The 67,883-nt window shown below is 45.5% G+C and overlaps 3 protein-coding genes and 3 pseudogenes across 5 annotated transcripts; 4 read left to right on the top strand and 2 right to left on the bottom strand.

Annotated features, from left to right (window-relative positions):
- LOC119284406 overlaps positions 1 to 709 on the top strand; it is a 21,725-nt pseudogene extending 21,016 nt beyond the window's left edge.
- A 537-nt stretch (positions 710 to 1,246) lies between these two features.
- On the bottom strand, positions 1,247 to 5,535 carry LOC119284407 (annotated as a pseudogene).
- Positions 5,536 to 19,752: 14,217 nt separating this feature from the next.
- LOC119288371 (F-box/kelch-repeat protein At1g26930-like) lies at positions 19,753 to 26,057 on the top strand. Its single transcript, XM_037568005.1, has 5 exons — positions 19,753 to 20,276; positions 23,674 to 24,019; positions 24,248 to 24,297; positions 24,379 to 25,492; positions 25,760 to 26,057. Exons 1-4 carry the CDS (start codon positions 19,811 to 19,813, stop codon positions 25,446 to 25,448), a joined length of 1,932 nt encoding a protein of 643 aa, XP_037423902.1. The 5' UTR covers positions 19,753 to 19,810; the 3' UTR covers positions 25,449 to 25,492; positions 25,760 to 26,057.
- A 14,670-nt stretch (positions 26,058 to 40,727) lies between these two features.
- On the top strand, positions 40,728 to 45,721 carry LOC119284408 (disease resistance protein Pik-2-like). Its single transcript, XM_037563540.1, has 4 exons — positions 40,728 to 41,551; positions 41,696 to 41,759; positions 41,823 to 43,613; positions 45,485 to 45,721. The coding sequence occupies exons 1-4, from the start codon at positions 40,728 to 40,730 to the stop codon at positions 45,719 to 45,721; spliced, it is 2,916 nt and encodes a 971-aa protein (XP_037419437.1).
- A 666-nt stretch (positions 45,722 to 46,387) lies between these two features.
- On the top strand, positions 46,388 to 52,152 carry LOC119288372 (disease resistance protein RGA5-like). 3 transcript variants are annotated; one of them, XR_005141162.1, is made up of 4 exons: positions 46,388 to 47,291; positions 47,541 to 49,482; positions 50,482 to 50,546; positions 50,796 to 52,152. XR_005141162.1 is itself a non-coding variant. In XM_037568007.1 (3 exons), exons 1-2 carry the CDS (start codon positions 46,450 to 46,452, stop codon positions 49,465 to 49,467), a joined length of 2,769 nt encoding a protein of 922 aa, XP_037423904.1. In that variant the 5' UTR covers positions 46,388 to 46,449; the 3' UTR covers positions 49,468 to 49,482; positions 50,482 to 52,152. The 3 variants fall into 3 exon arrangements, 2 of the variants coding, with proteins under 2 accessions (XP_037423904.1, XP_037423903.1); XM_037568007.1 differs by having other exon boundaries at positions 50,482 to 52,152; XM_037568006.1 differs by lacking the exons at positions 50,482 to 50,546; positions 50,796 to 52,152 and adding an exon at positions 49,647 to 50,459.
- Positions 52,153 to 64,514: 12,362 nt separating this feature from the next.
- On the bottom strand, positions 64,515 to 67,852 carry LOC119288373 (annotated as a pseudogene).
- Positions 67,853 to 67,883: the final 31 nt, after the last annotated feature.

Genomic DNA, 67,883 nt, shown 5'->3' on the forward strand with positions numbered 1-67,883 from the left:
AATTGTTGGCACAAAGCACATGCACGTTCCCCAGTGGATCAAGGATCACTTCAACGGCCTTGGCTCCTTGGATATCAGGATCGGCAAACTGGAGGAGGAGCAGGATCTCAAGATTCTGCGGGAGATGCCCAACCTGTACATACTCACGCTAAGGCTAGAAGTCGTCCCTAGAGAGCCCATAGCCGTCAGCGGTGAAGGGTTCCCAAGGCTCGGGAAACTGATTGTCAACTGCCGCATACCACGGGTTATCACCTTCCAGGAAGGAGCGATGCCGATGCTGGAAGTTCTCGAATTTGAGTTCCAGTTCTACAGTGGCCCACCTCCACCTGCAAATGAAGACTACCCTCCGGTTCTGGGTATCAAGCACCTCCGGAGCCTCTTCTGTGTCGAGTTTAGATGCAACGAGGAATGGTATGGAGGAGCAGCAGAGAGCAGAAGCCCGTGCATGAGCGCCATGATTGACGTGGTGAGGAATGAAGCCCAGGAGCATCCCAACAAGATCTACTTTCGTGTCTCTGGCCGGCGGGATGAGATTTTCCCAGCAAAGGAGAGCTTGGCACGGGAGGTTTCCAGCAGCAGCAGTCGGACTGGCGCTGAGTCTTTTCCGGAGAAGAATAGTGCACAGGAGGTTTCAAGCAGCAGTGGGACGGGCGAGATCAAGGAGGAGGAGGAGGAGGAGGAGGAGATCCTAGAAGCAGCAGCAGCGTGATTGGGTTTCTTGCTTGACAAGGCAAATGTACACACTACCGAGCGAGGTAAGCCGTCCACTCGTAATCAATCTGTTTCTTTCTTTCTTCTTTTTATTACCACTAACACACTTGCTTGTACCCACCGTCGTCTTTATTTGCAGATTAATTAATTACTGAAGGTTATTTGCTCATCGCAATCATCTTCAACTATATGCATACATATATGGCGGCTATTCTTCTTCAGGCTTGCTTCCTTCCTTCCTTCCTTGAAAATCCTATATCTCGGCAAATGCATGGTTGACACCCTGCTGTAAGGAAAATGCTGTGGCTTTCCTCCCGTTGCTCTACTTCAGATTCAGACTAGCCGCCAAGTCCTAGTTACTAGTATTACTTATGCAAGCTTCCAAGTTGATTTCTCAGCCGTGCACCTGTGTCTATGGCCGGCCGGTGTTACTAGTTCATTTCTCATTTCAGTAAGCACCGTGTTACAAATTGTACTACTTCAGAATAAATTGATCAGAGTTGTCAAAAACCATGTATTCATCAACATGTATACCTCACACTGATGAATCCGAAGCATACACACTGACCTCATTTATAACGTTACTGTCTATAATTACAAGCAGCACGTCTGCCACCAAGCTCAAGGCCTTTCTGAGGTCAAAGTTCTTCTTCTTCTCAACCAATATTTGGTCCTGTGTAAAATATATTATGAGAATGTTTTGTTTTCTAAAAATGTACAGTTTCATCCTCCCTTGCCAGTCCATAAGAGATCCTTCTCAGTCCAAATGGATCATTCGAACAACTTGGCTGACATCCAGCTCCAAACAGACCCACTAGGCTGTCCAATCTGTGAAAATAAAGAGATCATTAGCAGACTCTTAACGGTTCTCTGAATGTACGACACAAAAGGCGCAGAAGGAATATTTTAGCAGAAAATTCAGAGTCCCAGAGGATGCCCAGGCAGAAAGTATGATAAGCGAAACCGAATGTGCTTGTTTCTGAATTTATTTATGAATTCAGAATCGGAAGAATCCTCAACCGGAATGTCGACCATGAACTGTCCTTCTGGAATCCTGGCCTACTTATCTGCAGGCGATCGATCCATTGATGATGATCCTGTTAATTTTGTCTGTGTTTTGAGCCGAGGGCTTGGATTGCAAACTCTACTGAGCTCCAGCGACTTCATCTTGGTCAGGACCTCGACTCAGACTCTAGTTATGAGCGTGCTTTGTGAATTGTGGAAGGCAGTGGACAAAGATGAAGAATCAGAACTGATGCATAAATAGATACAGACTACTCCCTCCGTCCGAAAATACTTGTCATCAAAATGGATAAAAGGTGATGTATCTCGAACTAAAATACGTCTGGAACTCTGGATACATCCTCTTTTATCCATTTTGATGACAAGTATTTCCGGACGGAGGGAGTACAATTTTCCTTCCTCTGCTTTCTGATGTATATATAGATACTTTTGATCTGTTTACTCAGCTTTGAATATTTGCCTGTAGCTTGAGGTTTCAGGCGTCAGGCCTACTCTTGTTGGAGTCGGACAATCTTCCTCCTTCCGACCACAGGACAGACGGAGATGTCGCCTGCCTCCTCACGCTAATGGGGGCTGCTACCTATCCTCTTCTACATGCATACCTTAGCTAGCCACATACCCAACACTTGCAACCTTCAAGTCCAGGGCCTTTACCTGAACTTCCTCTGCTCTGCTCTATTTTCTGAACTCTGCTTTGCCCGCCTCTGCTTTTGCTCTATTTTCTGAACTCTGAATATTTGGTTGTAGCCCTTCTCACGCTAATGGAGGCTGCTATCTATGCTCTCTTTCTTTTTGTTAGCAACGAGAATACACACTAGATGCATATATCGATCGAAATGGCGGCAGCTAGATGTCTCAAACTCTTCGGTGCACTACTTGATGGTGGCAACACCACAAAATTATATTTGTGCACTAAGACAAAATATAGCATTTCTTGTTCAGATCGAGCTCATTTATATATGGTTCATCGATCAAATCACACACATAATATTTTTATTACAAACCAACACGATTAAGACAGACAGCCAGCTTGATCGATCGTGAACACCACGTACACCAAGCTGGAGCTGGACAAACCAACCAAGGAAGCAAACCAACCAAGCTCACACACCAATCCAATCCAATCCAATCCAATCCAATCATCAAGTATATGTAGCTTGGTGAAGAAAGCACACCACTGCTTTATTCCTCCATGCGCAGATGGAGCTTGTAACAGACACACGACAGGCAATGGGAAACACACTTCGGAGATTGAGTTCTCATGGCTTGACTGTAACACTAATAATGGACTAATGCATGGTCCATGTAAGCCGGTCCACCTCCCTTTGCATCATCCAGATTACCTAGGAAATGAAATATGAAATAAAAAAATAGACATTAGTCACGTTGTGCATCAATGACACTTGATCAATGTACCCATGCATAGAACAAACTTATAAAAGAAAAAATTAAAACCATTTTGAACCAATCGTACCTAAAAACGGAGACCCTCGGGAGGATCTTCTTGTAGTGAGCCGAGTGGCGTGTTTCGAAGAGTGACGACTCATGGTTGGCCTTGGAGCCGTCCCACTCGAGCCTATCCCACCGGTCCTTCTCGCAGTCCAGTACCGGCTTGAGACCTTCACGCGACACGGCTGGTAGCCGTCTCAGGCCCCAGCAGCCCCTGAGGCTGACCGTCTCCAACGCTGGCGCATACAGTCTAACCTCGCATATTTACTCTAGCTTGTGGAGATGATATAGCTTGATGTGCCTCAGCTTCTTGAATGTGACACCACATGCTATACGGCGATGGTTTTGATATAGTCGGAAAATATGTTGGATGTTACGACAATATGCAATCTGAATTGTCTCCAAGTTTGGCAAGATGGAGGAAATGGGGAGCACGAACACCAGCCTAGGACAGTTGTGCAAGTATATGTGTTGTAGCCCACAGTGATGTCCAATGTGTCTACTCCAGATGCAATGGGCCATAAGGATATCAGATGCAGAAAATATCCTTATTGAGTTAATGGTATTAAATCCAACCGAACGAGAGAAGACATTGTGCATCTTAGGGCATCTCTCAACATGACACCATTCTAGACTGTTCCAATGTAGTGATAACTCTGGAATGATAGTTGTGACTGAGACATTGTCATGCACATACAACGACTGCACTTTATCCCCTATGGCGGAACCATGCAAGAACATTACAGGGTCATTCATACTCTCTAAATGGTGGCTTCCTTCACCAATCTCAATGTGCACACCCAAAGGATAAAGTTGACAGTGATCCCACACCAAGGTCGAGCACATGCCAATATCTTTGTTAACGACAATATCATTGTAAGGCAAGAAGGGCCATGTTGGAACCGGACCTTCTTGACTACGCCCAACGTGATCAATACTTTTGGTGATGTTGACTTGGTTGTCGATTTTAGAAGCGATATGGAGATGCACCTTGGAGCCATGCATAGCACAAAGACACTTTATTATGGACCAAACAAACCTTCCATCTGTAAAAACCATAATTGCCTGAATGCCAGAGGAATTTTGTTCTCTGCAGTAGGTCGCTGACCCAGTCTTCCCCCGAGTGTCTACATGCAGAACTTCCAATGGAGGGTTTTTTCCGTCCCAGAGTAAGCTACAGAGTTGTTCACAGCCTGGCAGGAATAGCTTCTTGAGTTGCCCAACATCCATTGCATTGAGGTCAACTGTTTTAATAGATGTGCCAGAGAGGTCCAACTCCTCAAGATTGGGCAATGCACACAAGAACATGTGTTGCAATTGAGCAAAACCCTTCAGAGAGATCCTTCTCACCATTGCTTCTTGAACTAAAGCAGTGCGAGACTTGGGACATTGTTCCGCCTTTGGAAGTTGCATGGGATGCGTCCACTTCTTTGCTGGACCATAACCATCGAAGCTAAAACTCTCGAGCAGTGGAGGGGCTCCTTCGAGCTTAACATGCCCCAAGCTGGAACACCCATCAAGAACAAGCATCTTCAAGCACCATGTTGATGACATTGCCGGCATTGATTTCATATGAATGTTACCTGACAAGTCAAGGAGCTCCAGATTAATCATATCAACAGAAAGGCAGGTGTCCACCGTGATCACATCTAAGGATTCAGTTAAGAGAAGCTTCTGAAGGTTCTGTAGACTTCTCCATGCATGACTTACTATCCTCCATGAGACACCCTTGGTATTTACCTCCCTGAGATTGGTCATCAGCTCTATCATCTCTTCCAACAAGAGAAAACAAGTGAAGCGTACATCAAGCACCGATAGATTTGCGAAACATGACCCTCCAGCCTGCTTCCCTCCAGTGTTTGTGCAATGGTCAAGCCAAAGGAATCTCAGGTTGCGACAACATTGAAAAGGAGGGGATGCAAAATTGAAGCTGCACTTGCAAAGTTTTAGCACACAGAGGTTGCTAGAAAGTTGAAATAAATCATTTGGTAGTGTCAGCAGACCATCCCCCCCAAATGTTAGAAAATATGATGATGCATTGACAGGAACAACTAAGATATCGTGCGCTAATTGGTTGCATGAGATTGAAATCCAACCTTCATATCGTTCTCTGTGTCCATCCAGATAGCGTACCAATATTTCTTCTCCATAGGAACTATAGCACATCTGTATCACTCCATACAATGCACTGCCAACATCACAAGCTATGTCCCCTTGAAGGATGTCATCACATATCTAGTAGTTGCAAGCATGAATATCCCAACCATAGTCAACACTGATAGACTTTCCACGTACTTGCTCTGCCAAACAGTGAGTACAAGATGCAATCCAAAACTGTTGCTGGGTTGACATCATACATTGGTTCTTCATACAATGATCGGTGCAGAAGTTGACTCGAAATTTCACTGTACATGTGATACATGGGTTCCAAATAAATAGTTCTAAAGTAAGTAGAGCTGGTTTGTAACTCTCTTTTCCCTTTTTTTCAAAAAGGGGGTTTGCCCCGGCCTCTACATCAGAACGATGCATACGGCCATATTATTGATAATCAAAAGGTCCAACATAAGTCTTCAGGTCTAAAAAAGGAAAAGAAGGCTCACAAAGAGCAAGAATGCAAAAACAGGATAGCCACAACCGGCAGGCAAAACATAAGATAAGAAACTAATACATATCCTATTACATGACCGCCATCCAAGCCGGTTGAAGATAGCCCATGCTACCGTCTCTCATGGGATAGATCCAGGAACCAAATGCTCCCTGGCCTCCGTCGGAGTGAGTAGGACCACATACGGATCAGTGTAGTGGCCCAGAAAATAACCTGCAAGAAATGAATATTTGTTGTTCTGTTAAAAACCAAGTCATTTCTGCAGTTCCAAACTGCCCATAATAAAGCACATACTCCTACACGGATATGTCTCGTTGTTTCTGCATCAATCCCATCTAGCCACGTCCCAAATAACGTGTTGATAGTATTCGGAGGATTAATATTAAAAGCTATGTGGACCGACCTCCACAAATTTTTTGCCAAAGGGAAGTCAAGAAAGAGGTGTTTGATGGATTCATCATTATCACAAAAACTACATCTTTTAGATCCTGTCCAGTTGCGTTTTGCCAAATTGCCCTTAGTTAGAATGACTTGTTTGTGGGCAAACCACATTACACATTGATTTTTAAAGGCACTTTGACTTTCCAAACATGTTTCGAATGAGGAATAGTGCTAGCGTTGATAATATCCAAATACATGGATTTAACCGAAAACTCACCATTCTTAGTTAGTTTCCAGCGCAACTGATCGGGCTGTTGAGAGAGATGGACATCCATCAATCTTCTTACAAGATGGAGCCAAGCTTCCCAATGGTTTCCCGCTAACATCCTCCTGAATTGAATATTAAGAGGATTGGACTGTAATACTGTTGCAACATAAGCGTCTCTTCGCTGAACAATATTATAGAGAGAAGGATATTGGAGTGCAAGGGGCGTCTCCCCTAGCCATGTATCGTTCCAGAATCTTGTGGAAGTACCAGTTCGAACTACAAATTTTGTCCTGTTAAAAAAGACTGATTTCACTCTCATCAGTCCTTTCCAAAAAGGTGAATCAGTCGGTCTTACCATCACCTCGGACAAGGTTTTGAGTTGAAGGTACTTATTACGCACAATCTGGGCCCATGTGGCATCCGTCTCTACAGATAACTTATACAACCACTTGCTGAGAAGACATATGTTCTTCACCTCTAAATTTTCAATGCCGAGACCCCCATGATCTTTCGGCCTACAAATGATATCCCATTTAGCGAGTCTGTATTTTCGTTTTAATTCATCACTCTGTCAGAAGAAGCGCGACCAATAGAAATCTAGCATTTTTCGTACTCCAGCTGGTACTTCAAAAAAGGACAAGAGAAACATAGGCATACTTGTGAGAACCGAATTAATCAGAATTAGTCGGCCTCCGTATGACATAAGCTTACCCTTCCAGCAGCTTAGTTGTTTTTCAAATCGATCTTCAATGCACTTCCACTCTTTGTTGGAAAGCTTGCGATGGTGGATTGGTATACCCAAATACGTGAAGGGTAAAGACCCCAATTCACACCCGAACAATTCCTTGTAAGCTTCTTGTTCTTTTCCAGGTCTTCCAAAGCAGAACAATTCACTTTTATGGAAGTTAATCTTTAACCCCGACAATTGTTCAAACAAGCACATCACAAACTTCATGTTTTTTGCTTTAGCCAAATCATGCTCCATGAAGATGATATATCATCAGGGTACTGTAGGATAGGTACTCCTCCGTCAACTAAATGCGGAACGAGGCCACCTATTAGGAATGTTATTTATAAGGTCAGACAAGTGATGCCCCTAGTCTAAAAGTTAAAATATACTGTTGTACTTCCTCCATTCCTAAATATTTGTCTTTTCTAGAGATTTCAACAAGTGTCTACATACGGTGTAAAATGAGTGAATCTACACTCTCAAACATGTCTATATACATCCGTATGTGGTAGTCCATTTGAAATCTCTAAAAAGACAAATATTTAGGAACAGAGGGAGTAGAATGGAAGTGATCTGAAAGTGCACTAAGTAAACTTTTCTTCTAGAAAATATATGCACTCGCTTGGTATCTTGTGGGTTGCAAAAGAGTGGGTTGTACATGTATGTCTAGCTTAGAAAGAAAGAAAATATTAAGAAATGAACAGAGCAGGTGCACTTAATTTGTAATGCTGGATGTTGCCTTGTGGTTGATTACCACTGTGCTAACAAGATCATGTTTTGAAGAAACAACTATAAAAATAACAGATCCCATGTCACAGATAGGTTAGCAAGGAGAGGAGATCGAGGTGCTAACCAGGTGTTCTATTTCATGAGCCATATTGATTGACCTCCACAAGAAAGTTGTAACTAGCACAACTAGGGCAGAGGCCGAACTGAAAATCTCTCCCATTTTAAGATCCCCTCATGTCGCCCCCGCCCTGGGCGACTCGGGGGCTCTCCAACCCTAGGTGCCGCTGCCGCCCTCTCCTCCTCCCCTCCTCGCGCCGCCGCCGTGTGAAACACGCGTGGCAGCCAACGGCGGCGGGGGACTCCCTCTCCCGGATCCCCTTCCTCTGCAGGCCGCGGATCTAGGCGGCAGGTGGCAGTGTCCTGCGGCGCTCGCGGCCGGGCGCGAGGTGGCAGGCCTCGGCGAACGGTGGCGGGGCACGGGGCGCGCGGCGGCGGGCCTTGGTAGGCGGTGGCGGCTACGCGCGGGGTTGGCTCCGGGGCGGCCGCGTGGGCATAGATCCATCACGGATCTGGTCCTGCGGGCACATTCTTGGCCTCCTCTGCTAGGCCGGCGGGTCTAGGTGGGGGGACTTCTCCTTGCTGAGATCTGGCAGCGGGGTCATCCAGATCCCGGCAAGGATGGCGACAACCCGTGCACGAGAGATGGAGATCTTCGATCAGATCTGGGTGAAAACCTGCTATTGGCTATCCAAGGCCGATGGCGACAATGTCTGCGTCATTACCTTCCTGAAGGCATCGCCGTGGAGAAGTTCAAGGCCACTCTCTGCTACCTTCGGGGGAAACCCTAGATCGGTAGATCGGATGACGACGTCTCTCTGGTGTCGTTTCCCCCTTGGGGGCGTCAGTCTTAGAGGTGCACACGGGCTCAAGGGACCGGAGGACGGTGACTTTGGTGGAGCGGTGCTTCATCTTACACATTGATGGTGGCGGATCTCGGCGGCGTGGCGCTGTGGAGACTCGGCATCTGATGCGCGGAGATGGACTTGCTCAGTAGGAGGAAGCTGTCTGGCGTCATGATGGCGTTGATGGTAGAGAGGCCTGGCAAGGTCGGTGCTTCAGTTCTGCTCTGAGGATGGACCGAGGGATGATGGAGGTGACGGCCCTTGCAGCGTGTGGTGCTCACTGGGAGTGTGCCAGACCGGTGTGGGACCTAATCCAGGTAGTGGCTTGGATGGGATACCGGGCTTTAGATGTTAGACTTTGGTGCCATGTCTGTTTGGATGTTAGATGTTAGCCCATTAGTCCCGGTTCAGTCTAGAACCGGGACTAATGAGGCCATTTGTCCCGATTCGTGCGCCCAGGGGCCATGTGGGCCATTTGTCCCGGTTCGTCTGGACCTTTTAGTCCCGGTTGGTGCCACGGACAGGGACTAAAGGGTGCGATGCCCATTAGTACCGGTTCGTGGCACCAAACGGTACTAAAGGTTAGACCTTTAGTCCCGGTTCGAGCCACCAACCGGTACTAATGGGGTTTGAGGCATTAGTATCGGTTCATGGCACGAACCGATACTAAAGGTCCCATTTTCAAACTCCACCCCCTGATCGCCTTTTCAGTTTTAAAAAAAAAAGAAAATGATGAAAATGTCAAAAAAATAAAAATAATAAGTTTCCCATGTGATATGTGGTCTAGTTGTTGGGAAAATTTGCAAATGTGAATTTCGACTTTATTTGCAAAATCTCTCTAGAATTTAGTAAAATGGGCATAACTTTTGCATACTAACTCGGATGAAAAAGTTTTTTATATGAAAAATCATCTACTCAAAAAGATACATCCAAATTTTCAAAATCCTCAAAAACCTAACAGAAAAAAGTTACGGGGCTTTTAAGATCTAGAGTGGAAAAAATCGAAAAAATTTCAAACTGTGGTCAAACTTTGGTCAAACTAATTATTCTAGAATATTAGTGTTACTAAATAAGTATTTCAGTTATTTTGAATTTTGGTCAAATCTGGTCAAACTGTGGTCAAACAATGGTCAAACAATGGTCAAACTAATTATTCAAGAAATATTAGTGTTACTAAATAATTATTGTTTTTTAAAACAAAAGTTTCAAACTCAAACAGTGAAATGTATCACTTCATGCTCAAGCAAAATTCCCGAGGGTTAATAGGATTGACATCTTACTATTGTCAGGAAAACAACAAGTGTAGACTTGGAAACGAGGGAGAATAGAACCTGGAAGTTAAGCGTGCTCAGGCTGGGGGAGTGGGAGGATGGATGACCGTTCGGGAAGTTAGATGATTTGGAATGATGAGGGGTGATTAGAGATTAGAGGATAAATTGAGCAGTGATGAGGGGTGGTGATTAGATATTAGAGGTTAAAATAATTCAAAATTTTGAAAAAAAAATTCAAAAAAAATTCAGAAAAAAATCATAAAATTTCCTTTAGTCTCGGTTGGTGTTACCAACCGGGACTAAAGGGGGGAGGCATTAGTAACGACCCTTTAGTCCCGGTTCATGAACCGGGACTAAAGACCCTTACGAACCGGGACAAATGCCATGTTTTCTACTAGTGCTCAGACCTACGGGTCCATAGTTATTAGCTAGATGGCTTCTTCTCTCTTTTTGGATCTCAATACAATGATCTCCCCCTCTCTTGTGGAGATCTATTCGATGTAATCTCTTTTTGCGGTGTGTTTGTCAAGATCCGATGAATTGTGAGTTTATGATCAGATTTATCTATGGATATTAATTGAATCTTCTCTGAATTCTTTTATGTATGATTGAGTTATCTTTGCAAGTCTCTTCGAATTATCGGTTTGGTTTGGCCTACTAGATTGATCTTTCTTGCAATGGGAGAAGTGCTTAGCTTTGGGTTCAATCTTGCGGTGTTCTTACCCAGTGACAGAAAGGGTTGCAAGACACGTATTGTATTGTTGCCATCGAGGATAACAAGATGGGGTTTATATCATATTGCATGAGTTTATCCCTCTACATCATATCATCTTGCTTAATGCGTTACTCCGTTCTTATGAACTTAATACTCTAGATGCATGCTGGACAGCGGTCGATGTGTGGAGTAATAGTAGTAGATGCAGGCAGGAGTCCGTCTACTTGTTTTGGATGTGATGCCTATATACATGATCATGCCTAGATAACATCATAATTATTCGCTTTTCTATCAATTGCTTGACAGTAATTTGTTCACCTACAGTAATACCTATGCTCTCGAGAGAAGCCTCTAGTGAAACCTATGGTCCCCGGGTCTATCTCTTATCATATTTGCTTTCAATCTACTTTTATTTGCATCTTTACTTTCTTGTATCTATATCATAAAATACCAAAAACATATTTATCTTATCATACTATCTCTATCAGATCTCACTTTCGCAAGTGGACGTGAAGGGATTGATAACCCCTTTATTGCGTTGGTTGCGAGTTCTCAGTTTGTTTGTGTTGGTGCGTGTGACTTTTGAGGAGCCTCCTACTGGATTGATACCTTGGTTCTCAAAAACTAAGGGAAATACTTACGCTACACTTTGCTGCATCACCCTCTCCTCTTCGGGGAAAACCAACGCTAGCTCAAGACGTAGCAAGTATGAGCGCCGAAATTCCTTCTTTCGTCAAATTGGCATCACACACCATGTTTCTTTCCCTCACGCTCATCAGCAAAACGGCTCTGCCAAGCGAAAACATCGTCATATCGTCGAAGTTGGTCTCTCTCTCCTAGCACATGCATCCATGCCCTTGAAGTTCTGGGATGAAGCATTCATCGCTGCCACATACTTGATAAACCGTACCCCTAGCAAAGTAATAAACCTTGAAACACCCTTGAAAAAACTCTTTCATGAGAAACCAAACTACCATGCTCTTCACACCTTTGGTTGTGCCTGTTGGCCTAATCTCCGTCCCTTTAATTCTCACAAGCTAGAATTTCGATCAAAGCAATGTGTATTTCTTGGCTATAGCAATCTTCACAAGGGTTTTAAGTGCTTAGACATCGCTGCTGGACGTGTCTACATCTCACGAGACGTTGTGTTTGACGCGACAGTCTTTCCATTTGCTGCCCTAAATCCGAACGTCGGTGCTCTAATTCGATCTGAAGTTCTTCTTCTTTCCGAAAACAGCTTGCCTACTTCAGTTGATCAGGGGGACGAACATCTAGCTAATGATCCTTCGGGTAATTTTCATGAAAATCCTGCTATAAATTTTGGTGGAAATCCTATTTTGCGTCATGATTTTATGCAGCAACAAGAGACAAACACAGAACACGAGGAGGATCCAGGTGCTGCACCAGATTCTGATGGCAGCGATCCCGAAGGCGATCTGCCCTCGCCTGTCGCGCCAGGCAGTGGCGGCGTATCCGCCTCGAGGCCAGGCGGGCCAGCGGGCGCAACAACAATGTCTCATGGTGGGCCCCATACTAGTGGTGGGCCATCTGCCTCGCCATCTGCGTCGACGCGCCCGACCGGGCGGTCCCTCGACTCCGCCAACCAACCAAGTGGGCCTCGCCAAGTGGCCCAGCCCGATGCAGACGCGGGAACGGGCGCGCGTGCGCTGCCGCCAGCCTCCGACAGCATCCGCCTTGGATCGGGTGTTGTTGGATCACGCGCTGCTGCCTCGGACTCCGCCGGATCCTCTGCGCCACGTGATTCTGCTGCAGTTTCTGTGCCAGCGCTGAGAACACGGTCACAACATGGAGTTGCCAAACCAAAAATTCATACTAATGGTACAGTCAGGTATGACAAGCGTTTTGGAGGGCTTGCTGTCACGGGTGAACCCAACAATTTAAGTGAGGCTTTTGAAAGTAAAAATTGGAAAAATGCTATGGATGAGGAATATAATGCTCTTGTTCACAATAGGACTTGTAGTCCCTCCATCAAGGGGGAGAAATATCATTGATTGTAAATGGGTTTATAGAATTAAACGGAAAGCTAATGGAGAGATAGACAGGTACAAGGCTAGACTAGTGGCAAAAGGTTTCAAACAAAGATATGGAATAGACTATGAGGATACTTTTAGCCCCATTGTTAAAGCAGCTACTGTCAGACTTGTTCTCTCTGTTGCAGTATCAAACTATTGGAGTCTTCGTCAATTGGATGTGCAGAATGCGTTCCTTCATGGCGTTCTAGAGGAGGAAGTTTACATGAAACAACCACCTGGGTATGAGGGAAAAGGCAAGCAATATTATGTTTGCAAACTTGATAAAGCATTATATGGCTTAAAACAGGCGCCTAGAGCATAGTACTCTAGGTTGAGTGTAAAGCTTCAAAGGCTTTGGTTTTCGACCCTCAAAGGCAGATACATCTCTCTTCTTCTATAAAAGAGGCAAAGTGATCATTTTTATGTTGGTATATGTTGATGACATAATTGTGGCTAGCTCATCACAGGAAGCAACTAATGCACTATTAGAAGATCTTAAGAAGGATTTTGCTCTAAAAGATCTTGGTGACCTGCATTACTTCTTGGGCATAGAAGTAAAGAAGGTAACAGATGGTATACTTCTAAGTCAAGAAAAGTATGTGTCAGATATACTGAAGAGATCATGTATGATGAATTGTAAAATTTCAAATATGCCTCTTTCAACTACTGAAAAATTGTCAAAAGAAGAGGGTGAGCTTTTGGGAGCCGAAGGAGCTACAAATTATAGAAGTGTTGTAGGTGCTCTGCAATACTTAACACTTACAAGACCTGACATATGTTTTCCTGTCAATAAAGTATGCCAGTTTTTGCATGCTCCTACTCTTCAACATTAGACTGCAGTGAAAAGGATTCTGAGATATCTCAGAGGTACTATGAGTACAGGGTTAAAATTCACAAAATCAACCTCAACTCTGGTAAGTGCCTTCTCTGATGCAGATTGGGCAGGCTGTCCTGATGACAGAAGGTCTACAGGAGGCTTTGCAGTTTTCTTTGGACCAAACCTTATATCGTGGAGTGCAAGGAAGCAAGCAACTGTGTCAAGATCTAGCACTGAAGCTGAATATAAAGCTTTGGCTGATGCAACAGCTGAGTTACTATGGGTTCGAGCATTGCTCAATGAACTTGGCGTAAAACACTCCTCTGTTGCACACTTATGGTGTGATAACATTGGTGCTACTTATCTATCAGCAAATCCAGTGTTCCATGCAAGGACAAAACACATTGAGGTTGATTATCACTTTGTTCGTGAAAGAGTAGCCAAGAAGCTACTAGACATACGATTCATCTCTACAAATGATCAAGTTGCAGATGGGTTTACCAAGGCCCTGTCATGGAGCAAGTTGGAAGAGTTCAAGAACAATCTCAACTTGGTGAAGTTGTGATTGAGGAGGCGTGTTAAAGTGTATATTGTAAACGTATGTACAGTATGTGTATAAGCCGTACATACGAGATAAGGGTTGCGTTGCGTCTTGTAATCCGGTTGTTAGAGTGGTTATAGATAATCTCGTATATCTTTTGTATAGATCATTACTTGGAGATCAATTTAGCAACTACCTAACCACCAAACCCTGTAATCTATGTGCCTATATAAACACGCAGCGCGTCCCTGCTAAGGCATACGCTTCACGCCACTTTTACAATTTTCACCTTTGTCAAAGCCTTCATATTATCCATGAGCTGCTGGTGTCGGCGGTAGACTCGCACCAGACTGCAAGAAGTAAACATCATAATGCTTTTCCTTCTCCTTGATGCAGGAGTAAACCGCCACTAGCCAGCCAATTAGCCAAAGCTCAGATGCAACCTTGGGAGGTGAGGAAATTATAAATAGTCGAAGGAGGCTTAGAGGTAACTAATCTACTAGAGTACTAAAGAACTGCAAGCATCCTCAATCTCGATCCAAAGCTGCCACACAATATCATATGTTTTTTAACTTATCTCCCGTTTCTCCACCATTGATCCAAGCAGTACCTGTATTAGTTTAACATAGCAGTTTGGCTTGCTGTCGATGGGCACTGCTTTCCTGCCAATTTGAAAAAGAAAATGTTACATTAGATGCACTAATCAACTCTTGACTTTTGACGCCTTGTCTCTGGGTTAATAGCCTCACCGATCCAATCGCAGGCCATGCATTAGTAGTTTGCTTCAACTTGGCAGTCTAGCACGCAGTAAGGATCAACTTTACATTTGCATTGACTCGAAACAGGTGATGCTATCGTTCAATAGACTAATGAACTCACAAGCCTTTGACACATCTACCAAAATAGTTACATTTTTACAAGATGAAAATCACGTGCCATCAGATCAAGAGGATTGGTCGAGTGATTGTCGATCAACAAATCATGGTGAAAATTATGAAAAGTTATTGTACTCCAGTTACAAAATTATATAAATATCTGAGTTGGTCGTTGTCCCTTGATACACGGAAGTTACCTCTTAAGTTGCGAAAAATAATTTCCCCGAACTATGATATATCTAGCCTACAACTAAGCACTGCAATCCAGTCACAAGCCAAAACTCGAATGTAGAAATAAAATGTGTTCCGATATAGTAGCCAGCAAAAGATCACAGTGGCTACTTTGTGGGCCTTTTGGGTGTCAGCAGTTTGTACCGGGTAGTTCCAGCACGCCTCGATCTTGGCGTGGCATGCCAAGCCTCAGATGCAACCTTGGGAGGGGAGAAAAATATGAAATCCATGCGCGGGACTCATGCTCAGCAAGTGTGCAGAGTTCACAAGATAGTGGTTGCCCTTCCCTAATGGCTAGCCCCAGCATGCATTTGCATCGATACTGACGGCCTTAGAGCAAGCATCAGGAAACACACCATCTTGTCGTGCCTGGCAACCTGCTCTGCCAATTGTTAAACTTATCTCCCTGTTTGCAAAGCTGCAGGGGCGGTGCATTGTGAGACACGTGATGCGGGTCGGCTTCCCATTTGATTCGAAACGGATGGTGTTACCGTTGGATCCAATCGATGCTCCACCCGATCCAGTCAGAAGGAGGAGTTGTGGAGGAGGTAGAGAAATAACGCGGAGCAGAAAGGCAAAAGAACGAGGAGAGGAAAAATGAGTTTTTTCGCACTTAGGTGCCGTGCCCGGTGTGACTGGCGAGCTCAACAGCAACCAGCCAGCCACCACCGATGGCTTACCGATGCTATACAGACTTAAAGAGCGGTCCCAATAAATTATCAAAACTTAATATACACTTAGTTACAACAAAATATCAATATATGAGTTGCTTAATGTCCCTTCACCGTTGAGTCAGAGGCTACCTCTTAAGTTGTCTAGAAATTAATTAACACAACTATGATACGTTTTTACCCCAGGAAAAAAATACATTATATATAGTAGCTAGAGGGATGCATCAAAATCTTGTGATTAGCTGAGTCGATATATACTTATTTTGAGAAGAATAATATTTGCACAAAATTAGTGACTATGATGAGAAAAGCGGCTTAAGCAACCGATGTCATTACGAAGAACTTCTCAGAAAATGCACGAGCATTCAACTTCTGTTGCTGTGCACAAATATTTAGGTTGTTTCAAATTAATAACTCCTAGAAAGTCAAAATGTTTTGGATGTTTCTTCGGGCACTTTTTTGAAGAGTTTTTCTTAAGCCCAACAGGAGATTTGTTGGTATTCATTGATATGAATTTGGTCCCAAAGTGATGAATATCCAAGAGAGATATAATAAACACTCTCATGAAAAGATCTTGGATATGATAAGTTTGATTCCTTGCAATAGTTTTGCGATATGGAGATGATAATATGTGAGTCATATATGTGAGTAATTGTGGTTTAGTAAAAATATTGGTGTTTAGGTTTGTGATTCCCTTGCAATCATGTAAAGTGAATAGTTATGCAACGATGGTATATCCTACTAATGATGCATTATTCAGTGCTAGTTATGTTTAATGCATATTTACGACCGTTTTTGTTTTTTGGTTGGTCGATTTACAATCTATTTGCTAGCCTTCATTTGTACTAAGAGGGAATGTTGCTTGTGCATCCAACTCCTTTAACCAAAGTTGTGCCCAATGAGTCCATCATACCTACCTACATGCGGTATTTCCATGTCTTTCTAAGTAAATTTGCATGTGCCAACTCTATGTTCTCAAAATAATTTTCCGTTTTGTGTGCCGGTGCCGCTCATGAAGCGGCAGGGGTGGCCAATATTTTCCACACTAGGTATTTTATTCTCACGATGAGTATTTATTCACTTGTCATTGCACGAGAGTGTGGCAGGTAATAGAGATGCCCAACCCCAAAATGATTTTTTAATATGATGCTAGTAATAAATTTCTTGGAAAATATTGGTATGGAAGTCACCCGTGGATATGGCTAGCCAAGGACTGTGAAAAGAATGGTGAAAAAGAAATAAACTTTATTTTCTGTTAGGGAACCGCCTATAATTTATCTAGCATGAAATATATTGGGAATTCTCGGTCGTTTCCGTTGACAGGAAAAGCATGCCTCTCTAACTAATTTTATCTCTCAATTTAAACCTTGAGCTCTAGCACATCTGCAAATCTCTGCTTCCATCTGCGAAGGGCCTGCCTATTTACTTTTATGCATTTTTTATTTTGAGTCTCCATCTTCTCTTACAAAGCACCAACTAGGAAAAACTATTGTCATACTTGTGCACTGATGTAGCTAATGTTTGAGTGCATTTCATGAATGGATCAATGATTGAGCATAATGTTGACGCTCAAAAGTGGCACGATCATAAAGAGTAGCTTGAAGCTATGTTAAGATTAATTCAAACTTATTATTGAAATTCACCATGGAATGGCTCTCTTCGAGAAGATCAACATGGATATAAAGATGATCTAAAATGGAGCTCGGAGTTTGAGGGTGGCGATGGCTGATCCGACGAGGGAGGAGGTTGTAGGTGGCGGTGGCTAGGGGAACAAATGCGCTGGGATTTAGGGTTTGGGTCTATAAATGGACTAGGGGGTCTATAAATAAGGAAAAGGAGGGAGTTTGGATCCTCCGATCAAAATCGGACGGTCAAGGTAAATAGATTAGGTAGACCAAAAGAGAAACCGATGATGTTTTAGGGATGTTTGGGGATGATCCGGACCCATCGGTAATGACAGCCCGGTTCGGGTTCGGGACAGCTTTCGGACGCGCACAAGGGCTGGATATGGAGAGAGGTTATGTGGTTTGACAAGAGGTAATCGAAAACCCAGTTGGTCTCAGAACGGTCAACGAAGGCAAGGCGGTCCGAGAGAAGGTGGGGAAGGTAAAGGGAGAAACGACAACGACGAACGAATGCATGTTTTATGAAAACATGACAGCAGTGAAGTGCCGATGCAATGCAAATGATGACACGATGAAAGGCAACCAGCAAAATAAAATCCACGGCGACAACAAAAATAACTAGAGGCATCTGGAGCGTCGGTCTTGGGCTGTTACATGATGGCCATCAAGGGGTTCATCGAGAGATGCACCAATTTCACAACATCACTTGCACTCTCACTAAATCTCAGTGGTGAACGGTCTCAAACCTTGATGAATTTGTCGCTAAAACTAGCAAATCCTACTATGTCAGCTCACTCAAGCTACAAGGAGACAACATATTCAGCCTGCTTCCCTTTGTCATTGAAGGTTGACATTATTGCTGCCCTGAGCGGAATGTGCAGCCTGAAGCAGCTGAAGCTGACTGCAACTCAACTGGACAAGCATATCATCGGAAAAGGTGCATTCAGAATCCTGCAACACCTATGCATCACGGTGGAAGTGATAATTAACTAAGCTGGGCATCTAAGACGGAGCTCCGGCTGCTTTGTAAAAGAATCTAGATGGCTTTCCGGCACATCGAAGATCAAGTACTTTAAACATCTCAAGGAGCAGCAAAACATAAGTGGAAAGAAGTGGGTGGTGAAGTAGGTGGGTGGTGACACAAAACATAAGTGGAAAGAAGCAGCAAGGAAACATCCAAGACGTCGCAAGGTCTTTCTTTTTCTAGACAGCACTAACATCCTTGAGAAGTGGGTGGTGAAGTAGGTGGGTAATGAAGCGTGATGCACTTGCTTACTACTCCTATTAATTTGCATTGGCTGCTTCCTCCTCTCCTCTTCTATATTTGGTTATTTCGGTTCTAATCAACTTAATTGGCTTCTATTATTTCTCACAAGTTTAGCATTACAATATCCTAGTAGTCCCTCCGTCCGGAAATACTTGTCATCAAAATGGATAAAAAGGGATGTATCTAGATGTATTTTAGTTCTAGATATATACTACATTTCTTTTTGTTCATTTTGATGACAAGTATTTTCTAGTGAGCTGCTCGTCAAAGTCAAATTAGCTAGTACAACTGGGCAAACGGACGTGGGTGGATCAACCGCCTCTCTGGCCCTGGAAGCAACCCAGGGGACCGGCGACGTGATGCCTTAGATCTTTTATAATTGTGTTGTCTGAAAAATTAATATTCTAGACACCTTAATTTGTGGTTTGCCTGGGCTTTGAGAAGTTTACGTGTCCTCAATACACCTTTTATTTGTAATAATACAGTACCAAGAGGTAGTCAAGACATGGAGCATACACATGTTCAAATTATTTGAGAAAAATAAAACAGAAGACATGGCATCAAACAAGTGATGAGAAGAATGCTAATCAAAGGACGTGCACGTATTTTAAGTTTCAATATAATACTTGAGACGAAGTACAGCCTTTTCAAATCAAGAGCAGATAAGAATCGGATGAGCAAGACTGGTAAGCTATCTCAAAAAAAGAAAGAAAAAAGAGTCCAATTCCAAGTGTTTGAAACTATGTAGTGTGAGCAGCAGAGGCCAAGGTAATTAACAAGACAAAGCAGTGTGAGCGTCCGAGGAATTAACAAGAGGCAGGCATGACAGTAGAGGCACAGGAGCATGTGATAATGTAAGGAGGTGAACCACAAGAGGCACCAGACCACTTCTCCCCATCCCGATCTGCTTCCGCCCTCCCCTCGCCAGAACGCTACTAGCCACACTCTCTCTTGAGGCCGCCAGACATGTACGAGTACGACCCTGGAGGCAGCTCCTCGTCCCGGCCGCACGGCAAGGAGGAGCTGAAGCCGGAAGAGGTTCTCTACACGGCGTCCGCGTCCGCCGACCTCTACTCCTTGCACGCCCTGCTGCGGGGTTACGGCCTGGCCATGGACGAGCGCCATGTGTCCAGGAGCAACAAAGCGCACCACGGCGAGCTCAAGTGGTTGCTTGCGGCTCGGGCCTTCGTCTTCTCCCTCCCGCAGCTCCTCGTGGGCGGCCCTAAAGATGCTAGGCAGCTGCACCGGGCCGGCGGGCTGCGGCCTCTCCTCGACGGCACCCCAAGGCCGTACGCCGCCTTGGTCTGCCAAGCCTGTAAGAGGGTCGGCTCCGAGCCCTGCCCAAAGTGCAGCGAGTCCCGCAACAAGATTCTGGATCACGGCGTTATTGCCGACGAGCAGGACAAGGTTGTCCTTTTTTATCCAACCCAAGGTGACACTTCGCTTCTCTCCTTCCTATCCTTCCTATACAAAAAAGAAAAGAAAAACTCCGAGACTCAACTCCTGCTGCTGTTATTTTCTTTTGTCAGCGTTTTTCAGTTAGCACAATAAACGGTTTCTGTACATGACTTTTTTCGCGCTGATTTCGTTAGCTAGGTGAATACTGAATAGGCGCAGCCTCGATTGTGGGAGCAGCTCCTTCTTCTTCCTGGCCTCTTCTTACGCATGCACTAAGGGCATGTACAATGCTCCTATCTTAGAAGTGCCACGTAGGAAAAATGATGAGGTGGAGGAGAGGGAACTCTTAAAAAAGGCTTGTTTTTTTTTATTTAGGATAGGACAAGAGATGATCTCTTAGCACAATATGTCTCACCACATTTTTAGGAATAGGTAACTACTGAAGATATGGCTAAGAGATGACCCGTTCTAGATTTTTCTTGTCATCTCTAAATTACATGCAAGACTTAAGATAAGACTATCTTATCAACCATTGTACATGCCCTAATTAACCCATGGTCTCATGCAAGCACAACCTCAACGTGACCAACAGCCTATGAGCAGTGCAGTCTTATACTAAGGCTCCGTTCGGCAGCTCTCCAGCTTCCAGCTTCCGCGAGGAGCTGCGTGCGTTCGGAAGGCTGTGGCTGCTTCTCTTCATGCTGCATGGGCTGGCGCTGGTGGCTGGTTTGTACAGCAGCTCGGGATAAATGAATCGAACCGGTACGCAACTAGACTTCGCTCAACTCCACGATTTGGGCTTCGCGAAGCTGGACTTTGCTCGCTCCACCGATTTGCATTACATGGGGCTCCGCTCCGAGAAGCTTGCTTCGCGGAGCCGAGGCGTTCGGCCTAGCTCCTCATGCGGAGCCGGTGGAGCGCGGAGCTGGAGAGCTTCCGAACAGGGTCTAAAACAAAGACTCGAAAAACAATTGCAAGTCTAGATTAGTGCTAACATTGATCTGCTCACGGGATGGCACGACCTAGCTCACATCACGGCAAGTGCGCACATCTAGCTCACATCAAGCGTCGTGGGATGGCACGACCGGTAGCATCAGCTTAGGCATGAAATTTCCTTCTGTAATGACAGTACAAATAACAAAGAATAAAGTAGAAAAAGCAGCAAGCTACTTACTACACAAAACCTTGTCTCTCTCGTCCGTTTAAAATTGTTGTTGTACCATCATTTCTCCCACAGTGGTACGCTTGCGCCATCCACATTGTCATAGCCAAGGTTTTAGTGGGGTTTGAAAGAAAACCATTTTGGTTTTGGTCGTTCTAACTATATATAGTTGTATAAAAAGACATGGAAATCTATAGTATTTCAACTACCATCTACACCTACATACTAGTGGTAAAGAACATATGATGCCTTAGTGAAGTTGAGGGGTTGAAATTCATGAAATTAGTCATAAAAATAATAAATGAAATCCAAAACATTGGCCACAGCAGAGACCTCTACCTCCCGCGTCGATCTCTCATCAACACAATTCTCAATGTTAGTGTGTATAAATTACATCAAACGGGTGACTGCTGCCACTGAAAAAATTGGTGACCTGTACTGTGTGGTATTTTGCAAGTGCATGGGCAGTTGACCATAGTGAAGATTGGTGTCGTCAAGTGCACTAACGGCATCATGGCTATTTTTCAAGGCATACCACTAGCCACGCTCACCATAACTTTGTGTCTAATTATATATTTGGGTCATTTGCAATTCTGCCCCTAACTCAAACCACCTACTCAGATTTGCCTCTAATTTCAAAGCATGCTCAAATTTGTCCCCCTGCCGTTAAGTCACTACTCAGAAATGCCCTTCCGTCCAGTCAAAGGCCTTTGACCGTCAAAGGCCCATGTGTACTGTAGCAGACGGAAAGTGCTACAGTATTGGTCGGAAAGTGCTACAGTATTGTACTAAAGGGCATTTCTGAGTAGTGACTTAACGGCGGAGGGGCAAATTTGAGCATGCTTTAAAATTAGGGGCAAATCCGAGTAGTGGGTTCGAGTTAGAGGCACAGATGTAAATTATATTTTGCACCAATACCCATAAAAAAAGGACCTTGCGTTGTCAACACCTCCAGGTTGCCAGCGCTAGAGGCTCCTTCTTTGTATCTCCTCCTCTCACCAGTGTCGATGCGCTACTTAGCATAAGCTCCATGGTGGGTGGCGGCGGGCTTGCCTCTGATGAGGGGAGTGGAAGGTCATAGCATCGTAGGGCCAGGCAAGGCGGAGATGAAGAGGGAAGTGTCCCTCGATGGGATTCTGACTAGCGCACCGTAGCAACAAACGGTAGCTCACCTACTCCATTGTCTTCCATTCCTGTAGCAGCGACATCAGCTGACGTTTTTGTGCCGGCATCCACACTACTTCGATCGTATTTCCCCGTGGTAGTGTGTGTGGACTCATGTCAGCATGGTGTCGGCTTTGGTAGCCAACGTCTGACGCATCTGCGACATCCATGGAGCTATGCAGTTGACAGTTTCATGTCAATCAGGCAGGTGGAACATGTGCAGATCGACTAGCGCTTCATGTTGACTACCCAGCTTTTCGATGAAACTAGCATATGCATGCAAAAATGTTGATTTTTTGTTCAAATTTATATACTTGACTACACAATCTGAAAATGACTACACAAGGCTGCAGTTCTGACAGCGCCACTGCAGTCAGTGACACATGTCCTATAGGTAGCAGTCCCAACCTCTAGATGGCGTGGTGCAATGGCGTTGTTTGCCCCCGCATCCAGCTAGGATAGATTGACAAATACGGTAGGAAACTCCCAGATGGTGATGAGGCAGTGGGCAGAAGCGAGACTAGGAGGCAGCCCTCAACATGCTTCCAACGTTTTCTCCTACTCCCTCCGATCCATATTACTTGTTGCTCGAACGGATGTATCTAGTACATCCGTTCGATCGACAAGTAATATGGATCGGAGGGAGTACATTTTTTTCTCTTTATGTAGGCTAATTTGTTGAGCATCAATGCTTAACTTTTCTTGCCATCACTGAATAATCAATCATATATTGTTGTGCACGTCAACCGATCTAGAGGGCAGGGATTGATCTACCTTTTGAATAAATATAAAAAAAGAGACCAACCCGGGCTAGACTAGCCTTGGCATTTTTTTTATAGAAGAAAACTCCATGAGCACCAAACGCTCAAGACGAGTTGAACCCTGGTGGGCTGGCTGCGAACTCCCGCGCCTTACCAACTGAGCTACTCCCAGTTCTCACCTTTTGAACAAATATCAAACCAATAATTAACAAAATGCCTAGGATATGACCCAACCAGTCGCGCGCCACCGGCCTTCCGCATGAACAAATTGCTTGGTGTTGGCTTGTATTTTAGATCCTCCAACCGATCATGAATATAAAATGTTTTTGACAATTTTAATGTAGACCACATGCAGTCTGAAATGAGTGAACACCCACAATTGAAGCTGAGGTTCATGAGTGGAATGGCTTGGCTAAGATTTGAGGCGGATGCAATGACTAATCTCTTGAAGCTCACGCTCGTTTTTGATGCCATCCCCCAAATGGACCAACGGCTTGAACTTTTTTCGGAGTCTGAGCAGTGGAAACAATATCTACATGGTACTGCATTAATCAGCATCGAGCATATGACAGACCTTAGAGAGGTCTCCGCAAAATTTGGGGCTGCAGCTGCTGATCTAGAGTATGTCTCCAGTAATCATCCTATAATTGACGTGCAACTGGTGGATTCTGGTTCCCATGGTGATAAAAGGTAGTGCCAGCGCTGAGCTACATGGTTGTTGTAAGTCTTCAATTCTTATACGTACTTAACTGTTCATGCTCTAGACTTTTTGGCTGTGTGCATCTAGCTATGCATAGGCTGGGCTTTCTTTCAATACGATTGTATCACCTCGATATATCTATTCAATGAAAAGTCCTTTATCGAAAAAAACTGTTCATGCTCTGACAAAGCTATCTAAATGGTTGTCGTAACCTGCAGGATATCAGTAAGGTCACCGGAGTCCACTTCCTGCCCGTTGCATGTTCCAGGTATATATACTTTTCTAACAGAGACAAGTTGCCATCAGGATAAGGTGATAAATTACCCATCAATTTGTCGACTTTTGTCAGGAGCAGGAGCTGGTGGAGAGGTCTCATGGGGCAATATCATTGGTGTGATAGGTCATGACCTCTTAATCCATTGCATCCACCGCCTCTCCAGGTGGGAATATGGCGCCATCGCCTCCCTCAACCGTGATTTCAATTCGGTGGTTCGCAGCGGAGACATCTACCGCCTGCGTCGCAAGAATGGGGTCACAGAGCACTGGCTCTACCTCTCCTGCAATAATAATCCCCACAAGTGGAAGGCTTATGACCCGTCCACTGGGCGCTGGATCCAAGTGCCCAAGATGCCACCGACTCAAAGCTCCTACTGGGATTCGCTTGCTGTAGGAACCGAGCTGCTGGTGTTTGGGGGCTACGGAAGGGTTGCCTTGAGATATAGCATCCTTACCAATTCATGGACATGGCTGGCTGATGTGATGAACAACCCGCGGTACTGGTTTGGGTCAGCAAGTGTCGGTGAAAAGGCGTATGTCGCGGGAGGCAAGGATTCTTCTTCTGGTAATGTATTAAGCTCTGCAGAGATGTATGACTCCGAGAAACATACTTGGACACCCCTTCCAAGCATGAATAGGGCTAGGTACGGATGCTCTGGTGCGTTCATGGATGGAAAGTTCTATGTGATCGGTGGTGTTAGCAGTAGGCACGAGGTATTGACATGCGGTGAGGAGTATGACTTGAACCGGCGGTCATGGAGGGTCATCGACAACATGTCTCAGGGCCTCAACGAGACAATCATGGGGGCTCCTCTGCTACTTGCAGTTGTAAACAGTGAGCTTTATGCTGCTGATTACAGAGAGAATAATGATTTGAAGCAGTATGATAAGCTGGACAACAAGTGGATCACTCTTGGCAAATTGCCTGTACGGTCTAAGTACAAAGATGGCTGGGACATGGGTTTCCGAGAATGTGGTGACCGGCTGATTGTTATTGGGCCTCCAAACAATTCTACTGATGAAAAGGTGGTGGAGCTTCATTCATGGATCCCGGATGAGGAACCGCCTGTATGGAATTTGGTTGCAACTCAGCAATTTACCAGTGAGGGGCCGTTTTTGTACTGCGCTGTGATGGGTTGCTGAGTCAGTCCACTGAAGAACGACTCGATGCATGCATAATTACCATGGTATGATCTTCTCTGTCATGAACAATTCCTTGTATTTCCATGGTATATTTTTTATCTTTATTCAATTTGGCCCATGATATGCTCTTGTAGAAATTGTGTTATCAGCTTCTGAGTTGGTAATGATACTCTGCTTCACTGGTAGCAAATTTTTACTGTTTATGTATTTTTTTTTCATTGTTTCAGTCTTAGATATGAACTCACTCATGATGGTCATATTCGTGGGATTTGTTTTCCTGACACCATGTTTCTGTTAATTTTCCATTGCAGTGCTGCCAGCTGGGCGAGCCTCATTCTCAAGTTTGAATTTCCTGGGAGCATCAGTGCTACAAAAATGGAAGACATAAATGAATTTCAGGGGGAAGGGCCTAAACAAGCATCCGGACATTTTAGTTCCTAGCTATTAATTATTGTTGCAATTTGGATTCCAAAAATGTTTCGACTCTTTCCACGGCATTCTTATGATCTTCATTTTCATCACCAACTTTAAATGTACTTTATCTGTACCGTAGCACGTTACTGTGGGTTACGTTTGAACATCAAGTTGAGTCTCTAGCTTGCCCTTTTCTTTCTGCTGAACATTGTTCAAACTCTGAATAAGAAACAATTTCGAAAGCAGCACATCTATTATAGGCAGCTTACTGACTCAGCTGAGTATGATCTAATATCTTCTCGAAACGGTTGTGTGCATTTCATCTTACAGGCACCATTGCGATGTGTCGCAAGACTCACAAGCATGCAAGGCACCTAGTGAGCCCGGAGTCCTGACCAAAAATCGGTGGTGACACCACTATCCCAACTAAATAGTTCCAATTGCCTCCTATGTACAGATATCCTATTCACAAAGCTAAGAGGAAATTGGCGATGATGGATCGACAGTTTCATACACGTAGATATATATCACTACTGCTTTTGAGCGGCTCGCCCAGTAAGTCCTGACAGCAACTCATGCCTTTAGTGATGGATTGTATCCTCACGAACAACTCCACCATACCCCTCAAGGCCACACCTGCGACATCCGCCCGAGAGTCCTTCAGAAGTCTGAATCTTGTAACACATTTCAATCATGTCTTCTGTATCAAGGAGAAAATAAGCAGAGATATGGCAAGGTCTTTCGGTACTGTTCAAAGGCACTTGAATTAGGCAAGTAGTACTAGTGATACGTGTGCAAGGTTATAGCACAAGTCCGGTTAGATGCAAGTGTGATCAAGCTTGCTGGAGATTAGTTTAGAAACGTTTAATTACGACTAAAGGTGGATTTTATTGGCTCAAATGGAGCATCGAGAGATACAATATGAGCACACACCTGTAACATCGGCACCTGAGGTAGTCTTAGAGAGCATTTACTCATACTAAATCGCAACCGAGTTTCCGTGGCCGTCGGATCTGCGCTGCGTCGTGCGAGCACACCTGCCACTGACTCTCTCGACTCTGGTGCACAGGAGTCGATAGAGAAAGAGATGTCGCAGAAGCAGCGAGCAAAGGGTTTCTCGGCGGCTACAGCCAAATATTCAGAGTTCAGAAAGCAGAGGAAGCGACATGAAAATATTCAGAGTTGAGAAAACAGAGCCAAAGCAGAGGTTGCCACATGCAAGTATTCAGAGTTCGAAAGCAGATGCAGTCATCAGGTTTGCAACAACAGGTGCAACAAAAGGATAAGATCGTGATCACAGCAGAGCTGTGGTGCCACCAATAGAATTTACAAGTGAACAGTCATCAGGTTTGCAATTCAATTCAACAGAATCATTGGAAGATGAAGTTTCATGTAATGTGGAAGCATCTGTATCCCTGTACGGCAGAATTACAGCAAAACAGCAGGTAGCAACTCAAGATCAAGCCTTGAGATGTTTATTTATGCAGGCACTTCCTCTTGAGCTCACTCATGTCTCCTCTTTTTATCACTGTTTTAAATAGCCCGCTATAGCTCCGCTATAGCACGCTATAGCGTTTACAAAAGGTCTTGCGCTAAGAGACTTTGGTCCAAACAAATGAACAAACATTTTAAATAGCGCGCTATAGCTCCGCTATAGCACGCTATAGCATTTGGAAGAGGTCCGCCGCTAAGATGCTTAGCGCGCTATTTAAAACTATGCTTTTTATGCAATCAGTGCGTGCCCCCAGGAACTTAAGAATAATTCAACCCACCAGCTTGTCGTCATCGGCCACGTCTTGGATGTCTGTCAGATCAGTGCTATGGTGTCGACGAGGTAAGGTGGGCCGACGGCCCATCGTTCGTTCCGGGGCTTCCCGCGTTCTGGGGTCCATTTCGCTTGTGGACGTGTTTTTTTCTCCGCGGACATGAACACTTGTACGTGCGTGTGTGTGTGTGTGAGAGAGAGAGAAAGGTTCTGTGATGCAGGACGCTGTGAGCGTGGGTGTCCATGATCTACTAGGAGTACGCTATATGTTGTGCAGGGTGATGAAATCTGCAGATTGAGGTTCATTCCTAAAGCGAACCGTTCATAGTATAGTAGCCGCTACTCATTTTGCTTCATATCGCCAAGGTGTGTATACTCAAAAGTTGAGCCAAAGGACTGAAATGAGTAAGTTATACAACAGCCATCACTGCCTGCTTGTGGTCTTTTTCAAATGCAGGCAATTTTCTAAACAAATTTATTTTTTATGAGGCTGATCTCACTGTATTTTTTATTTGAATTGAATGCCAAGTACTCATATTCAGTCCTTTGCCACAAGCAACTAGCTTGAACTTTTCCGTGAATGAACATACTTCAAAAAACACATACAAGTCTTCTGAATTTACGCACAAAATTCAGATCCCGTAAGTTCCAGCTTTTCTGCGCATCACATGATAAAGATACCGGGAGACATTTGAGATTTAGATGTGCAGATAGAAACTTCCTTTGAACAAGTCTTGAAATGCCGACACTTAGATGGTGTCCACACAAATTCCAGTAGCTGTCTCTGTCCATCATAGTCGGTACTATCTTAGATATGAAGACTATAGGTAGCCCGTATCCACTCATCCCCTCGTCACAAAGGAAATGAAGCATTGTTACCCCCAATTATATATCAACCCACAACCCAGGTGCTAAGAGTGAGCTAACATATTTTATTGACCTATAAACCGCAGCAGATTCATATCGTGTGGCCGCCTGTTTGTTTCATGATGTTTTATCTATTACATGCATATTGCTCAAATTTCTAAAAAGTTGAATGGTAGTGTTTGTGAGTGGAATCCATAGAAAACAGGACAATGGGACTAATAACCGTTAAATCTCGAATCATAGACCAGTAAACGGCTCTACATGGTGATGTTGGTCAGTAACGAAACCTCTTGAGATAGGCGGCACATCGACTACTTAGAAGATCTTTGTCCGGTCCCAGAAGAAAAGTATATAGCGGGAAAAATCGGTAGACCTGTGGGTTTCCAGACCATACATGTCGCAACAACCTTGTCCAGCTCAAACAGTGACGAGCGGTGAAAAGTAGTGGTTAATGGAAAAGCTTGACGGAGTCGACGAGTCCAGGTGGAGGGCAAGCTAATAATGAAGATAAGGCTTGAGAATTTGAGATGAGAAGGATGCTGTAAATGTGCTTTTAAACCACGGGGAACTGGCTCAGCCGTCTGAGCATCATCCAACCCAATCAGCCTTCACAGCTCTCCCGGCGGAACTAAGGAGAGACGTACGCGGGAGGTGCTGTAAATTCTCTATCTTTTGGTTTGTGTTCGTTTTGCTGTAAATTCTCTCTCCTTATCAGCCCCATAGATTGTATCCGGCAAAAGAAGACTTCTATACATTTTGTAAAGCTGATCCGTATAGACACGGCATGAGCCTAATCTACATCCACCACTGCACCAAGTTTATGATTTACATTTTGCAGGTGACAGGTATTGCCTCATGCGTTCTCGCAAGCAACCGGCCTCTCTGAAACTACATCCACCACTACATTCACCACTGCACCAAGCAACTTGCTAGTGGGTCAAATCCCTCTGAAACTAGGCCTCCTTTCAAATATGATCTTCTTGGACCTCTCCACAAACTTGCTAGTGGGTCGAATTCCTCCGAGTTTAGGATTTCTTCCAAATCTAGCATATATCTATCTTCGATCAAATCAACTCGAGGGGAGCATTCCAGATGAGCTTGGGCAATTGCAGGAATTAAAAGAGTTGATCCTGGGCAGAAATAAGCTTTTAGGTGAATTTCCAAAGGCTGTCTTGAATCTTTCAACTTCTCTCCAAATTCTAGGCTTGGAATTTAATATGCTAGGCAAAGCACTGCCACCTAAAATTGGAGACCTTCTACCTAACCTCAAAGAGCTTTACTTGGACAGCAACACGTTTGAGGGTAACATCCCAGCTTCCCTAGGCAATGCTACAGGGTTAGAACAGATAGAATTATCAAATAACAGTTTCACCGGAAAAATTCCTACTTCTTTTGGAAAGCTGTCAAACCTGACCTTTTTAAATCTTGAGCTTAACCAGCTGGAAGCAAGGGAAAGCAGAGACTGGGAATTCTTCAATGAACTGAGATACTGCCGATCTCTGAATATGCTATCACTGTCTGGCAATCAGCTGCATGGACATATCCCACAGTTCGTTGGTAACCTACCACCCAGCCTTGAGGAACTTTATTTATACGGAAACAGCTTAACGGGACAAGTACCCCGAAGTATCCGAAACCTTAGTGCCTTGACTAAACTGGTACTGGGTGAAAATGATTTAAGTGGTACGATTGAAGGATGGATTGGAAACCTGAAAAGCCTACGAGTGTTGGGTCTCCAGTCGAACAGTTTCACGGGCCCAATCCCATCCTCCATAGGCAATCTTACTTACTTGGAGTATCTGTCTATAAGTGAAAATGACTTCGGGGGCCTCATACCTGCCAGCTTTTGTAACCTCCAGCAGCTCACGTCCTTGGACCTTAGCCACAACAATTTCCAAGGTGGTATAACCCAGTTTGCTAACCTTATTCATCTTGAAAAATTGTATCTGTCATTCAACAACTTTACTGGAGCAATACAATGAGATTGGTGTCCACGTGCTCTCATTTACAAGCACAAGGGTGTATTCTGTTAGAAATATGCAACGGAAGCAATTGTAGAGATGGTCATACTTTGTATTTATAGTTTGAATAATATCTTTTGTATTGATTCACACATATTTGACTTGTTTGTACTACTTTTTTATATAAGACTTAGCACTTGTTTGGGCAACATGACCATGATGCAGAAACTCAGGTGCGACGTGAAGGAGAGTTAAGACTGAGTATCCTCACACTTGCCTGCAGAGCAGTTGAAGTTACTACTGTACTTACCAAGAGGTTAGGGATCGAATAGTAAGAGTTGATGCTTACCTTCCCTGCTGACAGCATATACACAAATAAAAGACAATATTCTAATGTTGCTATCCAGTGCCATTCTCTGCAATGAATTTTCACGGCATAACAAAACTGTAAGCATGCCTAGACTAGTTCATCCCTTCCCAAATCCCAATCAACACATTTGCAACAGAGAAAGAAATTTGCTATCAATTTTACTGAAAAAGGAACATTAATTTATACGAAAGTAATGCAGATGTGAAAGGTAATTACCTAATGAGACTCGCCTAGTAACCACACAGTCAGAACAGCCAACACACTGAAGAATATATGAAAAGGTGCTATAGCACCCGGGTGCCCCGACACCCCCTAATCTGGTGCGTCGAGTGGTTTCATGATTCGTGCGGTGGAATAGTCAGTAGCCAGCCACATGCAGTGTCAGGTTAATCTAGCAGGCAATTTGCAGACCTGTACTAATCTGTAGCAGGCAGAGGAGACCTCGCAGTAGCAGTAGGGGCACCGGTAGGACAGTGATAGCCCTGGCATGAGGCTAGGTGTGTGATCGGGTGAAAAGACAACACATGAGGCTTATCTCAGTAATCCCCACAACAATACTACTATGAGACAACTTAGTGCTCTGCTAGATTCGTTTCTTTGTCGTTCAAAGACGGAGTCAAGGAATATTTCCTAAAACTAAAACAGGGTGCGGCCAATGCATGCATAGCCCGGTCGAGCAGTGAGATTCCTGCCAAAAGAGGTCAGATACTCAAACATCTATCAATCTGTCTATTGTATCTGGCCGACATGTCAACTCAAACATCTATCAATCTGTTTTCGGTAGGTGGAATCAGGCTAGGACGAACAGTGCTAGACATGTCAATACTCCCGCACTTAGTGAAGAACTAGCCCTGCTAATGGATTTCATTGCTACAGTGCGTGATACAGATCTCGAGACGCAAGATTCTGGACGGATGGTAGTGATAAGAGGGTGCCTAGGCACCCGGGTTCTAAAAAACTGCTCTCGAAGAATATATACTTGTACTGAAGAGATTCACCTCAAGTGGATTCACAATCTGAACCACCACACCCAACCTTCCCTGTTCACGGCGAGAGGAAACCGCGGTCGCTGAAGTCTCCAGAGCGAAGGGGGACGGAAAAAAGTCGGGGGCGCGGAGGGAGAAGAATGGATAGAGCGGCGGCAGACGTTCGCCGCCGGCTGCGTGGAGCTGTGGTGGAGGGCGACGGCCCATGGTTCCCACTAAACCATTTTTCTCCACGGCTCTCCACGTTCTGGGGCCCATTTCCATTGTGCATGTTTTTTCCCCTGACATGTGTGCGTGTGTGTGCGCGCGCGCGGTCTGTATGTGACAGAGAGAGGTTATATGGTGCAGGATGCTGTTGAGAGTGGAAAGGCATGTCTAAGATTTATGTTATATGTTCGTTCAGGGTGATGAAACTTGTAAATTGGGGTTCCTTCCTACTGACGAACGCCTGATAGTAGCCGCTGCTATTTTGTCCCCCCGCCGCTAGGCTCCCTCCCCTCGCCTAGGGTTTCCGCGCCGCCGCCGGCGGCTCCCCCGCGCGGAGCCGCCGCCGCGGCCGAAGCCTGCCGTCGCCGCTCCCTTCTCCTGCTCCCCCGCTCCTCCCTCCTCCTCCTCCCGTCCCTGTACCCCCCGCATCGCCTCCCCGGGCGAGGCGACCGGGGGGCCCCGACGCCGTTCCCCTCCCGCGCGCTCCCAAGCTCCTCCCCCCTGCCGCCGCCAGTGCGCCGCCGGGCCTTGCCCGCGTGGTGCCGGCGGTGGCGGGCCTGCCTGTCCCCGCACGCGGCCTCCTCTGCTCGGGCGATGGTGGTTGGCGGCGGTGTTCCTCGGCTGGCGATGGTGTGTCCTGGTGGCGGGGTCCGCGGGGCGCGGGCGTGTCTGATGCGGTGGCGTGGCCGTTGGCCGCGGGGCGTGCGGCGGTGCGGCTAGCCGCCGGCCTTCGCTCCGCCCAGATCTGGGCTCTTCTGGGCTCCAGCTGGGTTAGGGCGGGCCGGCGTTCCGGCGTGCGGCGGCGTGGCTCCCTGGCGGTGGTGGCGCGGCGTCGAGGGATGCGGGTGGTGGCGGCTTCGTCGGCCGAGGTGCTGCAGCGTGGCGGTAGGTGTTGTCCGGATCTCTAGGATCCGGCCGGTCCTGTGCGGGCCTCGTAAGCTCCTGTCGTCACGTCCGGTCGGCTCCGCGTCGGCAGTGGTGGTAGTCCCCTCCCATCGGCTGAGTTGCGGCCTCCCCCGATCCCGTTGGCCCCTCGTCCCTCCTCCAGGTCTCGTGTCGGTGGCTCAGCGAGACGGCGTTGATGGTTCAGTGACTGTGGTAGCACATGTTGGTGGGCGGCAGTTCTGGTGGAGCGCTTCCGATCGTCCGGGGTGGTGGTGGTTGTTTGGGTTCGGAGAAATCCCTGGTGGCTTGTCCATCACCGACGTGGTGACGCCTGCGGGCGCCGCCGGACCTTCCTGAAGGGCGTCGGATCTGCCCCTTCCCCACTGCCCTCTGCGTACCGGGGGAAACCCTTGGACTTGTCTGGGCAATAGTGTCGTCGTCGTCGCATTCCTTCCTGAAGGTGCTGCTCGGTACGCGACGCCTCGAAGTGCTAGAAGCGCGGTGGTACTTCTTCGGTGGGTGCAGCGGTCACTGGCCATCTTTGTTTCGTCAACCTGCCATTATCGGCATTTGTTTCTTTTTCTTTTTCTTTTTCTTTTCTTTTGGGCGTGCTTGTGCTGCTTCCGCCCCAGCACCTATCGTGGATTGTATCGGATGGTTGCTTTGTAATACAAAGCGGGGGGAAACCCTTTTTCTTCATAGTAGCCGCTGCTGGTTTTCCTTTGATCTCTCCTGCCTTTATTGGTGATTGGTGATTGAATTCTTGACCTGCCTTTATTGTCTGTGCTGACTGTTGGATGTTACATACATGCAAGTCTTGGAGTGAATCCCACGCAAAAATCTAGAGCCTATTGAATTACACAATGTCCCTGATGAACACTTGTTGTGCATTAGCTGAAGGTTTCAGAATCTTTCTGCAGGCTATATTAGGCGCCTTCGAAACTGTGCCTTGCAATCCTCGCTTCCCGGTCACCATATCTGGAATTGGAGAAACGAAATTAGTTTTAATTTTTTTTCTTCTGAATACTAGGACCATGTATACGAAATTGATGCAGATGTTAGGGAAATTACCCGATGATGGAAGTGTGATGTGGCAAGTTTCAGTTTCTCATAACTCAACAGCTTGCACATCGACTGAACGGTATGTACTTTTTTTCAAAAAAAAAAGAATATAATTTCATTGAAGTGACTTCTGATTCACATTGGAAGGCAGCACCACATCATTCAAAGATTTTATGCCTTGGTGGAAAGAACTGTGACAGCTTATCGCTGACTCTGGCCGTTGCCGGTTCTCCTCTCCTCTCCCCTCCCCTGCTTACAGCGAAAGAAAAATCGCGGTACGGAAGCCATGTGCGAGAAGGAGGACGGAGAAGAGCGGGGAGGCACGCAGGGCGAAGGATGGATATGGAGATGGCGGAGATTCGTCGCTGATGGCGTGGAGCTTGGGGATCCGGGTGGTGAAGGCCGACGGCATGTGTCTCTGTCTTTTCTTCTTCTTTCTTCATTCAAGGGAGAAACCGGTGGTCTCCTGGCTAGCTGCACTAAACTGGGCCGACAGCCCATCGTTTCTGCTAGCCCATTTCTTTCTGGCTTTCCCACGTTCAAACTGGTCAGAGTATGACATGTGGGCTAGGTGTCAAGTCAACAATGTGAACATCTAAGAAAGCTTCAGAATTGGTCTCAATATCAATGTCGAGGTCTGCATATGAACATCCAAATGAAGCATCCCGGTTTCACACGATACGTAAATATCCCTGTAGTGGTATTTCCTCAATGGTCACAATTTTTATTCAATCAGCCGGAATTGGATCCATGAAAGATCAGTGACATATAAATTAATATCTAGGAATTCATCTCAAGGACGACAATTCTTATCAAAAGATGCACTAAGTTTCTTGGGAGAGCAACAACATTGGGAAGAAACTCCGTGTATCTGTTCACAATAGGGAAATAGACCGTTGCAGCTACGCTTGCACAAGTCCAGATCGCATCTCACGAAGGCCTTGTTCGGTTGCATGTGGATCCGAGGGGATTGAAGGGGTTTGAGGGAGATTTAAACCTCTTATAAGTCAAAATACATCTCAATCCTTGCCAATCCCCTCCAATCCTCTTGGAAGGAGGATTAACCGAACAAGCCCTAAAGGCATGAAGCACCACCCTCCTTCTACTTGTTCACAAAAACAATATTGTTTAGAAGAATACCCAGACAACAACATGGCAAACTATGCTTCAGCATCGACCAAATGCAATAAGATCCATACAACTCAACATTTGAAATACGTAGGAAATTAGCATCCTAGATCAAACCACAATGACTTATAGTTAGGTCAGAGATGCATGTACCTGGGCCAAACGCATCACAAGACGAAATGACAGTAGCCATGAGGACAAGAGCCAACAAGCACCGGGCAGTTGTGTTCTTGAATATTGCCATCAGGTCCTTCTTTTTCCTTCTCTATGGTATTCTCGTTCTTCTGAAATTTGTGGGTTGAAATGCTCACGTTTGGCAGTACTTTTATAGAAGCAAATGAATGTTTTGGAGCACCATAAATTTGAGTCATTTAATATTTTAATTAATGCAATATTTGAGAAGCAAATGAATATTGTAAATTATTGTTGGGGGTAAGATACGATCAATAATTTTAGAAGGAGCCAATATTTATTTGCAGGCTATTACTGCCACCGGACCAATGCATCAAGTAGCGACATGCAGCAACACGCCATGAATCTATTTTTTGGAAGGCCGATATACAATATAAAAAGGCATCACTTATGATCTGCCTATAGGACATCAATGCGAAAATAATAATATAGAAGCAAGAAAGAGCAATGTTGGGTTACGTCATAATATCTGATGTATCCAATCCGGAGATATACCTTCCTAATAAAATTTCTACAAGACACAAAAATTACAAAGAAATGCATAACACTGACATTTTTATCAACGATGGAGGGATATAAGCTATTAATGCCTGCAGGTGTAATCTTATGCATGCATCAGAGATTGGTGTGATCGAGCAGGTTATGTATGACTTAATTTTTATGCAAAGTTAGGGAGTCGGTAATCGTCAAATGTCGTTGGGATAGTCTGCTAGAGCATACAGACCAAGGTAGAAACCGTTGAAGAATTCTACGCATAGCCCGTGAAAGTGGAAAGGCCTGTCTAAGACTTATGTTGTTGTATGTTTTGCAGGATGATGTAAATCGGGACTCATTTCTACAGCAGAACGATGGCATCGTAAAGTGTGATTGTTGATAGGAGCCGCTGCTGATCTTGGTGAACACTAGAGAAGTTGAATGAAAAATAATTGCCTGAATTTCCATCCTTTGAGCCATGGAGAAAACTATACAGCAACCACCACCGCCAACATATGGAGGCACATCTAGGTCCGATCTCTCGCTTTTGGACCATGACTATTCCATTGATGTGCTCTCAGCATGTGCCCACGGTAACCTTGACTTCAGCACCGCCACTGACATCGTCCTAGTTGTTCTAGTGGATGGTGTAGTCAACCGTACTGAAAGTTGAACAACAGCGTCGAATTCGCTACCTGTCTTTGTTTTTCACATCGAATGTTAAACATTTCCTGAATGAATATACTTCAAAAACAAGTACTTCCTGCGATCTTAAATATAAGTCCTTTTAAAGATTCCAATATAGATTACATATGAAGCACAACAAGTGAATCTACACTCTAAAGTAGGTCTATATACATTCGTATGTAGTACTTTGTATTGAAATCTCTAAAAGGAGTAATATTTAGAAATAGAGGGAGTACAAGTCTTGAAGGTAATCTATACTGGGCAAGAAGTGCTACATCGTCACTAAAATAAGCAAGAAGTAGTAAGCACCTATGCTAAGCAGTAACATCGGCAAGTAGTACTTTCTCCGTCACAAAATAAGTGTCTTGAGCTTAGTACAAATTTGTACTAAAACTAGTACAAAGTTGAGGCACTTATTTCGAGACAGAGGGAGTACGAAGTAGGGAACCTGGGGGGACTAGTGAAGATGCTCTTAACCCTGAAATAACGGCGACAACTGCTGCAACAAGAATAGTGATTGTCACCGACGGGGCCAATCAATCATCAATGGTTGACCGCCTGAGACGCATGTATGATAGAAAGCCTGAAGTTCTTTCGAGAATGTTGAGGGCAACGGATGATTTTTCAAGCATGTACGTTTTGGATGGTAGTATGATGGTCAATAGTATGAGCCTGCGCAACAAAGTACATACGTGAAGCATGTACATGGTGAAGAATGGTAATGCAATAGGTAGAAGTGCAACAACTGCCAACCAACTGATGAATTTGGTAATGTGGGAATCAACAAGAGCGTACGCCGAGCAGGTTGCCTCTGCAAAGACAGTAACCATAGCAGAGGATGAGGATGCGATGTAGAGGGACAACCCCCCTATCTCAAGGTAAGCACGGCCCATCCTAATGTCCATTGAATAAAGCCCTGCGAACATGCAGCAAAATGCAGAAAGTGCAGATGACGCAAATGCAATGGCATCCCAGATGATTAGCAATTTAAAATCTTCGAGTAGCCAGTAGGAGGAGGAGCAGAAGCAACGGAACCAGTGTTAGGTATGCGTGGCCCTCCAACACTAAAAAATGCTGTAACCGACATACTGTATTTAGAATGACAAGTGTGCGGACAGCCATAAGTCCGGCATACTTGCTAATTGATTCGGATCGTTTTGCCTCATCAACTTTTCCTGTCATGTTATCATTGAATTCATCCCATCGATAAGTACTCCCTCCGTCCGTAAATACTTGTCGGATAAATGAATAAATATCTAGAACTACGTCTAGATACATCCATTTCTCCTACAAGTATTTCCGGACGGAGGAGTGCCATAATCAGCTCGAGCCAGTTTCAAGTGACGATACATCAATGTTTTTGAATCCTGGAGCATAATCAAGGAAAAAATTGCTTTGCTACTTAGACATGGGAGAGCAACTTTGTAAGAAAACTGATAGGTAAATATACATGCAAGGCTGCGTACCATCAAATTAAAGAGTCCAGGTTCAACGTTCAAGCCGGCAAGATCTAGAGATGTGTCCCCCTTGTTGTTTGAGATAGATACTCAAACAAACTCCCATGTACGTAATTCATTAAACTGCAGAAGGAACGCTCATTCCCACTCTTAACAGCTCGATGAAAAGCTGTCATGTTCAGAATTTGAAATAAAGTTTGTTCCGTGCGTACGTAATCCACCACGTTGAGACTCCACTTTCTGATAGCAACATGAATAAAAGCTCTGGCCAGAGGCACTGCAGGCCCACATACAGTCAGGGCACTGCTGAGCATAGATCATAATCAAACACTTACAGTTCAAGCCGCGACTGACTGCATTCGAGCTCAGGGACAGGATGCTGCCCACGCCGGCGCTGGCACCAGGCAACCTCCGCCACAGCCGCCGGCAGAACCATTCCGGTGCCTCTCTGGCATCTTTTCTCTCTCGGCTCCTCTGCTCCCTGCGTCCCAGAGCCACATGTGCTTACGCGAATCGGACGGCCACCAAAACTCAGGTGCGATTTTGTAAGCCCTTTTGTTTTTCATATGTGGTTGCTCAGGTCTAGAAAATCTCTCTCTTTCTCTCTTTTTCCTACTATTCTAGCAGGAATATATTTGCCATGTACATGCCGATGTCTCATTTATTAAGATGTGATTACTGATAGTGATAGGTGCAAACAAATGTGCTTACTCATAAAATTGTGGTTCAAGTATACTACCTCTGTTCTAAAATATAAGAAGTCTTGGTAGGCTAAACTAGCTTACCAAAACGTCTTGTATTTTGGAATGGAGGTAGTATTTACTACCAAAAAAGAACTTTTATGGTAGGGGGGAATAAGTGGACTGCTAGGCTATGTAATTAAGAATGGTGAATCTTTGTGGGATGGACTAAAAACATGGCCGATGGTAAGGGATTGAGAAACATTTGTGTGTGTGTGTTTGTGTGTGTGTGTGTGTGTGTGTGTGTGTGTGTGTGTTTGTGTGTGTGTGTGTGTGGTGGGGGCGGCACATGATTAAAGGGGTACATAACAAAAATAAGGTGAAACTCACTAAGATGACCCCCACCCCCATAATCAAACCTAGCGTTCAATCCTAGATTATCAAGGGTGAAACCACCTTCACTAACCATGAAAGCTATGATCGGTTCATCATAACATACTATTTATTCTGCGAGTACGAGACCCCTGATCACCAAATAACTTTTCGGATACAAAGGAACTAATCAAGTACTCCATCCGTTCAGAATTACTTGTCGTAGAAATGGATGTATCTAGATGTATTTTAGTTCCAGATACATCAATATCCGAGACAAGTAATTCCGAACGGAGGGAGTAGAACCCATCACGTGCCGCCCGCAGTCCGTGCACACACATAAACGTTTATTGCAGCGACCATCACTAGCACCGTTGTACTTGCACCACCAAGAACAAGTTCGGGAGTCACCACAATGGACCTTGCTGGTATTGTCATGGCATGTGCTTTGAACCACGTCTACAAACGAAAGAAAGTTGTTTTATTCTATTTAAATGAACAAAACTCTTATATGGAGAGAAGGTACCATTATTATCTTCTTATTACCACAAGACATGAGGAGCGCCAATATGAGGATGGATGCCACAACAACGACGAATGCCTTACGAGCCATGGCTATTTCTTAATCTGGTTGGCTGTCTATCATACGATGTGTACTGTATTTATATGGAAGTTTTCTCACCTCCTTCCTCTCATAGTCATTTATGTCTTCCTATTCTAGTCTCGTCGCAGAAATTTTCTGATCTAGCATTAATTTCTAAAGATTTGAAAATTAATGAGGTGAACTATTGATGTGTTATTTGATTTTCCTTGCAAAAAATTTCTGCCCGACATTAATTTGTAAATATTGGATATAAATTTTCTGCTTAATAGTCAAATAGTACATAATGTTCATTTGTCTATGGGGGGATTTACTAATCAGAATCAGATCATGGCAGTGGTGTGGATCATTTTGTTGCTCCTTCTTGCATGGAATGAGTAAACCTGTCATCGAGAAGGCACTGGGGCGATCGCAAGGATTAAAGTAAGTATCACATGTTGGATTTAGTTGGGTCTGGCCAATTAGTGATGATAATAAATCCAAAATTCGCAAGTCAATTTGATTTGCTATGTGTTTATGCAAGGGAATCAATTCCAATAATTAATTAGCGGAAAGTGGAATGTTGAGAAACATATGTCCTTTTTCTAATGCTGAATCACCCTGAGCATTGATGTGTGGTTTCTATTGCATGGTTGATGACTTCTGAATTATCATTTGGTGAGGCTAATTAACACACCAAGTAAGCACCTCACGACCAGCTGCTGAGAGCGACCATGGACCTGGCAATCTGCTCCTCTAGCTTGACGACCTCTAATCCTTGGAGACGAGTACATACTGCAGGCGGGCGTCAAGTTGATTGATATGTACAAACGCAGACGACCATTGCCGATGTTTCCTATGTCGATGATATCAACGCCCTCACATATTTTTAATTCAATTAGGCCGGCACAAATGCAGATTAAATGATCTCCTAGCCAGACAAACAAGAGTTTTTGAAATCTACCGGTCCACCCAAGGCCCACATGCATGCATATCCCTTCACAAAACACGCTTTAAACTGTATCAGTCCCCATCAATTCATGACTGTACGTTATTGTACCACGTCAATTCCAATAGCTAGCTAGCATGTCCTTCAATATAAAGACAAGTGAGCGAGGACATATATGGCATCCCCACACCAAGTAAGCATTATTTTCGCCCAATCAACCAGCTGCCGATCTGAGAGTGAACCATGGTGGGCGCCGCAACGGGTGCCATGGGCAGCCTCCTCCTCAAGCTTGGCAGCCTCCTCAGGGAGGAGTATAAGCTGCAGACAGGCGTGAAGGAAGACATCCGGTATCTTGAGAGAGAGCTGAGGAGCATGCATGCTGCCCTTCGCAAGGTCGGGGGCATACCACGGGACCAGCTTGATGAGCAGGTCAAGCTCTGGGCCGACGAGGTCAGGGACTTGTCATACCGAATGGAGGATGTCGTCGACAAATTCTTGGTGCGCGTCGAGGCTACCACCATCGTTGGGGTACCCAAGCTCAAGCGGCTCATGGAGAAGATGGGTGATTTGTTCACCAAAGGCAAGATACGACATGACCTCGGCGAACAGATCAAAGACATCAAGGTACGCATACAGGAGGCAGCTGGCCGGCGTGATAGGTACAAGGTCAATGAGGTGGTTTCTAATCCGCCGGGCGCAACCGTTGGCATGGCCACGGCTGACCCTCGTTTGTTGGCTTTGTACAAGGACAGGAAAGATCTGGTTGGCATTGATGTGGCGTTGAGTTACCTAACAAAGGTGCTGACCGACGAAGACAAGGAGCTCAAGATACTCACTATTGTTGGATTTGGTGGGCTTGGAAAGACAACTCTTGCCAAAGCAGTGTATGATAAGCTCCAATCGTCATACGATTGCAGCGCTTTCGTTCCAGTAGGGCAGAATCCCAGCGTGAGAAAACTTCTCATGGATATTCTCTTTGGAATCAACAAGAAAATATACCGAGATTCATTGGCATTGGATGAGAGGCAGCTGATTGACAAACTCCGAGAATTACTCGAGAATAAGAGGTACTTATATATGCGCCCTAATGCATCATGTGGTATATGGACACATCTCTGTTTGATTCTTTTCGTACTTATTGTAGATACTCTCAAGCCTTACCAAATAATTTCCCTAATTTATTATTTCTGATGCGTCATGGACACGGACAGGTACTTCATCATTATTGATGATATATGGGATATGAATGTGTGGGAAACAGTCAGATGCGCTTTGGTGCACAATAACTTTGCAAGCAGGATAATCACAACTACTCGTATTCTCGAAGTCGCCACACAGACCGGTGAAGTATACAAACTAAAACCGCTTTCTCGTGATTTATCCAAGGAGTTATTTAATACAAGATTATTTGGAGGTAACAACAAATGCTCTCATGATCATCCAACAAAAGTATACGATAAAATTTTAAATAAATGTGGTGGTGTGCCTTTGGCTATAATCACAATAGCTAGTTTGCTTGTTGGTAAACCAGTGGAGGATTGGTCTAAGGTATACAACTTGATTGGTTTTGGGAGTGAAGATAACAAAGATGTCGAGAACACAAGAAAGATACTTTTGTTCAGCTATTATGACCTACCTTGTCATCTAAGGACTTGTTTATTGTACCTGAGCATATATCCAGAAGATCATTTTATTGAGAAAGATACTATAATATGGAAGTGGGTTGCCGAGGGTTTTATTCATGAGGAACCGGAGGTAACATTATTTGAGATTGGCGAGAGATATTTCAACCAGCTGGTAAACAAAAACATGGTACAACCGATTGAGAAGCCATATAATGGAATCATTATTGGTTGTCGTGTCCATGATATGGTGCTTGATATGATATGTCTATTGTCGAAAGAAGAAAACTTTGTTACTTTATTGGATGGTAACAAGCAGTACACATCTTCACATGTCAATGCTCGTAGGTTAGCAGTTGGATGGAGATCTGATCCTCTGGCCAACATGTGCATGCCCCAAGTGAGGTCCCTTAATGCCACGTGCAATGTTACTATGATGTCATCGCTTTCGTGCTTCGAAGTTTTACGTATCCTAGATCTAAAATGTGAAACTGATTCTTTTGTTTGGACAAAAATAAAACATCTTCATCTTCAGCATCTTGGAAAGCTAGTTCACTTGAGGTATCTTGGACTAGGGGACCTGGATATCTGTAAACTCCCAAAGAAAATAGGGAATCTTAAGTTTTTACAAACACTGGATTTGAGTGATAATGACATCGAAAAACTGCCGAAGTGTATCAGTCAACTAAATCAACTCAAGTGTCTCCATGCTTACAATAGCTCAACAAAAATACCAAACTGGATCGGGAATCTGACATCTCTGGAAGAGTTACGGATTAATGGCAGCAAAGTTTCTCCGAAATCTTTGAATGGGCTCGGCAAGCTGACAGAGTTGAGAAAGCTCCGTATTGAAGGACATTTATGGTTATGCAGCGAGAGCTTGGAAAATGCTTGGGTGGGGTCTCTAGTAAAACTACAGAAAATCGAAGTCATAGACGTTGAAACTATTATGTCATGGCTAGATGTTGACGACACATGGGAAGGCCACGTCCTTCCTCGACAAATCATTGTTCTACACATGTCATATATCCAGCCTGGGTTGGTAGCAAAAATTAACCCCTCACTTCTTCCAAATCTCTCCCATTTAACTATACATGTCGGCACTCCAAATCTAGAGATCTTTGGAAGGTTCCCAAAGCTTCTTACTCTCAAGTTGGACATGCCGGATGGTCGCCACCATGATGTGATGGGCAGTGCAGGTGCATTCCCCAAGTTGAGAGTTCTCAAGACGTCCGCGACACCTGGCCAGTTTCTAGAGGGAGATATGCCAAGCCTCGAATCCCTCCAGTTCATTTTCCAGGCGCAGTACACTGAGGATGGCAAGCTTCATGACTTTGACCTCAGTAGCTTGGTGAACCTCCCTTTGCTCAAGGAAGTCATAGTCGGCATACAGGAGGATATCTATCATGAATTCTCCGACGAGATTGACAAAGCAGGGAGGTGCGCAGTCAATGCCCATCCTAGCCATCTCAAATTTCACGTCAAGGCGATCGGAATGGCATCGTGGGTATGTATATGTATTCATAGTGTTACCCGAAAAAAAATTGTGTACTCGTATTGTTGACCACGATAGGCAGTGCAGGTTTATATATCCATCAAAAGGCTTAATGTGTAGCATCTCTTTTCAGACTTTGGAATCTCGTTCTTGTTCAAAAGTAATTTGGTGAACCGAGGTATCTGCGCATCAAGGTACCCTCCCCCTCTATACGTATACATATCTCTTTTTATGTGTGTTTGATTCTTTCGTGGCACCAAAATAAGTTTGTGAACTGAGCTTGCCGTGCATCAAGGTAATCCGCTTCTATGTGTATATAGATATCAGTCCACCTCACTGCATTCAACTTGTATTCCTGACTAATTTTCTGTACCCCTGAGAGTATATACTTTCATCCTCAATATACCTCGTATATGCATTGATTATACCTATTTATCATTCTCAATATACTTCATTAAATATTCCAAAATACCTCAATACAAGTTTTATTGAAAAAATATCGTTTGCCGCTTATTTTTTCTAATATACCTTTTTCACATATAAACAAATCAATATATACGTAAACCTTTAAAAATATGTAGATCACATGAATTTTAAACTCATTTGAGGGTATCTTGTAATTATTAATGAAGTATATTAAAAATAAGAATAAGGTATGAAAGATTCGTCTATATATGTGGTATATGAGAAGCAGGACTACATACTCCCAGGAGTATATAGGGAAAATACATTCTACCACGTAGGGGTAGTTACCTCACATGTCTCATATACTACCATATGATACTATATATTCTACTTTATCATTTTATAAGTATGTTCATATACTTTATATAAGATATTTCAAAGTGAGTTACATGAAAAGATTGCAAGTTGACCCATGGTTTTTTATATTTATGAAATATATACATATTTGTATGTAAAAAAGAGCATACTTAAAATATGATACGTACTATGAAAATTAGTATATATACTACCTAAATATTCTTATACATACTAAACGTACATGGTAACTATCACTGATGGTAGATAACATTTGTCCTACATAGGGAAATATATATATAGGGAAAATCCATCCTACCACCCAGTGGTAGTTACCCCACATGTCTCATATACTAGCATGTGGTACTATATATACTATTTTATTATATTAAATATGTTCGTATACTATATCTAAGATATTTCAAAACAAGTTATATGAAAAAATTGCATATGAGCTCATAATTTTTGTTATATTTGTGAAATATGTACATATTTGTACGTAAAAAAAAGCATACTCAAAAAAGGTACATACTACCTAAAAATTTGTATATATACTATCTAATAATTGTTATATACTACATACTACACGTATATACTCTCGGTTTCAACAGATACTACATACAACATAGAAAACGCAAGTGGTGGTAACTACGTACATATATATATATATATATATATTTATATATATATTTGTGTGTGTGTGTGCTCGCGCGCGCGCACCCCTTTGTACCTTGATGTGAACTGACCGTAGCTTAGATGGTTAGGTTTATTTTGATGGAACCAGCCCATTAAAGTTTCAAGTCCTAAACTTGACACTGGTACTAGCATTTTACTAAATTTAATTCAGTTGTTTCGGCGATGTTGGGAAAAAAACCCTATGTATATATATCCTTGCCATCAAGAGGTCCGCCTTTCTGCCCAAGGCTTGCTGGTGACAAGGCTATCATATAGCTCGGGTTAGTGGGAAAGAAAGCATTTTATGCACTATGGCTTGTGATTTCTCCATGTTTGGGAAAGATTTTAGGCATGCCATGGAATTTAAATTTTTGCATCTATCTTTCTCATTCATATGCATAGTTTTTCGCTTAAATTCATATTCTTATATTCTGTCACTTTTATTATAGGAGAATAAAAATGGTATGGTCTATCGAAGAAAAGTACCTGTGGAGGTTGACCCCTCCCACGTAGCTGTGGTGCTCCCGGTCCCTATCGGCGGTGGTCTCGTTTGGTTTGTGCCGGCCTCGCAGCGTCTGCGGTGGAGAGACGACGGTGGTGTCCTCGTGACTGTGGTGACGCAGGTTGGTGGGCGGTTGGCGTGGTGGAGCCGCCGGTTGGTCTTGGGTTGTAGGTTTGAGGGGTAGGGCGAAATCCCTCTCGGGTCCGCCCGGCACCGACGCGGTGACGCCTGCGGGCGCCATCAACCTTCTTGAAGGGAGTCGGGAGTACCTCTCGCCCGCTTCCCTCCGTATACCGGGAGAAATCCTAGGATTCGTCCGGGCAGCAGCGTCGTCATCGTCGCAGTCCTTCTTGAAGGTGTTGGTTGGTTCGCCGCGACTCGATGGCATTGGAGCGTGGTGGATGTTTCTGGTGGGCGCAGTGATTGTGGGATGCTTCAGCTTTCGTTCATCCGGTGCTGCCGGCATTTTTTTCTCTTGCTTTTCTCATGTTTTTCTTTTGGGCTTGATTGTATTGTTTGCCCCAGCGACGAACTTCTGGCTGTATGGGGTGGTTGCTATATTAATATAGCGGGGCGCAAGCCTATTTCGTAAATAAAATAAAGTGAGCCAGCCCATAGGTGTAGTATCATTTCTCACGACTGAATAAAAGAAGACCGGTGTCGGTCTTGGCACCGCAGGCAGCCAGATCCACCACTCTGCTCTCCACGCTCCCCTCCTCCAGATCCCTAAATCCCGTCGCCGCCGGCCATAGCATCCCCTCGCCGTCCTCCCTCAACATCGAGACGCCGCCTCACCCTCACCCCCGCCCCGACCATAGCAGCGGCAGCTCGCGGCCTCCTAACGCCGGCTCTGCCGCTCAGACCTCAGTGCCACCGGCCACCCCGACCCCGGCGCCGCCGGCCCCGCGAGCCATGGATCTGGCGACGAGGGCCACGGGCAGCCTCCTCCTCAAGCTCAGCGGCCTCCTTACGGACGAGTACAAGCTGCAGGCCGGAGTCAAGGAAGACGTACAGTACCTCAAGAGAGAGCTGACAAGCATGTACGCCGCCCTCCGCAAGGTCGGGGACGTGCCGCGGGACGAGCTCGACGTGCAAGTCCAGCTCTGGGCCGACGACGTCAGGGACCTCTCATACAGAATGGAGGACCTCGTCGACAAGTTCCTGGTGCGCGTCGAGGGCCCCAAGGCTTCTTCCGCTGCCGCCGACAAACCACGCAAGCTCAAACGGCTCATGGAGAAGATGGGCGACCTGTTCACCAAGGGCAGGACTCGCCACCAGATCGCCGACGAGGTCAAGGGCATCAAGGCCCGTGTGCAGGAGGCAGCTGACCGGCGTGATAGGTACAAGGTCGATGATGTGGTAGCTAATCCTAGTAGCCTAGTCACGGTTGACCCTCGCCTGATGTCTGTGTATAAAGATCGAAAAGAGCTCGTTGGCATCGACGAGCCGTTGAGCAACCTAACTGAGATGCTGACTGATGGGGATACTGATGTGTCCAGGCAACTTAAGATAGTTTCTATTGTTGGATTCGGAGGTCTTGGCAAGACTAGTCTTGCTAAAGCAGTGTATGATGAGCTCCAATGGCAATTCGATTGCAGCGCTTTTGTTCCGGTGGGACTGAAACCTAGCGTGAAGAAACTTCTCAACGACATTCTCTTTGAAATTGACAAGCAAAAGCATCAGGATTCTATTTTATCGTCATGGGACGAAAGGCAGCTCATCGACCAACTCCGAAGATCACTAGCGACCAAGAGGTATGCACCCTATTACTCCAATCCAGTTTTAAAACGAGAAATTTAATTAAACAGAACAAGGGGACGGCCACATGATTTCTCCCCTGCAACTATCATTTCACTATTTCTTTATTGAATAATGCCTATTTTACATTAGGTGGTTGTCATGCAAATGCATCCCCTTTTTTCCCTGGATATTTTAGATGCTTACTTAGGCGCCTTGCCAAATAGTTTCACTAATTACAGTTGTTGCATTTTGTATGCGGGCAGGTACTTCATCGTGATTGATGATATATGGGATACAGAAGCGTGGGAAATAATCAGATGTGCTCTTGTTGATAATAATTGTGCAAGCAGGATAGTCACAACTACTCGTATTCTCGAGGTTGCGACAAAAACCGGTGAAGTATACAAGCTAAAACCACTTTCTCATGATTTAGCTGAGGAACTATTTCATACAAGATTGTTTGGTGGCAAAAACAAAGGCGCTTGTCATCAGCCAGCAGAGGTATACGAGAAAATGTTGCATAAATGTGGTGGTGCACCGTTGGCTATAATCACAATGGCTAGCTTGCTTGTTGGTAAACCAGTGGAGTTTTGGTCTAAGGTGTACAACTCAATTGGTTTTGGAAATGAAGATAACAAAGATGTCAACAACACGAGGAAGATACTTTTATTTAGCTACTATGATCTGCCTTGCTATCTAAGGACTTGCTTATTGTATATGAGCATATATCCAGAAGAACATCTAATCGAGAAAGATAGTCTGATATGGAAGTGGGTTGCCGAGGGTTTTATTCATGAGGAAGCAGGGGTAGGATTATATGAGATTGGTGAAAGATATTTCAACGAGCTGATAAATAAAAGCATGATACAACCGGTAGATTCCCACCCGTATGATCGCACCATTACAGGTTACTACGACATCATTACGGGTTGCCGTATTCATGATATGGTTCTTGACATGATCTGTCGGTTAGCAAAGGAAGAAAACTTTGTCACTGCATTGTACAATAATGAGCAACAAGCATATACAGTACATCACAATGTCCGTAGGTTAGCTGTTGGAGACAAAAACTGTCTGGCTAACACATGTATGCCACAAATAAGGTCATTTAATGTCTTGAGTAGCGATGTTAAGCTGCCATCGCTTTCATGCTTTCAAGTTTTACGTGTCCTAGCTCTAGAACGTGATACCTCTTCTGAACATGACACTACTTGCCTTGAGCATCTTGGAAAGTTAGTTCACTTGAGGTATCTTGGACTAAGGAATATAAATATCAGTGAGCTCCCAAAGGAAATAGGAGATCTAAAATTCTTACAGATGTTGGAGATGAAGGATTGCAACAAACTACTGAAACTGCCACAGGGTATTGGTCAATTAAGTCAAGTCAAGTGCCTGCGTGTTTACGCGGACCGGTTTTCGATGCTGCAATGTCTGGAAGACACAGCACTAGACTGGATCAGAAACCTGACATCTCTGGAAGAGTTATGCTTATTGAATGTCAGTGAGTCCTCAAACTTTGTGAATGATCTCGGAAAGCTGAAAGAGTTGAGGAAGCTTTGCATTGTATCTTTACGGTTGAAGAGTGCGAGCTTGATAAAAGATTGGGAGGAGTCTCTAGCCAAACTGCAGAAAATTCAGGTCATAGACATTGGTTGGTTTATATATAAAGAAGAAGGTGATGACACCTACTGCCGAGAAGGCTATGCCCCCCCTCGCCAACTCCGTGTTCTGCATATGCAGTACAAACAACCTGGGCTGCCTATAAAGATTAGTCCATCTCTTCAACCAAACCTCTCCCACTTATCATTACAAGTGAATGCTCTAGATGTGGAGATCTTTGGAAGGTTCCCAGAGCTCGTTACTCTCCAGCTGGATGTGAATACTTATCACTATGATGTCACGGGAGCTCCAGGTGCATTCCCCAAGTTGAGAGCTTTCAAGACGGATGGAACGCCCCGTTTCCTTGGAGTAATGCCAAACCTTGAATATCTAGAGTTCGTCGTCTCAGTTATGGACCTCAACACTAAACCTGACTTTGGTAGCTTGGTGAATCTCCCTATGCTTCGGAGAGTCGTAATTCTAGTATGGTACAACTTCAATGAATTCGATTCAGAGAAGGCTAAGGATGTGGTGAGGGAGGCAATCTTTTCCGGCCCCAGCGGTTTCACATTTGAACTGAAGACGTACTAAGCAAGATAGCTTGGGGTAAGTACCTCTTCTCCACGGGAAGCACATGGTTATTTCTGTCTCAGGCTGAACTAATGTGTAATATCTTCTCTCTCTTTCTCTCTCTCTCTCTCTCTCTCTCTCTCTCTCTCTCTCTCTCTAGATATATACATTCTGTGACCATTATTCCTTCATATATGTAGGTTGGCAGTGTTAGCAAATCATCGCAAAGAAGAAAAAAAAGGCCGCAAGCGACTTGTGCAGCAAATGTTAGCAGCTGGAATATCACATAGCTAGTCATTGGCTCACCGAAAAAACAAAAAAAAAAGTTTCCTTTTTTAGTTGTAGTATTTAGTGCCATGTTGCCTTATTCACTCTCGAGAAAAAAAAGTTCTACAAAAAAAAAGGTTTCAAATACACGAAGGGATGTTTCATCCTTAACTATGTCGCTTGGCTATCTATTTGAAAAAATCCTAGTTTTTGCCCCAAAAGACACATATAATATATATGTTGTCTTCTGTAGGAAGGAAAAAAAAGGAAAACAACAAAAAAATGTCTATTTTCTTTACAGCAAAGGAAAAAAGAAAACCATAAAACAAAGTCTGTTCACTTTGTGGCTTGCGTGGTGTTTTGCTTACTTGTTTATTAATGAAAAGAAAAGCACAAAAAAAGGTCTTGGAGTCTTGCAACCATTTGCTTTGTGTGTATGTGCATGTGTGTCTTGTTCTTTGGTTTTGGGGGGTTTGATGTTTATAGAGGGGGGCGGGGGTGTAACTCCGCCTATGTTAACATGATGTTATGCTTCATGTTGCATAGCCGGTCCCAAGCCCGGAAAAGGAGGAGGGGCCAAACTCTACTTATTATGAAATGGTGTGACCCTTTTTTGTAGCCTTTGCTCTTTATTTTCTTAATCAGGTATGTAATATTCTAGTTTGGTATATAAAGTTCTTCAAGTTTGTCTACTTTGGAAACTCTCAAGGGCTTATTTATAAATGAATCATTCCCCAAGGAATGAGTATGGGCATATTTTCTTTGTAGGTTTTCTCTACCACACAAAATTTGTTCATATCTTGGAGAGAGCATCTCAACCGGGCAAATTTTTGGTATGTGCAGTACTCAAAGGGGAAAAAACCTTGTATCGTCATCTACTCCCTCCGTTCGGAATTACTTGTCGCACAAATGGATGTATCTAGACGTATTTTAGTTCTAAATACATCCATTTCCGAGACAAGTAATTCCGAACGGAGGGAGTAGAAAATTAACTTTATGATCATTTCTCCCTCCAAAAGGCTTTATGAGAGGTTAGCTGCAAGCTACATATTTCATCTAGCATTTGCCTCCTTTCTTTGCAGAACCAGAGCATGCATGCATGCCACAGGTTTCAGTTCCCTCCTTTCCAGGCACTACTTCTATGGAAGTGGAATGAAATGTGTATGTTGCTTCCTTCTCCGGCCCTCTGGCTGCCTTTCCTTTTTTCCTTTTGAGTTTCATTTCCATTATGGTTATTTTTTTCTTCAAGTGTGCAGTTATAGATGTAATCCAGTTTGCCGATGCGAACTGGTTGCCATACCCAGCTCAGAGATCTAATAGGCAAAAGAACTCTCAGGTATGCCATGTTCACTTTCATCAGAGATACATGCGGGCAGTTTATGTACGAGACTTATGCACCAGAAACAGTCTGACAGCCAGCTGTCCATAGCTCCCATCCCAGTGCAGCTCGATTTACAACTTCTTTTGGACTATGAGCATATCTCGCCAGCAGAGTTGTAGGAACCAAGTAAAGAGTAAAGGTTCTGTGATGCAGAATGCTCCTGAAAGTGGAAGGGCTTGTCTGGGGAGACTTCTAGTAACCAAGTAAAGGGATCCTGTTAGGGAGGATCATCCTGTAACTCCTGGCTTGTCTAACAGTTATGATTCACATTCTGCAGGGTGATGAAAACTGGTTGCAAATTGAGTTTCATTCCTACAGCAGAACGATGGTATAGTAAAATGTGATGGCTGATAGGAGTTTCTGCTGATTTTGGTGGGCACCGGAGAAGTTGAAGGAAAAATACTCTTTTAAATTCCTAAAAAGGATGAGAAAAACACTTCTGAATTTCCAAGTAAACTGCTAGCAGCCATCGGAGCCGCTTGTGGAGGTGCATCGGTGTCCAGTTCAGTTCTCCTGTCACCTTTTGGGCTGTGATCATTGCTGTGGCCTCCTCTTCAGCACTGTCACAGATGTGCAATACAAACTCTGTTTGAACGAGGTTTGGAATGCTGACACAGTAGGTACAGTCAGAAGGCGTCCACACAAAATTCCAGCAGCTGGCTAGCCATGCTCATCATATTCTGTAACAAAAAGATAGGGATGTGTAAAGTAAAGAGCAGTTCAGGTACAAGAAATTTCATATGAATATGACAACTTGTGTCTGGTGTACTCTGGTTGTGGTCGTCATGAAACCACTAATTGAGAGTTTGATTTCCTTGTAGATTGAAATGCCTATCGAAAATCTTTAGAACAAATGCCTATGGACAAAGCTGTGGAGACGCTGCTGCGGTTGGGTCTGGCGATTGAGCTGCCAACCAATGACAGCATGTCCTCTGTAATAGTTCTTCCATGTTCAAATGTGTACGAGATTCTCAAAAGCCGTCGGAAATTCTTAGCATAGCTCTCAGCAGAGTTGTAGTAACTAAGTAAAGAGTAAAACATTTTTATGGGGAGATTTATGCTGTATGTTTTGCATGGTGATGAAACTTGTAAATTTAAAATTGGATTGACGGTATAGTCAAGTGTAGTGTGATATCTCATAGGAGCCACTGCTTATTTTGCGTGATCTCTCCAAGGTGTACACCGGAGAAGTCGAAGGAAAAGTAGTCTTATGAAATATTTTTAAAAGAGAAAGATACTTCTGAGTTCCCAACCTTGATGCAATGAATAAATTATATAGCAGACATCCTGAGAGTAGTTTTGTATCAATAGCTGAGCTTGATTTGTGTTTGGCTGATGAGGCAATAAAAGCTATACTGTCATGAGTGCTTTGTGCCTTTGTTAAATAGTACTAGACGGTAATATGCGATTTTACGGTACAGTTTGAGTGGATACATAATCCTGTGCTGCTGCTGCCATCTTAGTTGCACTTCCAACTGTCATTTCGGGCGATCAGTAACATGTTGCTACTTGAGACGATAACCGGCCAACTGATGCGCATGTATTGCAAACTCTTGGGCGCAGGGCATGCATTGCAAACTCAATGCTCCAGTGACTTCATATTTGTGAAGGCACAAGGCAGTGGACAAGATGGACAATCAGAACTGATAGACTACAATTGTGTTTGCCTGTAGCTCTGCTTCCTATGCTCTGCTCTGCTATCTGAAGTCTGAATATTGCGTGTAGTTAGCTTCCTCTGCTTTTGCTCTGTTTTCTGGACTCTCATCATTTGGCTGTAGTTAGCTTGAGGTTTGAGGAGTCAGGTCGACTCGACTTGGGGCCTGACACACAATCTTTCTCCTTCAATTCTGACCACTAACGGCGGATAGAGATGCTGCCTGCCGACATCACGCTAGTGGCGTCTGGTACCTATCTACCCTCTCTTTCTTTTAACAAGAGGACGAGGATAATACACACTAGACTGTGTGATAATTGATCTACGGCATCAAAAACCCTAGCTACCTAGGTACATACCAAACACTTACCAATCAAGACGCGACGGTTCCTCTCCAGCTTGCGCCGGGCAACCTCCACCCCCACCGCCGCCTCTCCGGCACCACTCCCCGCATCCAGCTTGATCGATCGTGAACACTAGGTACACCAAGCTAGAGCTGGAGAAACCAAGCAAGCAAGCAAGCCATCCAGTGTTAATTGGTTGACAATCACACACCAATCCAATCCGACCAATATTTCAAGGGAATGATCTGTGTAGTTGGTTTCTAAAATTTACTGCAGAGGTTGGAAATTTGATGCCTGTCTGTCATAGTTGCTGCTTTAGTTTGGAAGTAATATGGATAGCTAAAATAATATTGTCTTCAAAAACATGTTTCCTAGTGCTAAAGGTTTTGCAGAAACGAGGCCTACAAAACAAACATCGCCTGCGCTTGGAAAGTGGAAAGGAGCAGTTTTTTTTGAATTAAAATGAAATTTTATTCATTAGTAATAACCAATACATCATTTGTGAGAAACGTTACAATTTCACTAATAGGCTCCTCAAGCCAATCGGAAGTCGAAAAAAAGGGGGTTTACTCTCAGGTGCTGGGCGACGTGCGCAAAAACCAGCTACGGCTATGGGGAGAAGATGATGAAATGCTTCTGATAAGTTTGTGGTGAATGCACATGAGTTTGTTCTTCTCATGAATTTGTTGGTTTTGATCTCACGGCTTAAATAGGCCAGTTAGATCTATTAGTTTAATAAAAAAAGGGAAAAGATAGCGTTAATGAAAAGGACCCACGCACCAACGTACGTGAGGTTTTATCCCAACTAAGGCGCCCTGATCGGGGGCACCCAAACCAACTGATGGTTTAGGTCCCCTGTCGCCAGCGCTACATAAAAGGGAACGGGAGAGGGTTGCCAGCCTGCGCGATCACAATTCACGTACGGTTTCACTCCCCTCCCGATATTCTCTCACCCCATCCGATCAGGGGAGCGCTGCAGCGACGGGAAGACCTACTCCAGCCGCCGCTGCCGTCCCCGGGCAGTGCCGGTGGCGTCCTGAGGGCATCAGGACATCGAGGAGGACTTCCACCTCGACTACATCACCCCTGCATCAAGCCTGCACCAAGCAGGCGATCATGTCCACTGCCGTGACACGTAATGATCCCCTAAACCCTTCTCTGTTCATGTTTTAGGTGAGCTAGATGCAATTTGTTCCTGCTAATGGCATCCCAAAGATGCATAATTAATCCAACAATGGTATCAATCGCCAATTCTGATTGCATTAGGTCCCTATATTATTGATATGTAGATCAACATCAAGTTTAGATCAAGTCAGGATTAGGGTTTTTTATGATCAAGATTTAAAGTTTTAGCCTGATGCTCATGCTACTGTTTGCTGTTCATGCCAATTGCCATCTGCAAATAATTATGTGATACCCTTAGTGCTCATGGTTCTGTCACGGATAAGAATCAATCATGTTTAAGTACTGGTTTTTTTTTTTTGCTAAGCACATTAGAAGGCAGAGGTCTGAACACTATACAAACAGTAGAATCCCCACATCAAGAACCCTAGAAAAAATCCCCAATTTCGGTAGAGCCCTAATTTTTCAATTAGGCATGTTTTTTCACCAATTAAGCACTGATGAATACGATTTTTGGGGAGAATGAGATGAAATCCTCACCTAATGCGCCGCGTACTCGCTTGTTCCCTTCGGGGCCCGCGCAGCGCCCACCGTTGCGCGAGGGCGAAGACGCCGCGACGCCGCCGTCCTCGGGACGACGCGCGGAACGCAGTTGAGCCGCCGCCGCCTCCGCCCGAATGGACGCGCCCTTGTCTTGGCCGACGCTGAGCAAGTCGCCGTTGCTCCTCATGCCACGCTGGCCGGCGTCCCTCCTCCCTCCTTGATGTGCCATCTGCACGGACGCCGGGGCAACGTACGACGGGGGAGCACGCGGGATTCATCCTGCTGCACGCTCCTCCGGCGAGCGCAGCCGCCGCGCCGCCATGGCCGGCGCGCCTCGAGCCGCCGTAGTGCCGCCGCTCTCTTCACGAGCGTGAGATGCGGGGGGGTCGGGGGAACTGAGCTAGGGTTCTGGATCGGGCGGCTGTTTTGTTCCGATCGGGAGCGATACGGACCGTCCGATTCAATCGAACGGCTGTAAGCGACGCGCGGCTCCCAGCCGGGCCGTCGGGGGTTTAACGGGCCATATCCGGCCGCGGGCTTCAGCCCAGGTTGTTTCAGTCCAGCAAAAAAAAAACGCTACTGGACTGAGCTGCATTTCGGACAACCGTGGGGTTCTTGGGCCAAAATCAGTGTCGCCATTTTCTGTTTTTCCGGTGCGTTAAAGTTAATAGTTATTATGTTTTTGCACCGTTTAAAACAGAAAATGCATAAAAATATAATGAACATATTATTATTCTGGGTAAAATTGAACCAACGAGATATTTTATTCAGGATTTATTATGTGTTTTTGGATGATGAACCTTTTTTTAGACATCAAATAATGATAATATTTTTTTATGTTGATGTTTAAATTGAGAATGAAATGACTCTAATTTTAATTCGGACCAACGTTGTTTTATTATTATGAGTCATCCCCTATGATATTTTAATTCCATGTTTTTTTTGCCCAACGGTGTTTTGACATGGAGTTGAAATTAAATACTTGGCATGTTTGTTTATTTACCAACGTAAATTTATAATCATGCAAGTTTACTTATGAACTTTTATGATGATTTCAGCTTCCGCTCCATTCCGGTCCGACACGATCGAACCACTTACGGGGAGTAACTTCCCTCGTTGGAAGTCCCAAGTCGAATTATGTTTGGATTGTAATGAATTTGACTATGCCTTGAGGGAAGAAAAACCTGTGGCACCTGTGGCAGGTGTCACAGGGTATGCAGAACTCAAGAAGGAGTACAATGTTAAGATGGAAAAGTGGAATAAGTCCAACCATATTGCGCTTCTCATCATGAAAGCGACAATATCGCCGGACATTTCTGAAGCACTCCCTAAGAAAGATACTGCTAAAGATTTCCTCACTGAAATGGAGGAGCAATTTAAAGGCTCCGACAAAGTGTATGCTCATGAGCTTTTTGCTAAACTTCTTCAGAAATACACTATTGACGGAAATTTAGGCAGCGCATATTGAGGGTGGTAAATGCTTTCACCAAGCTTAAGGCTTTGGAGTGTTCTTTAATTGAAGCCCTTCTTGTCATAATTATTCTTGAGTCTCTTCCTGAAGAGTTTGAACAATTTAAGGTCAACTATAACTCTTTAAAGGAAAAATGGCCACTCTCTGAGATGACCGCAAGGATCGTCCAGGAGAAAGAAAGGATCATGAGGCAGACAAGAGAAAGCATGACGGACAAGGTTTCCCTAAGCCTCAGAAAAGGCAAGTCAAGAAAGAAGGCACTAAGCCATTCAACCCTAAGGCATTCAAGGGTAAAGAAGCCGGTGGTTCTTCTTCTGCTCCTAGCAGCTCCACTGCTGGAGAAAATGCTTGTAACTTCTGCAAAGAAGAGGGGCACTATCAAAGGGACTGCCCAGGCTTTCTAAAATGGATGGACAAAAGAGGTATTGATGAAATTACTTTTGTAGATGAATCTGTTTATGTTGATTTTTCAATAAAGTCATGGTGGATTGATTCAGGGGCAACCACTCACGTTGCTAACTCTATGCAGGGATTCGATACGATCCAAACCATAAGAGGAGGAACAAGAAAGCTTAAGGTTGCGAACAGAGTTGAGGCCGATGTTGAAGCTGTGGGATCTCTCACGTTGGAGCTACACACTGGCCACACTCTTAGATTGAATAATGTTATTTATGTGCCTACCTTAAGTAGGAATTTGATTTCAGTTTCTCGTTTAGATGATGATATGTATGGGTGCCATTTTGGCAAGAAACAATTTGCTTTGATCAAATGTAATAAGAATGTAGGCATCGGTGTTAGACGAGGCCAACTATACATGTTATCTCTTAATAATGATTCAGTTATGCATGTGAGTGAGAAATTAATGTTGAGAAGAAATGGAAAGGAGTTAGTAATTCTTCGAAATTGTGGCATTGTCTTTTGGGCCACATTTCGAGGGGGAGAATGGAACGTTTAGTTAAAAATGAAATACTCCTCCCATTAGACTTCTCAGATGCAGACAAATGTGTCGACTGCATCAAAGAAAAATTTACAAAAACAATTAAGAAAGGAGCAGTAAGAGCCACAGGGGTTTTAGAATTAATTCACACCGACATATGTGGACCCCAATGACCCAGCTTCTTGCAGTACCTGCACTGGTCCGTGGGTCGAGGGCCGTTGCGCGAGCCGCCGCCTCGGCCGCGTGCTCGCCCACCGCGCCCCCTGGAATTGGACCCAGAGGTGCCGTGGCCGCCGCCATTGTCGTTGTTGCTGGCGCCACTGCCGTTGCCACGCTCACGGTTCTTCCGGCGCGCGTCCCACTCCGCCTCCGTCATCAGGAGGGTGCCGGAGCTTGAGCCGCCGGAGTCGTCGAGGACGTAGCGCTCCTCCACAGAGCGGAGCCGCCCCGTCAACTCCTCGATTGTGAGAGTGCTCACGTCGAGCAGCGTCTCGATGGCGATCGCCACCTGTGAATAGCACCGTGGAACAACACGAAGCAACTTGCTGACTACCTTTGCATCTTCGATGTTGTCTCTGACGGTGCGCATGTTGTTGACGAGGAACGTGATCCGCATCCCGAACGCATCGACTGACTCCCCATCCTTGAAGAAGATGGACTCGAACTCGCTGCGGAGGCATTGCGCCATCGCCTGGCGCGCCCGCTCGACGCCCATCCTCAGCACCTTCACCGCCTCCCACGCCTCCTTGGCGGACGGCTTGACGGCAAGGATGCCGTGCATGTCCGCGGGTACGGCGTGCAAGATCTCCGCCATGGCCGCATTGTCCTCGCGCTCGATGTTGCACCCCAGCTCGATTGCATCCCAAAGGCCCTGGGCCTTCAGGTTGACCTTCATGACGAGTGCCCACTCGATGTAGTTGCTCGAGGTGAGCTCGGGATAGACGTACGAGCCGCCGTCGTGCCGCCGTCGTGCTCCCGCACGACGCGCTCCTGAACCACCACAGCTTGGCTGCCATGCCTGGTCCGTCTCCTTCCCCGTCGCTGCGACGGAGGAGTCAGGGACCTGGCCGGCGTGCGAGCGCCGCCGCGCCCGTCAGCGGTCATGGTCGCAGGATCGGGAAAACGGCTTTGATGCCACTTTTTGCGATCAAACGAGCGAGAGAGAGAGTTTGTGCTGCGTAAGACTGCAGCTTTTCTGCCTTGGCCTCATGCCTTTTTATTTCAGAACGAAAGCAAAACGCAGTACACGCGAGTCCACGATGCATGAGAGTCGGACGTGCTGCTCCTAGCTACTCGCCACGGTGCGCACATATGGTGGCCCTGGCCTAATCTTTAGGGAAAAGGAAACTGAATCCTAACAAACTAGCTAACTGAAGGAAAAACTGTAAGCTGAAAAAGAACCGGGCGGCGCGAGACGGGTTCAACCCCAATACTTACGTTGTCGCACGTATGAGCCGCCGCTGCACGTTTGAGCGGATTGAACAAGGGACACACAGACAAGGCTGGGCTGGCACACACAATAGCCACTAAGTAGTATCAAGATGAGCAGTAACTACAGAATACGAAATTCAGCCGTCCATGCGTGAAAATAATCCATACCAAACGTGCAGCATAGTTCCTGAATTTGTCTTTGCCGTCAGTTACCTTGTGGGTTTTTTTTTTCAAAACGGAGGCAAAAGTTTTGCCTCATCGATTAATTAAGAAGAAGAGAATTGCCCAGTTAATTAACGGAAAACTGGGCGAAAACCAATACAATCGGAGCACATATGAACTACTCACACAACAGATATACAATCGGAGTTACCTTGTGGTTTGAAGAACACAGATATACAGTAGTTGAGAGCAGAGTAACCTTGGTGGCCATCCCATCTGCACCACCATCGGTGCCGATTACAGTAGTAGTAGAGAGCATAGGCAAGGCTGGCTGTAAGCCTGTAACCTTGGACATTCAGTAAAGAAAAGAACACATAGATTCAGTACTAGAGAAGAGAGCAGACTAACCTTGGCCATCCAACTCCGATGTGTGCCGATTACTCTACTTCAACCTTCATCTCAGTTTTCGTCTCCTGAGCAGATGACGGTGCGGTGCGGAGAAGCGGAGACTCGTAACTTCCAGCGAAGCAGAGACGTTTGATGACGATCTGACAGCAGGAGCAAACCTGGAGTTGGCGCCAAGCTTTTTTCTTGAGAAACCAACAGTAAAACTGTCAATATCTTGAGGTTCCTGTCATGTCCCTGAGCTATAAGTGTTGGATCCGTAGCTACAAGCTAGGATTGACTTGCAGTGGAAATATTCATCTTGGGCATAGCCAACTTATCGGTGGACTTCCTCTTATCTTCCACAGTATAGCACTAACAAACCTCTCTCTATCTCTCTCTCTCTCTCTCTCACTGAATTTTCACACTGTTCTTACTAATCATTACCAAAAAGAAAACTTACACTCGGAACTTCAAAATCCGAATGTAATATATCATTTCCCCATCCCCAACAGATAGCCGATCTGAGAGACATGGACGTGGACGACGAGCGGGTCGGTCACTACTGGTGCAGCTCGGGAGGCGGTAGAGAGCTCGGCTTCACATGGTCATGGGCTCATGGCCCTGCTACTATGCTTCTTCAGTTTTCATTTCCTTTGACAGAGTCGACCACCAAATCTGAATTCATGAGACCAAACTCATGTGCATTCAGGACTGTTAGAAGGAAGAGAGGGATTTGGTGGAATAGTTGTTGTATTGCTTGAGCCTCGTGGGCATATATATAGGAGTACAAAGATCAACTTGGAGTACAAGACAAGGCAGGACCAAATCCTAGTCTATCATATACTTCCTAATAATCTTATACTCAACATCCCCTCACAGTCACAACGGTAGCGACGCAGACGGTGAGACTGGAGAAGAATCCGGAGGCAAGCTGACGAACACCCCCCACAGTCGTAACGGTCGACGCATCGCGGAAGTCGTGACTGGAGTGGAAACCGACGAGGTTGCTCAAGCAGGCGGTAGCCCTTTGTGCCGTTTGTCGATGTAGCCGAGAGCGTGTGTGGTGGACCTATGGTCGAGGTAGCCGTGCGAAAAATGCCGTGGTCGATGTCGAGTCAGGGTGGCCGGTGTCGACGAAGTCGCCGTGGAGCCGCGGGCGCAAGGGGGCGCCGAATTAGTCGTGGGCACAGTGGTGTCGAAGTAGTGGTGCGCCAGGAAGTAGATGATGTTGACGACGCGTCGCGCCGGGGTTGCCAACCTCGGGGACACATCGTAGACGAAGGCACGCGTCGGTGTTGCCAGCACCGGCCATGTGTAGACGGACGAAGACGAAGTTGACGAAGCGTCGCACCAGGCTTGCCGGGCCCGGGGACACGTCGTGGACGAAGGCACGCGGCGGTGTTGCCAGCACCGGGCATGCGTAGATAGGGACCTGCACGAGCTGTACGCCATGTCGAAGAAGTCGGAGAGGCCAGCAGAGAAGGACTCGACGACGGTTGCGGCGCCAATCGGCACGGGGCCAATGTCGCCCGCGGTTGTCGGAGTAGATGAAGCGGTCGGGGTAGATGACGACGACGCTGGCGACGGGATGGTGCTGGACGAAGACGAAGGAGGTGGACGGGCGGCTGCGGCGGCTACGGGGGTAGCGGCGGCGGCGGCCAAAGAAGAGCGGCGGCGGCAGCCTGACGACGGCGGCGGCTGCTAGGTTAGAAGCGCGACGGCGGTGCTCGAAGTAGGCGAAGAACCCGACAGCGTGACGAAGACCGGCGCGGGCGGTGGTGTTCCCGCTCCAAGGGAGACGGCGCAGCGCATACCACGGCGCTACGGCCCGTAGGGGCGACGCAGCGGCGGCGGGCAGGTCCAGGCGACGGCAGGAAGACCTCGGGGAAGCGGAGGGGACCGCGGGCCGCGGCGCGACAGCCCGCAGGGGCGGCGCGACGGCGGAGCGCGGGTCGGTGCAACCGCGGGGACGGCCTCGGGACGGCGATGTGGACCGCGTCCACGCTCGCTACGGCCCGACGGGGCGACGCAGCGGTGGCGCGAGGGTCGGTGCAGCCATGGGGACGGCCTAGAGCAGACGGCCCCGAGGCGGCAGTGGACCGCGGGCCGCGGCACTACGGCCCGAAGGGGCGACGCAGCGGTGACGCGGGTCGGTGCAGTCGGGAGGAGAACCACGGGGCGGCGGCGCTGCGGCCCGACGGGGTGACGCAGCGGCAGCCCGTTGCTCGATTGGTGGAGGGGCGCGCTGAACTCGGGACAATCTTCACGGGACCTGCGAAGGCGCGCGCAACCGACGGGCCAGGTTGGTCGTGCGGCGTAGATGAGGTGGATCACGCGTCAAGCGGGTGATCAAGCCGATCGCGCGCGAGGACGGGGACGCCGCTCGATGGAGGCGTGATGGCGGCGGAGTCCTGGATGAGGCCGGCGACGGCGGGCGACAGGGCGGCTATGATTGGCCGCCGCATGGCGCGAGGCCGCCGGGTCGAGTGATGCAGGAGTCCCGGTCGGAGCAGGGCGGTGACGGGCGGCGCAGGGCGACGGGCGGGCTGGCGCGCGAACGACGGCCTTGAGGGCTGCCTGTCACGCGAGGCCTCCGGGTCGGTGAAGTAGCCTGCCGGTCGCGCCGATGTCGGAGTAGAGGCACGAGGCGTCGACGACGGCGGTGGGCGACGCAAACCGATCCAGTAAATCAAAAAACCAAAAAGTAGATGTCGATCAAAGCGACCGGCGAGAGAGAGAAAAACCCAGATCAAAGGATCGGGAAAAAGACTCTCTAGGGTAGCCGGCCAACACGGCCGGCGGACGAACCCTAGGTACGGGCGGCGCGGCCCCCGGCGGCGGTCATGGAGGCCGACCGCCCCGGGGGCGGCGCGCAGGTGCGGAAGCGGCGGCGGTTAGGGTTTAGGATCGACTTGCGATAGATACCATGTTAGAAGGAAGAGAGGGATTTGGTGAAATAGTTGTTTTATTGCTTGAGCCTCGTGGGCATATATATAGGAGTACAAAGACCAACTTCGAGTACAAGACAAGGCAGGACCAAATCCTAGTCTATCCTATACTTTCTAATAATCTTATACTCAACAAGGACAAAGTTATCCCGAATGATGTATACCGGATGGCCTTTTTACAATACACCTTGAATATTTAAAAATTACCTGATTAATATGTGAATTACATGATTAACCTTTTTAAGCACATGATGACATTCTTAAAAGAAACATTGAAATATTTTATACATACGCATTGATTTTTAAAATATATAATGATCATTTTTACAAACAATGATATGGATTTTGAAAACCAACGAGAACTTTTGTATATAAAATATACATTTATATGATTGACAGACATTTTTTGGGCATACGAGAACATTGCTTTAAAATAGAGGAATATATCTTTTTGGTTTGATACCCTTTTTGTTATACATTTTTTTCAAATAGACATGAACAGTTTTATATACGCGAATACTTTTTGAATTACATGGATATTTTATCTTTAAAATACGTGATATTTGTGTAATTTACGCCGAAAAAAATATATATACAAATAAAATGTAGAAGAAGAAGAAAATTAGGCGCTGCTGGGCCTAGTGCTGTAGTGCTGTACCACGCCCCCATCGGAACTCCCATGGCGACTTCCCCCGCCGCTGCCGCCGCACTCACCCGCAACGAGGTCCGGCTCTCCTGCGAGGCCGCGCGCTGCGCCTCACCCGATGCTCTCGCCACGCCCGCGAAGGACGAGGCCCACGTCGCCGCCGACCTCACGAGGCTCCTAAGCGGGTCCTCCAATCTTGCTGCCGGAGACGGAGGAGGCGCCTTCGCGCTCGCCAAGATGCCCGACGTGCACGGGCCTTTTCGCGCGGCGGCAGGAGGCGAATGTGCTGGCCGAGCTCAACGCTTCCGTCAGGCTGGGGAAGTGGGTTTCAGATTGGGAAGGAAAGTGTCCTAAATTGGAGTCCTTGTGTAGAAAGTGAAGGAAGTCATGGAGAGCAGTGAAGTAAGCTCCCAAGGTAGTATGAAATGAATTAATGAACCATTATATTGCACACGGCGGTGTTTGTTTCTTATGTTGAGTAGATAGAATTCAGAAGCATCATCTTGAATAAATAGCAAGAGTCAATTCTCTCTCTGTCTGAATGTTTATCCTTGCAACTGTCCTGCTAGGGAACAACCTAGCTGGTGAAGACTCTAAGTTGGTATACAACGACCTTGCTGATCAGGTACAAACAGTTTCAATGTCCTTTTATAACTAATTAATGTTTGTGGAAGGGTTTGATTTCCAAGGAAATCTCTATTTCTGCTTGATTTATCATGTGCTAGTTCTGTATATGGATTGTTATCCGGAAAAGGTTAATTGTACAATTGTTAGTATTTGCAGCATTCAGCAACTCAGTCAATCCTTTATTGCATTTATATGCATTCCTCTTTTTATTGCATTATTATATACATTCCTCGATGTTTGAACTTTGAAGTCTGATCATCAAGTAACCTGCAGGTTGCTTTGCTCTCTGCAGTACCATCTGACTGTTCCATTTGCCTCATATCTTGCCATGCATGAACAACATAAGTGCATTGAGGAGGTACCAGATTGCAAAAGTATACAGGAGGGATAACACTTCAAAGGGAAGGTACCGAGAATACTACCAGTGTGGCTCTCACATTGCTGGAGCCAATGGAACCAGAATTTGAGGTCATCAAATTTTTGACTGAGTTACTGGATAAGCTACATATTGGCATGTACTATGAGATAAAACTAAACCACAGGAAGTTGCTTCATGCTAGAGAGCAGAGTAACCTTGGTGGCCATACGGTCTGTGCCACCATCGGTGCCGATTACATACATACATAGGCTGGCTGTGGCTGCTTCAGCCTTCATCCCAGTATTCGTCTCCTGAGCAGTAAGTATGCAGTTGCTCGATGAAGATCTGACCACAGGAGCCAAGCGTTTTTCTTCAGAAATAAAGAGTAAAAATGTCAATATCTTGAGGTTCCGTCCCTGAGCTATAAGCGTGTGGAGACACTCTCGCAGCTTGATCTAAACTAAAGCAGCAGCAATGACAGCCATCAAATTTCCAACCTCTCTAGTAAATTTTGAGAGTCCAGAAAACAGAGGAAAAGCAGAGGAAGCTAACTACAGGCAAATGTTCAGACTTCAGAATTATCGGCATAATCGTCAAGGGGTCTCTTCTCCTAGGTAAGTCTCACAGCTCAGCTACATATCTAGACCATCAGCGTGCAGAACTTAACCTTGCTTTAGAAAACAGAGCACAGGAAGCACTGCACGTCAAGTAAATAAAGATTCCAGAATTTATCCCAAATAAGTACTAGGATATCGTAAGTGCTAAATTTGTGAGAAATAGTACTCCGAAGAAGCCAATTAAGTTGACTAGGACCGAAATAACCAAATACATGTCCAACAACAAACAGAGTAGACTTATTTATTACACCAGGAAGTCACCATATTTCTTGCAAAGAAAATCATTTGCTTCGCTTAACAAGTCAATAACTTCGATCTGTTAGAAATAGATAAATCCTAGTGGTGACACAACATAAAAGCATGAATGGCACCAAATCGACATGAGAGCAAAGAGGACTAAATTATTCGACGCAGTTGATCATGTAGATGAATGGTCATCAACCAATAAGCAGCATACAGAATGCTTTGCCATTAGCAAGTCGCAGCCTGTACTGCCTGCACAACAAAAAAAGGTGTCATTACCAGGATGTGAACTGTGCCACTGTGGAGAGGTGAGGAGGATGATCAATGCAAGGCAAGTATAGCACAATTCATTACCTGGATGTGTTGATGGTGTCTAGAGAAACAAGATCTTGGGACGTGGACTTGGGAGGTTCTTTGCTGCTTCTTCCCACTCATTTTTTGTTTCATCTCCCACTTCAGGATGGAGAACAATCTCCTTAAGATGTCCAAGGGACTGGACCGCTGACGTGCCGGAAATAGAGCCAGACAGATCTTTGCATAGCAGCTGCAGTGACTTGAGGCATGGTAGAGCTCCCTCTTTGATTTCCAGCTGATCCATCGTGGAGTCGACCACAATGGATAGGCGTCCCAGACTCTTCAGCATACCTTTTATGATGATAAGCTTGTCCAGTCTAGTTGCAACCAGCTTCAGGTACGCCAGGCCGGGCACTTTGCTCAGGGCAGCAAGGAAGTCTTGGCTCAGGCTCAGCTGAGGGGATGAAAGACCTAGCTTAGTGAGACGACCCAGCAAGGCAACAAAGGGGGGCAGGCTGCATATCTTGCTTCCTTGCAGCTTGAGGGAGCATGAATGTTTTCCTTTCTCCAGAGAGAAATTCAGCATGTCTTGGGTCAACTCACCTTCAAAATTGAGTGATAGTGAAGGGGTCCCTATGAACAGGGTGCTTCTCTCAATGATCCCCTTGATGGCCTTTGAGAGATGACTTGAGCTGCTGGTGTCGGCGGTAGCCTCGCACCATATTTTCACCTTTGTCAAAGCCATCATATTATGCATGAGCTGTGCAAAATCTTGGCTCTTGCTGTTGTCCACAACAAATCCTGCCAGTGTTTCTAATTTGCTATTCTCTAACAACCAACTCTGTAGCTTACTCATTCTCCAGTCTCCTACATCTTTCTTGAGCTTGAACTTCCCAAAGAGATGAACAAGACGTGGCAGCTCCATGACTTGCGTTGGCAGAATCTCTATCTTTGTTTTACTTACATCCAGTGTATCCAATAACTGAAGCTTCCTGATCTCCTTCGGAAGCACCGTGGCAATAACTGCAGCCCCGAGGCATAGGTACCTCAGCAGCAACAGTTTTCTGCATATCAACTTGAGATGGCCATCCTCCAAGGGTACAACGCACTTTTCCAGATCCAAAACTCGCAGCAGTTCATACTAGGAGAAGTCCAGGACAGATGGGTGCGCCTCTCCCAAGATTGTCAGTGACCGGACAAGAGTTAGACCTGGCACTTCTCTTGGCCTTGCATGATGCAGAGCAAGCCGGCGGATATTATTGGGTAGGCGAGAGGTAGACTGCCCATCATACAACACGGTAACGAAGTTGTCGGACATGGACTTGCGCAGGACGAACTCCAGCATCATGCCATGGGTATGACATGTCTTCACCTCTGTGCTGTTACCGCTGGCTTCCATTGGCTGGATGATGCTCCAATCAACAAGCTTATTGAAATTGCTAACGGCGGCATCAACATCACTATATGTACTGTCTCCTGGGGACAAGCCTTCTGCTAACCATCTCCTTAACAAGCTTGATTTCTTGATAGGACGACCACTTGGGTACGTACTCAAATAGAGCAAGAATGTCCTGGCGACCTGGCTATCAAGGCTGGTGTAGCTCTGGACAAGCACACGCCTCATTCTTGCAAATAGATCATCACTCTCCATATGTGTACCCAGGTTGTCGCATAGTTTTGCCCATATCATGGGTGTTGGATTACCTGCGCTTTTCAAGAACCTGGCGGTGGTAACAAGAGCAAGGGGAAGACCATCACATTTCTTGAGCGCTGCATAGCCGAGGTCATCCACATGCTGCGGCTGTTCATCGTCTTGGAAAGCTTCCTTGAAGAACAATATTCTTGAGTCTTGGTCGGTAAGAGTTGCCATTGTGTATACATGATCATTAACAGATGAGCTGCGACAGATATTTGCTACGGGCTGAATGACCGTCGTCACCAGAAATCTGCCAGTTAAACCGACAAAGGCTGCTTTTATGTTGTGCCAATATGCTGTTGTCCGCAGGTCATCAATTACAATAAAGAACCTAGGTACCAAAATAAACATTACAAACTAATCAGGCAAGGATTACGTCGATAGATAAAGCTAGCAGATCGAGAAAAAGAGATGGGAAACTGAGTGAATGAGTTACCTCTTGTTGCCAATGCACTCTCTGATGCTCGCGTGAAGCAAGGTGAGAGTGAGACTGCCATTGGTTGGCAGGGGAAGGTGGCCAAGCTGCTTGAGTATCTCCTTGAGAACATCCGCTGCTGTCCTCCTCCCCCCTTGGACCCAAGCCCGTACTTCATATTGGCTCTCAATTGCCTTGGAGTTGTACAGATGATTGGCAAGGAGAGTCTTGCCCATGCCATGGAAACCCACAATGGTAATCACCTTAAGCTGTTGCTCCTGCTGGATCAGATCCATAAGCTCGCCACGGGGACCGTCGATACCCACAGGAACGGCGATGGAAGCTGATGAATGGGTGTCATCGTCATCATCCTGAACCGCTGTGGGCGCGTCTGTCTGCTCAGACGACAACGACCACCTTGGTGAGGAACTGCTGCTGCTGTTGTTGCAGTATTTTTCTCTCAGCTTGGAAGCATCTTCTGATCTATTCTTCAGCGTCCGGATCTCCGCAGCAAACTTGCCGCGGGTCTTCGCCGTCTTCACCCGGTGGAGAGCCCGGCTGAGCCTCCCTTTTTCCGAGTCAGCCATGGTCACACTGTGCATGAAGCGGTCGATGCAGTCTTCTATGGCGTGCGCCAATTCACGCACAATATTGATCCACTCCGTATGCACTTGTTCACTGCTGCTGCGGCAGCCACCACGGCTATCATCATCCTTGATGACAGCAGAAATCATAGCAAACTCATGCTTGATGTAGATGATGTCATTCTTTAGGTTCTTCCGAAGCTCATGATTTGCATGTAAGAAATCAAAGAGCTTCGGCACCATCCACTCCACGAATGAGGTGGCCGCGGCCGCGGCCACAGCCTCTCTCTCTCTCTCTCTCTCTCTCTCT

This window comes from Triticum dicoccoides, chromosome 4A, assembly GCF_002162155.2.
Source record: "Triticum dicoccoides isolate Atlit2015 ecotype Zavitan chromosome 4A, WEW_v2.0, whole genome shotgun sequence".
Classification (NCBI taxonomy): Eukaryota; Viridiplantae; Streptophyta; class Magnoliopsida; order Poales; family Poaceae; genus Triticum; species Triticum dicoccoides.

Bases quoted from the DNA above. Each gene is read 5' to 3' on its own strand.
- LOC119284408 (XM_037563540.1), top strand. From the start codon at position 40,728: ATGGTGGGCGCCGCAACGGGTGCCATGGGCAGCCTCCTCCTCAAGCTT. The intron at 41,552-41,695 runs GTACTTATATAT...GGACACGGACAG, and splicing joins GAATTACTCGAGAATAAGAG to GTACTTCATCATTATTGATG. The intron at 43,614-45,484 runs GTATGTATATGT...CTTTTATTATAG, and splicing joins CGATCGGAATGGCATCGTGG to GAGAATAAAAATGGTATGGT.
- LOC119288371 (XM_037568005.1), top strand. From the start codon at position 19,811: ATGTACGAGTACGACCCTGGAGGCAGCTCCTCGTCCCGGCCGCACGGC. The intron at 20,277-23,673 runs GTGACACTTCGC...ATTTTAATGTAG, and splicing joins CCTTTTTTATCCAACCCAAG to ACCACATGCAGTCTGAAATG. The intron at 24,020-24,247 runs GTAGTGCCAGCG...CGTAACCTGCAG, and splicing joins GGTTCCCATGGTGATAAAAG to GATATCAGTAAGGTCACCGG.
- LOC119288372 (XM_037568007.1), top strand. From the start codon at position 46,450: ATGGATCTGGCGACGAGGGCCACGGGCAGCCTCCTCCTCAAGCTCAGC. The intron at 47,292-47,540 runs GTATGCACCCTA...GTATGCGGGCAG, and splicing joins AGATCACTAGCGACCAAGAG to GTACTTCATCGTGATTGATG.